The 69,049-nt window shown below is 44.6% G+C and overlaps 10 protein-coding genes across 11 annotated transcripts in view; 3 read left to right on the top strand and 7 right to left on the bottom strand.

Moving 5' to 3' along the window:
* Nucleotides 1-5,688, bottom strand: part of slc35d2 (solute carrier family 35 member D2) — a gene marked incomplete at its 5' end in the record, with an annotated part of 7,515 nt that extends 1,827 nt beyond the window's left edge. Inside the window, 12 exons of the mRNA XM_080004186.1 lie at nt 1-281; nt 1,247-1,329; nt 1,417-1,495; nt 2,361-2,428; nt 2,548-2,640; nt 3,365-3,467; nt 3,893-3,961; nt 4,333-4,404; nt 4,520-4,587; nt 4,666-4,752; nt 5,394-5,427; nt 5,564-5,688. The exon at nt 1-281 is cut by the window's left edge and continues 1,827 nt beyond it. Coding sequence (XP_079860312.1) covers nt 146-281; nt 1,247-1,329; nt 1,417-1,495; nt 2,361-2,428; nt 2,548-2,640; nt 3,365-3,467; nt 3,893-3,961; nt 4,333-4,404; nt 4,520-4,587; nt 4,666-4,752; nt 5,394-5,427; nt 5,564-5,688 — 1,017 coding nt within the window. The 3' untranslated portion in view covers nt 1-145. The remainder of the gene's footprint in view (nt 282-1,246; nt 1,330-1,416; nt 1,496-2,360; nt 2,429-2,547; nt 2,641-3,364; nt 3,468-3,892; nt 3,962-4,332; nt 4,405-4,519; nt 4,588-4,665; nt 4,753-5,393; nt 5,428-5,563) is intronic.
* A 2,246-nt stretch (nt 5,689-7,934) lies between these two features.
* Nucleotides 7,935-10,207, bottom strand: ccl27a (chemokine (C-C motif) ligand 27a). Its single transcript, XM_080004545.1, has 3 exons — nt 10,142-10,207; nt 8,775-8,889; nt 7,935-8,270 (listed from the first exon to the last, which is right to left on the bottom strand). Exons 1-3 carry the CDS (start codon nt 10,203-10,205, stop codon nt 8,111-8,113), a joined length of 339 nt encoding a protein of 112 aa, XP_079860671.1. The 5' UTR covers nt 10,206-10,207; the 3' UTR covers nt 7,935-8,110.
* Nucleotides 10,208-21,312: 11,105 nt separating this feature from the next.
* On the bottom strand, nt 21,313-22,490 carry avp (arginine vasopressin; the record flags this gene model as incomplete). The annotated part of the gene is made up of 3 exons (XM_080003927.1): nt 21,313-21,455; nt 21,580-21,784; nt 22,371-22,490. 3 exons carry the CDS (start codon nt 22,488-22,490, stop codon nt 21,313-21,315), a joined length of 468 nt encoding a protein of 155 aa, XP_079860053.1.
* Nucleotides 22,491-24,986: 2,496 nt separating this feature from the next.
* Nucleotides 24,987-31,312, bottom strand: ubox5 (U-box domain containing 5). The gene is made up of 7 exons (XM_080004185.1): nt 31,187-31,312; nt 30,549-30,606; nt 29,695-29,796; nt 28,598-29,316; nt 27,599-28,221; nt 27,287-27,466; nt 24,987-25,906 (listed from the first exon to the last, which is right to left on the bottom strand). The coding sequence occupies exons 2-7, from the start codon at nt 30,600-30,602 to the stop codon at nt 25,707-25,709; spliced, it is 1,878 nt and encodes a 625-aa protein (XP_079860311.1). The 5' UTR covers nt 30,603-30,606; nt 31,187-31,312; the 3' UTR covers nt 24,987-25,706.
* A 2,991-nt stretch (nt 31,313-34,303) lies between these two features.
* Nucleotides 34,304-39,113, bottom strand: lzts3b (leucine zipper, putative tumor suppressor family member 3b; the record flags this gene model as incomplete). The annotated part of the gene is made up of 7 exons (XM_080003923.1): nt 38,904-39,113; nt 38,115-38,570; nt 37,829-37,996; nt 36,277-36,405; nt 35,794-35,985; nt 35,439-35,669; nt 34,304-35,314 (listed from the first exon to the last, which is right to left on the bottom strand). Exons 1-7 carry the CDS (start codon nt 39,096-39,098, stop codon nt 34,304-34,306), a joined length of 2,382 nt encoding a protein of 793 aa, XP_079860049.1. The 5' UTR covers nt 39,099-39,113.
* A 6,431-nt stretch (nt 39,114-45,544) lies between these two features.
* On the top strand, nt 45,545-49,361 carry sprb (sepiapterin reductase b). The gene is made up of 4 exons (XM_080004184.1): nt 45,545-45,674; nt 47,511-47,739; nt 47,927-48,217; nt 48,933-49,361. Exons 1-4 carry the CDS (start codon nt 45,567-45,569, stop codon nt 49,121-49,123), a joined length of 819 nt encoding a protein of 272 aa, XP_079860310.1. The 5' UTR covers nt 45,545-45,566; the 3' UTR covers nt 49,124-49,361.
* Nucleotides 49,362-50,956: 1,595 nt separating this feature from the next.
* Nucleotides 50,957-56,707, top strand: smyd1b (SET and MYND domain containing 1b). Of its 2 annotated transcripts, XM_080003924.1 has the most exons (10): nt 50,957-51,244; nt 52,233-52,409; nt 52,687-52,900; nt 53,224-53,354; nt 53,588-53,626; nt 54,422-54,617; nt 55,668-55,760; nt 55,890-56,053; nt 56,169-56,337; nt 56,447-56,707. In XM_080003924.1, exons 1-10 carry the CDS (start codon nt 51,123-51,125, stop codon nt 56,609-56,611), a joined length of 1,470 nt encoding a protein of 489 aa, XP_079860050.1. In that variant the 5' UTR covers nt 50,957-51,122; the 3' UTR covers nt 56,612-56,707. The 2 variants fall into 2 exon arrangements, with proteins under 2 accessions (XP_079860050.1, XP_079860051.1); XM_080003925.1 differs by lacking the exon at nt 53,588-53,626 and having other exon boundaries at nt 50,958-51,244.
* Nucleotides 56,708-56,975: 268 nt separating this feature from the next.
* LOC307232969 (fatty acid-binding protein, liver-type-like) lies at nt 56,976-57,808 on the bottom strand (the record flags this gene model as incomplete). Its single annotated transcript, XM_080004183.1, has 4 exons — nt 56,976-57,026; nt 57,119-57,211; nt 57,347-57,519; nt 57,742-57,808. The coding sequence occupies 4 exons, from the start codon at nt 57,806-57,808 to the stop codon at nt 56,976-56,978; spliced, it is 384 nt and encodes a 127-aa protein (XP_079860309.1).
* A 2,849-nt stretch (nt 57,809-60,657) lies between these two features.
* On the bottom strand, nt 60,658-62,113 carry LOC307232772 (isotocin-neurophysin IT 1-like; the record flags this gene model as incomplete). The annotated part of the gene is made up of 3 exons (XM_080003926.1): nt 60,658-60,803; nt 61,075-61,279; nt 61,994-62,113. 3 exons carry the CDS (start codon nt 62,111-62,113, stop codon nt 60,658-60,660), a joined length of 471 nt encoding a protein of 156 aa, XP_079860052.1.
* Nucleotides 62,114-64,426: 2,313 nt separating this feature from the next.
* The window catches only part of znf366 (zinc finger protein 366), a gene marked incomplete at its 3' end in the record, with an annotated part of 7,098 nt that continues 2,475 nt past the window's right edge, over nt 64,427-69,049 (top strand). Inside the window, exons 1-5 of the mRNA XM_080004182.1 lie at nt 64,427-64,521; nt 66,524-67,576; nt 67,815-67,982; nt 68,147-68,297; nt 68,500-68,691. Coding sequence (XP_079860308.1) covers nt 66,531-67,576; nt 67,815-67,982; nt 68,147-68,297; nt 68,500-68,691 — 1,557 coding nt within the window. The 5' untranslated portion in view covers nt 64,427-64,521; nt 66,524-66,530. The remainder of the gene's footprint in view (nt 64,522-66,523; nt 67,577-67,814; nt 67,983-68,146; nt 68,298-68,499; nt 68,692-69,049) is intronic.

The raw sequence follows: 69,049 nt of genomic DNA, 5'->3' as shown, positions 1-69,049 counted from the left end.
TTGTTTATATTTCTGGTGAACCATAGCATTTAGTGATTGCAATCTCCAAGAAATCAATTTAAAAAAATAAATGGTGGCAAAATCAACTCTGCACTCCAATATGGAGCAGAATCTACAGCAACGGCACAACTAGAATATTCCCCATTTATTTAGCAGAAGACTTTTCGGCCAAATTTTCTGGAATTGAAACCCTTGTCTGGTCCAGTGTTTCATCTCTGTCACTTTCAGACGATGCTTTGTTGTTAAAGGTTAAATATGAATAAACCAGTCCACCACACATACTGCAGGAAAGAGAAGAATCCATTAGAGCTCGCTAATGAATGTAAATGAAACAAGATTGAATTGTCAAAGAGATGAGACACTTGTTGACAAAAACATTGTGTTGACGTGGCTGACAAACTTTATTGAACTTAACGACAGGGAGTTTTTAGTTGTCCGCCCCCCCCCCCCCCGGGCTCATTTAACCCCTTCAAAAAAAGAAAGGCAGCTTCTCACCTGTAAATTGTACGAATACGGTTCACAGAATATGGTTTTATTAAGCTTTGAGGTGCAAAAGTGTGATCAGGGTTCACATCCAGAGCATTGAGTGTTACAAACACATCCGATAACATTGCAGGGTCTAATGTTAAATCCCTTGTGCTGATAATTTGGGGGCTGCACACAGAAGCCCAAACTAACGTCCCCAGACTTGAGTTGTGACTTAACTCCAATCCCCCCCATTTTATTTGTTACATTTTTTGGGAACTTTATTTTTATTGCAGAGAGACAGGTCGAGGATTCCCCCTGGCTTCAGTTTGGTTTCAGGGGTATGTGGTGTCTAGGGTAATTGGGCCCAGGATCAGGGTGGCTGTACCCCTGTTGCTCTTTAGCGTAATCAACGAGCAACAGGTAAAACCCCGATCCCCACACACACAGGAGAGGAGCCCTTTTCATGACGTGTTTTACATCTGCTCCGGGGCTTGTTCCACATTGCCAACTGTCTACAACAGAACTGGTTTGTTTTAAACTCCCATCGCCTGTGTCTCTGTGCTGGAGGGCCCAGGAAACGCCACTCTATTGGCGCGTGGCAGACGGAACTGCCACAGGGGGGTGAGAGCGAGTGAGAGACTGCAGCCGGGATTCCAATTTGGGTCGCTGCAGGCGTTTGGCCTATATGGTACGCTCGCGTCACCAGGACACCCGACTTAATTCCAATCTTTCGCGGTACAAGTCGAACAGAAAGAGAAGTGTAGAAAAAAACCCTTACCACATGGTGAGGCCCAGGAAGTTCGTCCAGGAAAAGACATAGTCTCCGCCCACGAAGATGCCGATATATGCAACTGCAACATTCTAAGTGAACATTTAGTTTTAATATAAAGCAGCTTGTGGAGTCACTCATTACTCACGCTAGAATTGAAATTCCACATGTGTTTTTACCTTTATTGCACCCACCACTGTGGTGGTAAGTGCAGAATTATAGTGGCTGCAGAGAATTATGGAATACATCAGAACAAACCTGAAAAAGATGTGACAACGTGTGAGGAGATCTGCCGCAGAGCAAATGCACTGCAACTTAAATGACTCAACCTCTTATTAACAGAAACATTTATTCCCAGTCAAGGGTTTCACATGATATAACTTAAAATGCAGCTTCACTTGCTTTTGTGATTGTTTAGAAACAACATAGAAAGATAATTTTCTTAATAACAAAACTCACATGGTGACGTAAGATGGGAATCATTTTGGCCCCAAAAGTCAAATCGTTTGCCAAAAACATTTATACCGTTTTAACACTAAAATTAGCGTCTGTGTTTCTAAACGTGGGTACACCCCCTCAAAATAGGCAATTGACGCTGTTCCCATTGCCAGTGAATGAGTATGCCTTTCTTTTTTTTTTCCTGGTGTGTCACATTTGACGCCCCAACACGTTGGAAAAGGGGTGTGTCATGGTTCCGGAGTGATTGGGAAAAAAAACAGTAGAAGCAGCATGGAGCATCCATGCCCGCAGCCGCGCATCGGCTGCACCGGCCCTTTGGGGGCGGGGAGCGGAGACGCTTTTGAAGTTTGGAGACCGGCTTGGGGAGGTGCTGGAGTGGTCCCCATATTCAAACACCTCATGGTCCCACATGGATATTTGAAATAATGTCCCACATGTGGGGGAAAAAAAAGATAATAACTTCTGATTTTGGATTCTAAATCGGATTTGAAATGATCGAATGATACACGGATATTCCTGTCTATTCACGCGACAACGTCCGGAACGTCAACGTATTGCAGGGTCATTTGTCCCAGGACTGAGTGCCAGGTGTAACCCTTCCCACTAAAGAGAAAAGCCAGATGTTAGCGGGTTTTTCGTGCAGTGGAAAAGAGGTATTACATACCCCATAATGCAGGACACAAAGAAACAAAATATAAAAGTGGCTTTCGCCCAGCCATCAAAGGCGATTGCCTGGGGACCAAAACAAATAAAAAGGGTGAATTGCAAGGATTTACACTTGCAGACACAAAGTTTCCAGAAAATATGAGTGAACATGTGAATACACAATATGCCGCTTGATTGTTCTGTACCTTGTGCAAGTCCCCAGTGAACGCACTCACAAAGAGCGTAGGGATGACAATGATTAGAGCGTTGTAAAATAAGACACCGTATTTCCCAAGACCCTGGGTGAGGAAAGAGAAGACAAACACACGCTGAATCCCACACTGTTCACCCCGGACAGGTGCAGCAAAAGATGTTCCTTTCAGTATCAGAGCATTTTGGATTTGTATATTTGAAAGTAATGTCATGTCAACACAACAATGAAATAAGGACACTAACTGACATAATGACCAATTCAAAGTCTGTCATTTGGTTCATTATTTCCAGGCCTCACCGACCAATTATTTTTTTTCCAATCTAATCACAACTCAGAGACTATGTTAAAATGTACAGGGGGCTTTTTAAAGTGATATGTCAAAATATGTCATTGTCATGTCATATGTCATGTGATATGTCATTTGTCAAAGAATGACAAAAATAAATAAATAAATAAAATCCCATCGCCCAGCAGACACCGTTCATCAAAGGTAAGATTCATATCCAACACCCGAGCAATGTGCAAGGTCTCTTTATAGGTTCAAAAAATAATAATAACAACAACGTCACTTACTTGCGAACACAAATGGAGGAGTCTGAAAAGGCTGATATCAAATTACATGTTTTAAAAGTCCTGTTCCGAGGGTGTGACAAAACAAACAGTAACTAGAGAAGCCCGTCTGCGGGGCGGTGACGCATGTGCAAAGTGAAATCACTCCTCCACGTGTGATTGTAAGTCAGTGGTAAAATGCTCCTCAACTTCACACTAGATAACAGGCGTGCGCATTTAGCACTCGCTTTGAGTCTTACTTCAGTGCAGAGTTTCTTCTTGGTGTACACACTGCTGGAGGCAGTGAAGACATCGTTGAGCAGGATGAACGTATAACCCTCCGCATCGAAGGCCAAGTCAGAGCTACAGGGGAGGGAAAAAAGAAAACGACAAAAACAAAACATGAAAACATGTTGCGTTTGAGTAGCTTCTTAAAGGAAGGTTATCCTCATCATATTAAAAAGTATTGCACATATAGTCAAAGTTTAACAGTGTGTCGTGGGTTCATTTTAATTATGCCAACATTATACATTATCACGCTGTATAATTAATATAATTGATAATTAATATTAAATGAATAGTTCTTCATCGTAACCAGTACTTTAAGAGATGCGAGTTGGGTTTGCCTCTGGACAGACGTCCAATGTTGCCAATTAAAAACTGTAAGAGTTGTTTGTGGAAACATCAGTTATGCGTTTATTCAACTGTATTACTAACTGGCACCGAGCAGACAAACCTCAATCACAGCTGCTGTTTCCCCTTTACCCGACACGGCGTGAGCAACGTACCTTGCAGCGACCAAGGCACCGAGGACTATCGCCACAACACTGTAGACGAGCTGTTTGGAAAAGGTTTTTCTGTAAGGAGTAAAATTATTGGATTTTATTCCAAAAGAAAATCTCTTTTGGGACAGGCATCGTTCCCTCACAACCAGAAAAACTCCCCAGTTCCAAGAAAACATCATCTCCCCAAAACGACTCCTCCCGTACTGTTTCTTGCTCCACTCCACCACCCTGCAGTGAACGCATTCCCATTATGCTTCAAATAAATCGAGTTGGATTACTTTTATTTAAATTATGCTCAAGTTAATGCTTTGAAACGTATCTCTTCACTTTGATGCATTATTAAAATATATAACAATAATAAAGATATAATAATATATTTTCTAATCTTTAAAAAAAACAAAAGCTTCATTTCACAGCTTCATAAACAAAGTGGTACATCAAACCTTAATAAATATGCTTCCATGATCATCGTCATTAATATGGTGAATTTCCGTAGCACTGTAAACATCGGTAAACTGGAAAAGAGAAGACACCGATTGGAAAAATTAAAACTTTGCAAACATGAATGACCAAGCAATTCAAAAGAGAGGGGCGTGGTGTAAGAAATGCCTTTGAGAGATCTTATTGAACCTTAGCTTTTTGGTGCTTGCAAGTCCTGTTATATGGTTTCCAACATACAGCAAAGGAAGGGGAAATATCTGTGGCCGAGAAAACGTCAAATGCATTTTATCTACTGTCAGACCATTAGGATATATCCTGATAAATAGATCCCTTACTTTGAAGAGAATGCTTCGGCCAAAGTCTTGGAAGTGAATGGTTTGATTCATTTTTGCAGCATAAAGGACCACGATGGTGGTGATCATCTAGGATAACGTGACAAAGATAGAGTTCCATTAGAAGGTTATTAAGTGCAATGTTGTATATTTGAGTATATTTTAGTCTAGATGCTTATTTGTATTTATATAGCTACACGTTTTGATTGTTAAATATTTTTAACCATATTTAAAATGTTATATATATATGTGTGTTTTAATATGTATTTTAACTGTTACCATATTATTACCATATTTCACTTTAGGTTGGCTTTACTTATTTGTACTTTTTTTTAACAGCAATTACTATTTGAATAATTCATTCGTTTAAAAGGTGCAGCGTGTACAATTTAGTGACGTCCAGCGGTGACGTTGCAGATTGGTGGTCCAACATGGCGGCCGCCGTGGACGCGTACCCGCTCCCCATGTAGAGGAAAAACGGCTCGTTCTAAGGGCACGCCGACACGATGACTCTGATTCTCATGGGATTGCACACTGATTAAAAGACACCTACGAATATCACATTCGATTTCTGCCGAGTCCGTTCCGTAAATCCTACACGCTGCCCCTTTAACAATAAATCATTACGTCCGGTTCTCTTCCTGCCCGTTTCTTTTGGCGTCCGTTGCCCGTGTCAATCTAAGCTCTTTGCAGTTGAACGGAAGCGAGGGATGACATGCAGGGGCACTCACCTGTCCAATGCCGAGACACATGTACGAAGGGAATCTACAAGTGTCAAGACAAATACAAATGCAAACACTGAGAGAAAAAACCACGAACGGGAGACATGCGAACGTGGAACTCGAACGGGACGCCGCGAGGTGGCGTCCCGTTGCGATTCCTCACCCACGCGCCAACCCACCCGAAGTTCGTCAGGAGCGTCTTGTTCACCACCGTGATGAGAAACGAGCTGCCGGCGTAGAAGGCCGCGGAGGACAGCTTGAGGAGCCCGGAGTGCTCGGCGTCTGGCGAGCCGGTGACAGCCATGTCCGGGTGTCGAGGCGGAGCCGCACCCGCTCCGCCCTCCGACGCCGGCGCCTGTCGTCCGCTGATACCGGAAGAAGCGCGCCGACGTCGCCGAGAGGGCGGAGCTCACGGAGCCCAGTGGGACGGAAGAGGACGAGGACCAGGTGCTTATCTGTCCTGGCATGTCACGAGGCTTCAAACAACTCAGATGTGTGTGTGTGTGTGTGTGTGTGTGTGTGTGTGTGTGTGTGTGTGTGTGTGTGTGTGTGTGTGTGTGTGTGTGTGTGTGTGCGTGTGTGCGTGCGTGCAAAACAAAAACTGAAAGATGAGCTTCCCACGAGATATGATCATTCTGCATTGATCTATCTATCTGTCTATCTATCTGTCTGTCTGTCTGTCTGTCTGTCTGTCTGTCTGTCTATCTATCTATCTATCTATCTATCTATCTATCTATCTATCTATCTATCTATGTCTATCTATCTATCTATCTGTCTGTCTGTCTGTCTATCTATCCATCTATGTCTATCTATCTATCTATCTGTCTGTCTGTCTATCTATCTATCTATCTATCTATCTATCTATCTATCTATCTATCTATCTATCTATCTATCTATCTATCTATCTATCTGTCTGTCTGTCTGTCTGTCTGTCTGTCTGTCTGTCTGTCTGTCTGTCTATCTATCTATCTATCTATCTATCTATCTATCTATCTATGTCTATCTATCTATCTATCTATCTATCTATGTCTATCTATCTATCTATCTATCTATCTATCTATCTATCTATGTCTATCTATCTATCTATCTATCTGTCTGTCTGTCTGTCTGTCTGTCTGTCTATCTATCCATCTATGTCTATCTATCTATCTATCTGTCTGTCTATCTATCTATCTATCTATCATCTATCTATCTATCTGTCTGTCTGTCTGTCTTTCTGTCTGTCTGTCTGTCTGTCTGTCTGTCTGTCTGTCCGTCTGTCCGTCTCCCTCTCACACACACAAACACACAGTGGGACACATGCAGATGGCTTGACAGCCTCGAACGAGAGGGGAATTCTGTTTTGTTCCTCTGGAACATGTTTTAACAGGTTCATTATCAACTGCACCGACTGACTATTCTTGATTTGATTCGGTAGTTCCCACATGTCAGGGAACAACTAAGCCAAGCACGAGACACGTAGGTAGGGTGAAGTAATTAGGGGGTATGTTTTTTCCCAAAGGATAGACAAATGGGCAACAAGGCCCATGCAGACGTTAAAAGGGACAGGTGCTCAAAAAAACCTACCTCCATGCCCACTCACGCTTAAAAAAAAGTTAAAAAAAACCCAAACCTGATAAAAAAGGCACCATGGACCTCAAGGGGTAAATGGGAATGTGCTTGGGCAACCTCCTTTAATAACAATTATCTTATCTTATCTTATCTTGAACTTATATTATCTTGTCTTATCTTATCTTGTCTTATCTTATCTTATCTTATCTTATCTTATCTAATATTGTCTTATCTTATCTTATTGTATTGTATCTAATTTTATCTTATCTTATCTTATCTTAACTTAACTTATCTTATCTTAACTTAACTTAACTTATCTTATATTGTCTTATCTTATCTTATTGTATCGTATCTAATTTTATCTTATCTTATCTTATCTTAACTTATCTTATATTGTCTTATCTTATCGTATCGTATCTAATTTTATCTTATCTTATCTTATCTTATCTGATCTTATTGTATCGTATCTAATTTTATCTTATCTTATCTTATCTTATCTGATCTTATTGTATCGTATCTTATCTTATCTTATCTTATCTGATCTTATTGTATCGTATCTAATTTTATCTTATCTTATCTTATCTTAACTTTACTTATCTTATCTTATCTTATCTTAACTTAACTTAACTTATCTTATCTTATGTTATCTTATCTTATATTATCTTATCGTATCGTATCTAATTTTATCTTATCTTATCTTAACTTAACTTAACTTCACTTAACTTAACTTAACTTAACTTAACTTAACTTATCTTATCTTATCTTATCTTATCTTATCTTATTTGAACTTAACTTATCTTATCTTATCTTATCTTATCTTATCTTATTTGAACTTAACTTATCTTATCTTATCTTATCTTATCTTATCTTATCTTATCTTATTTTAACTTATCTTATCTTATCTTATCTTATCTTATCTTATCTTATCCTATCTTATCATATTTTAACTTATCTTATCTTATCTTATCTTAATTAGGATACAATAAGTCACATTGATCGTCGTGTAGAAAAACATTGTATTTTATTGTAAAAAAAAAAAGGAAAAAAAGAAAGGAGAAATTACAAGTCACATGATGTGTATATTTGACCTGATGAATATGGAAACGGCAGGACCAGAAGAACACGAAACAATCCACAAACCCATCGAGACACGCAAAAGGAGCAGGAGGGAAACGCTATCGCGAGAAGCGTACAGCAGAGGGAGCGCCACGCCGCGCGTATCCCCAGGCCCCGCTCTTGTGTTTCCTCAGCCTGCGCTTCTTCAGGATGCTCAGCACGCTCTTCCTCACCTGGGGGTGGGCACAGACGGGAGACCTGCGGCCGCTCACGTACAGCCTGGGGGAGCACAGGGGAAGGAGTTTATGGTCAAGCACGGCGACAACGATGCCTGCGGAGAAAATGAGAGAGTTGAAGAGAATGGGCGCTCCAACTGAAGCGGTGTTGTGCAAGCTAGAGAGCTCCTGTTCGGGGTCAGACTGATGGTTATACAGTAACTGACCAAGTCGTGATCTGTTGCTGCACTAACACAATGAGTTGTTGATGTTGACAAGTTATAAGTTGTTATTTTGACATAATGCGCTGACAAACATGACTTCTTGTCATTTTGCACTAATATATACAGAAGTTACCAACGACGCTACTTTATTCCGATTCCTTGCAGCATCTTGCGCTTGTATCTGCTCCAATTATCAGCAGCTCGGGCACTTAAATCCCAGGTTGCCCTAATGGTCGATGTCTGCTTTGAGAGTTTCTAGTCTCTTGTAAGTCGCTTCGGAGAAAAGCGTCCGATCAATGAATTAATGGAAATGACCTTTGTCGCTCTTTCCTCGTAGGACTTACACGAGCGCCTTGATGTCACATGCGCCGATCTGCTGCTCCTCATATCTCACGACCTTCAGCAGCATGGCGAGCGGTATCTTCACAGCGGTCTCCCGGCAACACTTGGGAATAGACGCTGTCAGAGTGGGGGAACCGGGGGATTAAAATGAATCAAGCTCAGGGAAAGAAAACAGGAGAAAACACAGGAACATTCCAGTGGTTAGAGGTTGCACTTCCTACAAACATATCGGAATATGTACAATTGTTTTGTGGCGGCCAGCAGTTGTTGAAAACAAAGTCTAAGATTCTATTGTATGACTCGTCTAAGATGACTAATAATCATTCACTTGAAACTCAGTGTTTTCCAGTGCCAGAATCACCTGTATTAATGCTTATACTTTTGCCAAAGGGAATGACTGTTATTTTCTAGTAGTGGTGTGCATCTCTCCCAAAGACGAGCAAATACCTATCTAGATGCATGGACTACGATACTATTCAGGGACGATGCATTTTAATATGGAAGGATTTGGTGCGATGCGATACGATGCAGTCTGATACAGTTCTTAACATTTTTTTAATGAGCGCTGAACGGCACGTTGGCATGCGGCGCAGGTCTTCAGGCCGAACAGGGATTTACAGAAACATTTTGATTTCTGTAGTTTCTTGACTTTTTCCTTCTCCCCCAGACTTCTCCCCCGCTGTTCCTGTGTTTTTATTTAAGATCTATTTGTTTTGGTTAGCTCCACCGTCCCGCTCCGCTTTGCATCAGGGCAGTGGATTGCGTCAGGGAGGGAGAGTGGTCCGCTGTGTGTCCCATTCCCACGTGTCTCCAAACAGAACAAACTATTATTTTGAAAGTCACATGGCTTGTCATGTTGGGTCAGGGAGTCTTCTGCAGCAGCTTAGTTTATACTAAAGTAGAATTGGCAGCAAAGCTTCAGTCAGTCAATTCGTAACTTTACAATCGGGCCGTCGACTGGCTCATGGTACATTTAGAATCGATCCCGGGGTCCGGGTATCGCCGTAGTTGCATCATTGTGTTGTGTTTTTTCCCTTCAGTAAGGACACAGAAGCATTCTTCATGGCGAGGCATACCTTGCCCTGTAAATCCGCTACCTCGATCGCCCATTCACAGTTAAAAACAAAACAAAAAAGTGCCTCATAAAAGGGCACCAAGGACATAAAGGGGCAAAGGGACAGGTGCTCATGCAGCCCCCCCCCCCCCGCCACCCTCCCATGAGAAAACAACAAACTAAATGTCAAAAATAACTATTCTTCTGCCCCAAAATAAAATCTGGGGTCAAACAACTGCTTCATGGTAGATTTCGATCGATCCAGCTCGCCGTTTCACCCTTAATTACTATGAATGTCTCCTTGCGGCTCCTTACCTTCTGTGGGGCTGATGGTCAGAGCGCACAGACACAGGAAGAGAAGCATAGCTCTCAGATCCATGTTGACAGAGAGAGTGGAGGTAGGACGTGATTCCTCACTGCTTATATAGTGTGGCAGACATACGCCCCCATACGTGCACACACACACACACACACACACACACACACGCACACACACACACAAATGCACACACACACATGCACACACACACACACACACACACATACACACAGAGCTGGACACATGCAGATGGGTTGACTGACTCATTATCGACTCAATGATCCAAGTCTTGCAGACATTAGTATATACAGTATATTCAAACAAAAACAATTTTGGGAAAAACTTTCTCCATTGCATCAAACAAGTGCATTGTGCGATTTTACTTTCATTTTAACTCACCGGACGAGAGGGGAATTCTGTTTTGTTCCTCTGAAACATGTTTAAACAGGTTTAATATCAACTGCACCGATTGACTATTCTTGATTTGATTTGATAGTTCCCACATGTTTTGGAACGACTAAGCCAAGCATGAGACACATAGGTAGGGTGAAATAATTAGGGGGAATTTATTGTCCCAAAGGATAAATAAATGGGCAACAAAACCCGGGGAAAAAGTGATAAACTTATAAAAGGGACGTTAAAAGGGACAGGGACACGCTTAAAAAACCCCTCCAAAAAAACATACCTGATAAAAAAGGCACCATGGACCTCAAGGGGTCAATCTAGCCACTGGGATGCACAAGCCAGTGAATCATCAATGCCGGTCCCAAGCCCGGATGAATAGAGAGGGTTGCGTCAGGAAGAGCATTCGGTGTAAAAACCATACCAAATCAAACATGCGGACAACAAATCTGATTTCCATACTGGATCAGTTCCTGGACAATCATTAGGTTTACTTAATTATAACTATCCCTCCTTTTTGACAAATGATACTTACCATATGTCAAACAAGCAAAACAACTAAAAACTAGCAGGGAAGATACGGCTCAGTACATACAGTACCAAGTGGATCTGCCACTACAACTTTGGCTTGCTACAGTAGTTCAAAGAGGAATGCCTTTGAGAATAGGAAAAACGTGATCCGGGCCCCGGTCCGTGCCTTGCGCCTGTGGCCCGGGTTCTGTGCGGGCGACTGCATCTTGTGCCTGCGCCCAGGGGTTGGTTGTATGTGTGCGCCCCTGGGGCGCAGGGCCTCCTCGTGCTCCCTGGGACTTGGTCATGATCCTCGGGCGGGGCGCGGGAGTTGCTCCACGGCCCTCTGGCTTCTCTGGGGGCCCGGGGGTCTTCCGTGGCCGCAGGGTGGGGTACCCGGGGATCTCCTGCAGCCGGGGGGTTGTCCGCGGGGCTGTGGAGTTCGGGGGGCTTCGGGGCCCCTTGCGCTGCTTGGAAGCGCCGCAACATAATACCGACCTTCTACACCAGTACCAATGGGGATAAGTCATGTACATGCACACTACGCACACCTGCTTGGAGTGCACCCCAGCAACCGGGGGTGCTTTCCTCTCCTTATTATTACTTATTTACTGCCATAACTTTGACAGGAAGAGGCCACGGGACAAGTTGTAGTTCCAGTTTTCCTGGACCTAATTCAGTTTTTCAATACATGTTGTCGTCCAATGTTCATGTTTTTGTGTAAATGTTGTTTGTTTCTATGTTTATTTGTCTCACCGTGGTGATTCTCCCCTCTTGGAGTAGTGATCAGCTGTTTATAGATCCAAACATGATGAAAAGTTCTCCAAAGAGGGCGGTTTGCGGTGGCTCTCCATAACCAAAACTGTGCTCCTGTCATTCTACAGGGCGTCCACAGGACAGAGTTATTGCAGCAGTTCTTGATGATTTAAGAATTAATAAAGAGTTGCACTGCAGGTTGAGAACTTGAACTCCTCTTGCAGACTAAATCTGTCCTGGATGCAAATGGCATACAAATACTCTGTGTTGTATGCCCAGCATGCTGACAGCACAGGTTTGGAAAAAAAAAAAAAAAGAGAATAGGAAAAACAAGGTTAGTGGAGGAGACAACCATCATTAGACAAGAGCAATATTAGGTACGGCGGTTTTGTTGGCTGCATTGGCTCCAACATTTCCTGTAGAGATGGGGTCAAGTACATTAACGTGAACAACACAAACAGCAAGATCAGAATGGGTGGGGTTATGACATCAAAACTTTAAATGGATGTTCTCTATATCTCATTAATAAGCCACACCGCACCGTATGACATTTGCCCGTACATATTCATGAAATCAAAATTAAACAAAAGACAGTTCACAACAGATAGAAACAGAAACACAACCGGTTGTATAAAATAGACAAACACTGTCTTATACAAAAACAAACAGATGACGGACAGACAAACAAAGCGAAAACCCTCCAAATAGTTGTACTCATCAGTCTAAGTCATCGTAGTTGACCTTTTCAAGAGCTTCACTTGCAAGATCTGGGCGGGGCGAAGCCACAACGGCTATCGCTGCTGGAGTAGGACAGTGCACCACCTCAAAGTGACATGAGTGAGGTGAAAGTTGCACAGGGTGGCGATGGAGAGGTGTTGCCCGAGAGAAATGAGACAATTTGCTCCATAGCGAGACAAAGGCTACAGCATGTAATAAACCCAATAACTCGGGCATCAATTTTCACAGCATAGTATGCAACAAGACGTAATTCATCTCCACCCTAACACAGCTAAAATAAAACCCATTTGCCTCATCCACCATTAAAGTAAGCCAGCAAACCCAACATGGAGCAGGTGCAAAAGCTTGTTCGAAAGCAACAAAACGTTCCCCCGTCAAATGGCTGGGCAAGCGTTGCTTCATTCCAGGATCCGAAAACAACAATGACCACAATAGCCCAGAAAGGCCATGCCAGGGTGCGACCCTGAAGAGAAAAGAAATAATAAAAGAAATGTCATGACTCAAATAATGAAAGTTATTTTGTGCCGGCTGAAGGTATAAGGAAAAAGGAAACTGTGACCATCTTGTTCTATGTATTTTAGGAATTCCTGTGTATCCATGACACAAGCAGATGAAGAAACCATCAACATTCGCATTTATGTGCTGCCATTAATGAACTCAAAATCAGCCAAAATAAATAATGGAGCAGAAATAAACATTACTGGAGGCGCCACAAAACTTCAACAATAAGTTAAGCAACTAGAGAGGGTAAGGAAAAATGTGATTCACATACCAAAACATTAAAACATTTAGAGTTCAATACTATATTTCTAATTCTTATATAATTTTTACTTATAACCTTAAAGGTATAATAAATAACTGCAACCAATAACCCTGAGATCTCAGCAGTCATCAAGCTAATAGAAGCCTAACTGGCATCGATCAATTACATTTGATCAATAATCCATCATCTCATGTCAATTTACATTACCTAACTCCTAAAATATCACATGAATCATGTGTTAAGCTTTGTTAGTCTTAACATTTGGCCAGGGAGTATTCAACTATAAGTCACATCATTCTGCAGTCTGATTACAGAAAATGTGATAGGTTATTTGGCATTTCCAATCAAGTTAGCGCCTTGACTTTGTTTGTGTTGTTTTATATAAATATATATATATATATGAAAATAACATAGCCAGCATTAAAATTAAGACCATTTAAAATCTAGAACGGCTATTATTAACATATTTGCAAATCAATTAAGCAATTACTTTGGTCTATAATCTGTGCCTAATTATCTTTCTACTTAATAATTTAATTTACTAACTATTCAAGCCATTTCCTAAAATTTTGAAAAAATTATTTAATTTCAAATTCGCCAATACTCTTGCTACAATGTAGTTTTTCTTTAGAACATTTAGTAATCTGTGTACTATCAGGATAACCAGAATATCATCATCTGACCAGCGATGGACATTTGTAACCAGGTCCCTGGACGCGTCGCTGTTTGCTGCACACTGCTCCTGGCTGCCCCCCGGAGGAAGGACAAGCCAGGATGAGTCAAAAGCAGAGAACTCATTTCACCGGCCACCATTTGAAGCATGTGTGTGTGTGTGTGTTGGTCGCCGTCACTGCATGAAAGCATGTGTTGTGGTGTTTGTGTGCCGTGTGAGGAATAAAGATTCTTCTTCTTCTTCTACCTCTGATAAAACAACAGCTGCAAACACACACTGGAGCAACCCCCATGGTGGTCACACTGCCATTTCCAGCAGGACTTGAGGCGATCAATTATTCCACAGCTCTCAGTTGGAGCACAAAATACATTCGGATTGCAGTCATTCGGTTTGATGTTTTGTCTAATGCAGTGACATCACTGAATGCAGGGCCAATGGAGCGTAGTTGGTTAGGCTCCTCAACTGTGCACAACACCATTATTAATTGTGCGTTTGCGATACCTAAAGGCCAAACATTTTACGTTCGTCGGTGAAAGGGGAGGAGCAGCAGAAGTCAACGCTTGCATTTCATTTCACATAACAGAACTTTGTTCGTTGTTCATAAAATGTCCCAAGTTATTCAGCCTGATGTTGGCCAAACTAGATCTCTGTACACAGATCTTCTTGGCAATGCAGGAGTCGGCCTTGGTGAAGCCCTGGGGTACTTAATATGTTTGTTGTAGACATTGTCAGAAGATTAAAGAATAGGTCTACCACCATAACAGGCAGTGTCATAAAGATAATCACTCCAGGTTTCTCTGATAAAAGTGTCCCTGCGTGATACCACAGTAATCATGAACAAGCTTCTGAACATTGCTTCAACAACTGGATACATTTAGGAGATTGTCACATTTAAATAAGAACTAATCAAAATGATTCTGGTTCTACAGGGCACTCTATAATATCTCACAATAATTTTAACGATGGAGCTCAATATGTATAGAGCTAAATTCAATCATGGTCTTTCCATTTATATGCTTGCATGCATTTCATCTCACAATAATTCCAATTAAGCCTATTAAATAATTGTATTTTTAAATCAGTTAAATACAAATAGCAATAATATCAACAATTTACAAGGGCCTACTCAACTGCAGAGCAATTCCCCCTGATCAATCCTTCAGGTCTTCCAAATCAGACACAGTCACATCTACACTGGTCAAACTACAGCCCAGTGGATTCCTGTTCAAATGTTTAAAACTGTGGAAATTAAACACTGAATAGATGGGTTGGTTAATATTCATCAATACACAATTACAACATTGATAAATTCGCAAGATATTTTCATATGAAAAGCCATTGTAATGGCCAACTTATTTCACATTTATTTTAGTGTTTCAATTTTTAGTAAGCAAACGGACACATTCCATTACCTCTCTAGTGTACAAAACAAAACAAAAAGAAATCTTTGTGAAACAACTTGCTAAGTTTTATACTGTATATCAACAGCTACCTTATTCAATGTCAAGCCGAGATTACTTCTAGAGTAAAAAAAAAAAATTATAATGCTGTTCGATATACTTAAACAATTACCAGCCTTACCTGAAAAAAGTAATTGGTAAGGATTTGAACACACGAACACTACTGTATATCACACCAAAACTGAGAATTCACTCACGCAATATTACTATTTAATGTATAGTGTCTAATCTATACGGTTTACTTATTTTTCATATCCTCTAATTTAGAATTACCAATTTACTAATGCTTCATGCTGTTGTGCCAATCCGTTGCTGCTGTAACATTGCAAACTACCCCATTGTGGGATAGATAAAGGATTATCGTATCTCAACCAGCAGATCACTTTGACACAAGAACGCAACACAAAGAACTCAAAAAGAGAAAAGAAATAACTCAATTTTATAAACCAAAAACAAATGCATCTCTGCTGCTTTTACACATCATATCTGCTCTCCGCGACATCACAAAAATATATTTTGGAAGCAATTTTTCCCAATTTAAGTTTAAATTTAAGAAAGTAGGTCACGTAGCTGGACTATCAGTACAAAAAATAAAAGATACAACTTTCACAACACATACATATGTATTGTTAATTATATTAGTATTTATTTCCTTATTAATCCCATGAGTGTTGTCTTTATTTCCAAACCTGTGTTCCAATACACCACACAACTGACAGGTGGCTTTATTTATTATTATTATCATCAATTTTACTTTAGTTATTCATTGATTTTCTTTTATTCTGACAACACCGGAAGTTCCTCACCTACCCTCAAAGCTTTGCTGCAGAGGGAATAAGAGTAATATTCTGCTTTCTTGCACTCAACGCCTTGCTACAGAGGGGTCAAGAGTAATCTATATACCTATAGTTTGATCATTATGTATTAAAAAATGTCGACTTAGTTATTGATTAACATAAAAAAAGATAAAGATATAGATGTTGCCATTTTAGACATACTAAAACCACAGAACTTGAACTTGACTAAAAAACAAGTGATGGCCTTTTTAGGCTGCTGTGGTTATTGTCACTCTTGGATTGTGGATTATGCATCGCCATTATCAGCAATAGATCATGGGGAGGCTTATCGTTGTCTCGAGTTGATTGGACACCTGAGGGGAAAAAAAGTTTTATTGCCCTTAAACAAGCTATTGCATCTGCTCCATGTTGATGACGCAGCCCTTTCACTTTGACTGTGGATGAGAAAGATGGTTTTATGTCAGCTTTGTTGTGATAACCTGTTGGAGAATTTCTCCTGCATGGTCGGTGAGGTTTATCTGCCTTTCGCAGGAAAACAAAACTGAGAGTATTAAAGATATTTATTCTGCAGTTTTAAGAGAAAGATTCAGAGCTGCTCCAAAGCAGTGTTCTGGTCAGTCGGCTCCTGCTTTTGATGAAGAGGACTTTATACCGATGAAAGGTTGTGTACCATTTGTCAGGTGTTATTTTTACCTGTCATTATAACTTTTCCCCCTCAATCATCAATTGATCAAATCAAATCAATCATGAGAGTTCATACAACAGTTTAACAGTCAAACTCAGGTCACAGGTACATTCTTACTATGCCATAAAACAAACACACAAGGTCAAGTTACCCTTATCTCCACACAAAGTTGAGTGAGGATTGAATGTGATCTGTTTTTTTCAATACGACAATAGGCAATGTTAAGAAAACGGTCTCTTGATATAAACTCTGAGAGACTCATTAAAAAAACCTCGAGGCAATGTGTTTTAAAAGCTACGTAACATATGAAAGGCTATTGTCCTAAATAAAACATAATTCACAAGATTTGATCATGTGCCTTTTTCTCTCACAAACCTCACAAATAAAAATAATTATGTCCTGTTGCTTACTGTTTTAATAATGTATGCTGTAGCCTCCATCTTGTTACAGAGCAACACTCCAGCAAATGCTCTCCATTCTCAACATGTGCTACTTTAACTTCCCTATGTCACTTTGAAGTGATGCACCGTTCTTATTCAGGCTTCTCTTCTCAACATCACTGACGATGGAGATCCACATGACTACTTGGCAGCAATCACCGTTGTGGCTTCGCCCCGTCCAGATCTTGCTAAGGATGCTCTTGTGAATTATGATTTGTCCGGCTGGTGACACTAATGCCTATGACCCAATCTCTAAAGGAAACACCAACACAGCTGCCAAAGATATATCTGGCACTCATCCTTCTGCTCATGTTCTAACAATGGTTGTTTCCCCCACAGATGAGGGGGACAAAGATTTCCTCACTAACCATTCCCCCTTTAAGGCTAGAGAGTTAGGTTATATATTCGCAGGTCAAAACAACCCCACCCACCTGGGGGTGGTCACCCAACCATTCAAGTTGAGTACTAATAACCACTACTCAGAGGGTTGTACAGACAGCCCAGAGCATCAGTGAATGTGAGTTTCCCTCAATCCAGGATATATACAATGGACGGTGTCTCAGTAAAGCCCTGAGGATTATCAAAGACCCCAGCCACCCCCGCCACATACTGATTCAGTTGGAAAGGATGACACCATGCCTAGAGGAAAAGATCGGTAACGTCTATTTAAACAAATATTACTGTATAGTAATATTTTTATATATATATAGGAAGTTGTGGCGGACCAAGGGAGCGTGGGCAAGCCGCTGCTACAGAAAGGCAGTGCAGGCTCCCATCCGGGGGCCGCTCAACTGCTGTGGATCAGGCGAATCAATGGAGGAACTCCGCTGATTCGTCCGATCCCAAACACAGGAAATAATAATTGTTTGGATGTCCCTGCAGTGAGGATCGGCGTGCTAGCGGGACATGTGGGACTGGGCGAGTCAAGCCCAATACGCAAGCCGCTGGACACGGCAGCAGGAGCTCACTAAAGCGTGGAAGTGCATGGACTATTTTCATATTGGCCTGCGAGCCCCTGAGTTAACATTTTGGCCCATGAGCCACCTTTTGTTTAAAAGACTGAGCAATAAATACACGCCAACCGGTGCTGTTCCGCCTCCGCCTGCCACCTCTTCCTCATTCCCTGGCCCTGCACCAGAACACACCTCCACAGAAGTTTAACCTACTATGTATGAAAAATGTGCCTTTGTATTATTACTTCATCGAGAGAGTTCAACGGATTATTAAAGCACGCTTGCATTCAAACATTTAACTAAAAGGTATATTTTGTAGCATGGTTGATCAACTCTCTACACTAGGGGTACTGAAACTGGAAAAGTTGGTTTGGGAGCAATGGCAACAATCAAACCGTCTCATTTCTAGTAAATCATGTGATTGCTTTGGCTCCTGTGTTGCCCTGACTTGAAGGCAAGGAGATTTATGTGTGGTAGAAACTTCTGTGTGTAAACAAAATACATCATTAATATGTATATACTTTCCGTCACTGCGGCTCCAGCTCTATTTTCACAGAGAACATTACGAGGCATTAGATAGTGACAAGTCCTTCCATAATAAGTCAAATTCCAAATTAATGTTAATGTCCAATAAATGTTGTCTGTATTACATTAGAGGCAATCAATTGAACTGAGTGAAGTTGAAATTCAGGCAGCATCAGATGTACGTGGTGTACGTATATGGTGAATAATTTGGTAAAATACAAAATTACCCACTTAATGACAGATATTTCAGCCATCCAGCGACAATTTGTTACAGGTGTCTACTACCAAAGTACAAAAAATGGGTAAAGAAAAAAAGGAAAAAGAAGGTGAAGAATTTCCTTATTTACCTTTGTGAAAATGGCCTAGATATTTTTTTGTAAATATTATATGCACAATTACAAATGTCAAATTAAACAACTGCATACAGTATAACACTTTGTTTTTAAGCACTGTTTTATTTGACAACTTTTTTTTCCTTTTTTTTGGAATTACTGAAGATTGCCTTTTTTAATAATTCATAAGTATTACATTGTGTGATCGTTTTAAGTACTGTGATATTTTGTTTGTTTGTTTAATAAAATAATTCTCTGACCGTTCTTGTCATCCTTTCTACCAATTTCCCAAAGCACTCTATTTTGCAAATAATAAGGGTTTGACTTTAAAATGTTCAGCATGTCTAACATTTACAATTTAAGAATTTCTAAATTTGTAATTCGTGTCAATATTTAAAAAAAAGTGTTTTACAGAACCTCCAGAACATCGAGGACTTGCAATAGATATAATGTACAAATAATGACCCTTTGTAGCAGAATTCACAAATTATGTCACACAAACACAGGAAGCCTTTAAATATACAGACAACTATTATGGCCGGACAATAAAAAAAATAGTCTTATACGATAAATTCAAGTCAGAATCGCCCTGAATCTGTGTTGTTTGATGCCGGATAATGGAAAATCTGAAAGATGTAAAATGTACCTTACATTACTAAAATGGACCCTGTGTATATTGCTGCCTGCAGCTATATTTATTATCATTATTATTTTCACATTTTTTCAAATTATTTTATTGTTTTTTTATATAAGAGATGGATGGATGGATGGATAGATGGTTGGATAGATAGATAGATAGATAGATAGATAGATACCAATAAAATATGGCAGGATAGTTGAAAATGACCTGAACATGTTAAGCAAAACAAACCTCAAGGATTTAAGCAGCAACTATACAATTGAACAGTTCACATGCGTTGTACGAATGTCAAATGTTTTAGTTTAATTGTTTTTTTCTTCGTACATTGGTACTGGCTCGGGACCAGGAGAGGAGTGCCTGTTATTATACGCCTGTCACCCTGTGCATACCTGCGTGCCTGACGGTTTGCTTTAAAACCTCTGACCCTTCAACAGCCAATTTCAAAACAAAGCAAAAACAACAAGCTGCTGACAGAACTGAAATAGAGCATACTTGCCTGTAAAACCCAGGCATGTCGATGCAGGGCAGAGGAAGTCCTGTTCAGCGACGAACTTAGCGATTAAGAGAAATAAAACTGACATCCAATAATAGGTACAGTACAAAATGTATTATTGCAACGACTGACTACTGAGACTCAAATGGAAAACTGAAAACTTAGAGCTCACTAGTAAGGTCACCCTTTATTGAATTGGTAGATTCAATGCTGTGACTTGCGCGCCTGCACGCGCGCGCGCACACACACACACACACACACAAAGAGTGAGTAAAGAAGTCAACCAATAACAAGAATTTTGGCGTATTTTAAGAGCTGATAGAGCTTATTGTGCGTCATGACATTTCACTACATATATGTATGACCATATGTATACAGTAGGTATGTCACAAATAATCTCTTGAACTTGAGTATAGTTTGTTCATTTTTTTTCATCACACTGGAAGGTGTTGGTAATAAATCCTTATGAGGTTATTACTCAGATGGTTTCCATTTATTGGCAAAACATATATGCGCTACATATTTACACAGTGTATTATGTCAAAGCTTGCAAAAACTCAATCAGGGGTATTTCCGAATGTAATATCCCGAGAAAAAATATGTTTACAGTATGTGCATAAATATATACATTTCTATTTTATGATCAAACCCCCAATGCTGGTTTTATTTATCTTATTTTGGGCCTCAGGTAGTCAACATCTAGCAGTATCAACGTCGTTCACAATCCCCCAAATATGGTTTTCTTTTTTTTAAATATTCATTTAAACATACATTGGCAATCAGAACAAACAGACAAAAAAAAACAAACAAACAAAAAAAAAAAACAGTGACAACATTTGTGTTGTTTCCCGCCACAGCTTCACCCTAAGGACAGAATTTCATCATTGGATTTCATCGACTGGAGCTAGAAGGAAGGCAAGGCAGGGCTCACGAGAGCACAGCAGGCCTAATATAGAACAGATAGGCTTCTGTGTGACATAGGGGGTAGGAATCCTCATCGTCAGTACTCGGCCTGCCCTCTGGTTGCCACATGCAGCAAGCGCAGCAGAAGTTGTGCAGGGGAGTTCCCTTCCACTTTGGAGCCGTGGGCAGGTTCCGATCCCTGGATCTCCCCAAGGCAGTCTGAGTTCACTGCACAGCTCTCTGCCGAAAATGAACAAGTTATATAGATATATGTACGTATATGCATGCTTGTATCGTATGTATGTCAGACTTAAGGGAGAGAAATGACAAAACATAAAAGAGACGTGTAACCAGGTGGTCCTACCCGAGTTACAGCAGAGCCCAGGGGCGGCGCAGCGTCCCCCCTTGGAGCCGCAGGGTTTTCCCCCGGCCCCGCAGGGGGTCAGCAGGTAGGTCTCCTCCACACACTGGAGGGTCTCAGGGGAGCCCAAGAGGCAGCCAAACTCATCCCCACAGCAGATGCTGGGGCCAAAGCAGCGGCCCTTGTCCCCGGGCCCACATGGCATGCACTAAGGAACAGAGTGGGTAGACTCACTTTCATAAGTCTATCGTCACAATAGCAGTGGTTTTTCAATGTGGGTCCTTAGGGGTCCTTCGAGAGGTTCCAGGGGGTCCCCGGCAAAATGAGAAATAGTTAAACGTCATTGTTATTTAATTTACAGTCTCACTATTTCCTCCCTGGCTATAGTTTAGACATATATGGAAGTTTGCACTAAATAATATCAATAATTGACAAAATCCTATCAAATGAGGCCCGTGACCGGATGCTTCCTGATATGAAAAAGGTTAAGATTCACTGGTTTCGAGTTTTTTCATAGTGGGCCCCGTTTAAATTGACAAGCTATTAAAGAAGTGCATTTTAATTCTATGAACGTCGCCTTACATATTTATACAATTGACTATGAAGGTGAGAATGTGTGGGAAAGAAATGACATATTTTTATGGGAAATTTGGATTAACTATCAGCAGCACAAAACCCCAATGGAAAAGAGAATCTGCAACTAAAAGAATGCGGATGAAACCTGTTGAAAAACAAGGAATTAAACTAAAAAACTAAAAGCAAACACAAAAGTTTCAGCCAGCGGCTCAGCCTACCTGTCTGGGGTCGCCCTCGGACAGCGCGCGCTTCCCGCCGCGAGGACAGTTCTGGATGTAGCAGGCGGAGGAGAACGCGAGGAGTCCCAGCACGCAGAGCGACAGCACGGAGCGAGACATGGCGGCAAGGATGCTCTGCTCTGCTCTGGTCTGGTCTGGAGGAAGGGCGGAGGAGGGAAGGATGGCCGCTGTCCGCGTCCACTGCCCATACTTATATGAGGCGGACGTGGCGTGACGGCCGAACTGACACTCGCATTTGACGTCAGCGACAGCCTCGTTTTGTCCCGCTCTGTCGATACGCGCGCACGCCACGCACCAAGGATGAAAGTGTATTGTTGGTGTGTGAATCAAGTGTGGGAGAGAGAGCGATTGGGAGAGAGAGAGAGGAGGGAGGGAGGGAGGGAGAGAGAGAGGAGAGAGGTCGGACCTGGTATGTCCCTGCATCGGTTATCCTCAATCTAAAAAATCTACACATGAAAACAGCAATGTACCGACATGGACAAAAGATGCCTCGTCTGTATTCAAGCCCACTCTACACTTGTTTTTTTTTGGGCATAAAACCGTTTTGCCCCTCGGTGCGACGTGAGGACACACTCAAAAGATGGACCGGCAGCATTAACTCAGCTGTCGGAAAGTCTAATTAGATTTCATATTTTACATTTCCCAGCGTGCACTTTTATCACGGTGCATTTCATGGGGGGCACTTGCCGAGACCTACTACAGCAGGGGCCAGGGGTTTTAAGGGTCTTTAGGGCCCCTTATCATACTAGGCTCTGGCTGAGGACCCCCACCACCGCCAGCAGCAGCCCCAAATAAAATACAACAAAATTGAAAAATCGAAAAATCCTGCCAATAAAGTGTTTGTGAAGTGTACAGATAAGCCCCCCCCCATGGAGCTCGTCGTTTGGGGTGCGCCCCTGCCACTTGACACCCAGGACTGCCCTCGCCATCCATCCAACCATGCTTCTGTAGCGTGGGGGCGAGGGTCCAGCACTCTGAGCCGTGCGACCAGAACGGACTCAACCGGGGCGAAGAAGAAGCTCGGCGATGCCCTTCTAGACAGCCCGGAGCTTCGCGCCATATGGCGCCCTCCAGTCAAGGACCTTCCCCATTTTCAGGTCCTTTTCTGCAGAGCTTGACCTCATTGGTTTTAAGGGGCCGGTGCTCGTCGATGGACAAAAGTACAGATCTTTTACCAAAGATACAATTGATCACCATTAGTTGGGGTGAGTTTATCTTGTTGTGGGGGGGGGGGGGACAAGTCGGTTGAAAATTTAAAACAAACAAAAAACAACAGAAAAATGATGTTGCTTCCGCCTCCCTGTAATTCCCTCACAGACCCGCAGTGGGACTGTGGGCCCCACATGGGGACCCCACTTCAGAGCAATGGTGAAAAAAAGAAGAAGAAAGACCAGTAAAAGTGGTCTGACAGGACCAACAACCAGTAAAACAAAATGACAGCCTTAATGTAATTTCAAACTAATTGGAAAATAGGCAAAACAGGATCATTTGCATTTCTTACAGAGGCCTAATTGTCCAGGTCACTGTGTTGAACAACAATGTCTTGCTGCATGTTTCTCCTTGTGTTCGACTGATTAGCCGCTGTGTGGGTGATTAACATTACAGATGATGAGTCAAGATTCCTCTAATTGAATCCGTACAATTCACGCCTGTTTCTTTAATAAAATAAAAACAACGAGATCACTTAACAGTGAGACCGTTGGCGAGGTGAAACAGTTGAAACGAGATACGAGACCGATTTTCGCTTTTTTTTTTTTTAAAGAACATGTGATTTGTTTTCAGTCCGAGTGCTTATCAAACGGATATAGGATCACGACCTTGGTTATCGTCGTCATGGAAACCAAGATACAAACTGCCTTTTGTAAGTGTGAAGGCTAGGGAAAGTATCTCCCTTTTTGTTGTGAAAGTAATAACCTAACCCCCAAAATGTCAGTGAAGTACCAATTCACATGCTGCCTTGGACAGCGTTTTCAGCTACTGCCATTAAAAGAAAACTTTCCAAATCTAAAAAATGAAAAATAAAATGGAATATTTTCATTTCAAAGGAGGCACAATTTGAAGTGTCTTGAGAAGTCCCTTTAGAGAGGGTCTGCCCAAACACTTTCACACAAGAGTAAAAACCTCCCAGATTTGCATGATGTATTGTTTCCTATGTGATAAGAAAAAATATATTTTAACCATAAAAAAAAGTTTGATTTTTTTTTTAAAGAACCCACAATACATCTTGTAATGCCACACTTCAATGCCATTACAGCAAATTACCAAATCCAAAAAAAACACGAGGGCAATTTTTCTTTATTTATAATTATTATTATTATTATTATTAATTATTCCAAATGACAAGCAGCATATGATCAATATAAATGGCTGCTCAATGAAAATGTTTGTTTTTGTGTTTGTTAAATGTCTCTGAAAAAAAAAAAAAAAAAAAAAAAAAAAAAAAGACAAAGGGATAAGGTGTCTTTTTACTTCCAGCATTTAATAACAGTATTGATTAATTACAAGAGCCTTTGAACCCTCTTCCTCCCATTATACTCACTAGGCACCCTGCTGCCAGAGCTTCCTTCAGTCCCCAACCTCAAGCTTTTATCCATTCTCAACACATTTTTAATCTGACGGGCCGGGCCACCCAAGGCTGCAGCCACACTTCCAAGCGTGGCTCAAAGTGTTTTTTTTTTATTTTTTTTTTATTTTTTTATTTACACAACAGTTCTTTTAAGGTCTTTGGCTTTCATTAAAGGTCTTTATTTATCCGTGGCCGTCACAGAGTCCCGCACCCCCCGCCCGGATGCGCAACGTACTTTCATTGGTCAATCTTTGAAACAGCCAGGAAATTTAACTAATCAGGAAATAGTAATGGAAGGGACCAAGGAATGTCCATGGCAATGGGAATCCAGGATTATAATGTATCGTGTTGGGTGTTATCACTATGATTATTATTATTATAATTATTATTATAATTACATGGAGATTGCTGTCTCTTTGTCCACAGCACATAGGTACAACTAAAAATAAACCACGGGTAAAAACCCTAAGAACAGCCAAAGGGTCATGGACAGACGTATCAGAGAAGTATCAGAGAAAAAAAATTCAATTTCCCACGAATAATCCCATCAGCATCATGACCACCTTTTTGCCCCCCCACAAACTCAACCATCAATAACGTGCGAGTGTGAAGACGACAATGGAAGCAATTTATTCGTCCTTTTCAGCAGATTCTGTGACCGTACCAGATTCCGTACGAACTGCCTGCTTCCAGCCTTCCAAGGCCTTGAAAATGCGCATTTTCTAAAGGCTCCATTGAGCGTGCGATGGTCAGTGGTGCACACGTACGATGTCACTGCATGAGGAAGGGCGTTGGCAGGTCGGACACAAGATGTCTCTGGGCTTTAATACAGACTTCCTGCGTAGGCAGCTTCGACACATTAAGTGAGCGCAGAGCAGGCGGTAGACTGGCGACGTAGATGTGGTATAAGCCGAGAGGGAACAGAAACACGCAGAACACGTCTTATTCTCTGGAAAACAGATGGGGGGGGGGGAAGCAACCAGTGAGGGAGGGTTTGGTTTTTACAGATATCGTTCACGCACATCGAATCAGACCCGGATGACATTCTGTTCTATCGTGGAAAACATGAGACGCAGTGGATGACTTTCAGATTCATCATCGTCACAAGTCTCACTGTGTATTATACACTGACCAGCCACAACATCAAAACTGCCAACAGGTGAAGTGGATAACATCACACACACACACACACACACACACACACACACACACACACACACACACACACACACACACACACACACACACACACACACACACACACACACACACACACACACACACACACACACACACTTATGATCTGAATAAAAGGGAAGAATATCAAGGGCTGTTCAAGCACTTCAGCACAAAATGGGCTATTTTCATTACTTTTTCCTGAAGATGTAATTCGAGCACTTCAAGCATCTCAAGGACCTGGTAAATACCCTGTAGATTTAAAATGACATCTTAATTCATAGAGGGTATCCAGAATATCTTAAAGAAAGTAGGCAGCGAAAGAAAGTTGTTTTATGTAGTTTGTAGTCTAGTTTTATATTTCATTTTGAGGTTGTTTCCCCACAGGAAACAACAAACAAGAGTAAAGGGTGAAGGGAAAGGTTTTACAGGACGGCAGTGAGACCAGCTATGTTGTACAGTTTAGAGGCGGTGGCACTGACAAAAAGGCAGGTGGCTGAACCGGAGGTGGCAGAGTTGAGGATGTTGAGATGTCCATCGGGAGTGACAGGGATGGACAGGATTAAGAATGAGTACATTAGAGGGACGGCTCAGGTTGGACAGTTTGGTGGAAAAGTAAGAGAGGCCAGAATGAGATGGTCTGGACACGTGTGTAGGAGGGATGAGAGTTACACTGGGAGGAGGTGGCTGAGGATGGAGCTGCCAGGCAAGAGGAAAAGAGGGAGGCCAAAGAGAAGCTTTATGGATGTGGAGGACATGCGGGCGGTTGGTGTAAGGGGGGGAAGACGCGCAGAACAGAAGGTATTGGAGGCAGATGATCCGCTGTGGCGACTCCTAACGGGAGCAGCCCAAAGAAAAAGAAGAGTTGTTTCCCCACAGTGCTAACCACTGCCCCGTCCTTTAAAAAAAAAATAATAATAAAAAAAATAAAAGACACTGTGTAAAGTAAGGGTCACTTCAACAAATTGTCCTTGTGCTTCAAAATGAACTACACCTCCTCTGCAGCAGGAACATCCTGCTACTGCTGTCAGTACAAAATGCAGCAGACAGATTACCGATTCAGACCCGTTGCCAAGTCCTATCCAATAATCAATCTTATATAACTTCAAGGGCACCCGGCTCCACTATGCTATTTAATGCAGGTAGCTCCTACCTGCCGAGGCCCCTGATGTGCCTGACGTCTGGGTGCAGTTTAAGGCGTCAGGTGACCCTTCATCGGCAGGAACCAATCTGAGGGTAGAGTTTGAGGTGAAGGAGGGTCGGCCCTGCAGAGCGCTGAGGAGAGCCTCGTCCAGACTGCTGGACAAACGCTGCTCATGAGAGGAGCTAGGAACTGTGGGTAGGGGGCAAAGACCAAAGAAGAAACACCCATTCATACACAGACAGGAGATATGTTTGATGAACTTCTCCCTTCAATGGCATACAACAAACAGAATTGACGTTTATTGTTGTGTGTACCACTCACTTGAGTTTAGATCAGTTCTTGGTCTTTTTGGTTCAGGTTGATTATGCTCTGTATCCTGATTCAAAGATTCAACTGCAGAGTCCAGGCGAGATGAATAAAGTCCTCGAGGATTTTCCTTCAAATCCCATTTGTTGGGTTTATTGGAATTTGACGTTTCAGGCTGGGAATGTGATGGTCTGATGGAGTCGCACTCCTTGAACCACAAAGTCCTCTTTTGGCTTCTGATAGCCATATTGGACCGGGCAGCAAGACTGAGTTCCCCTTCACTGGTGCCCACAGAGTTTGAGGAGTCTTCCTCCACCTTAGGAACCAAGAGCCTGGAGGGTTGGGGCACCTGGGCCTCCCCCTGTCTCCCCAACGCCCTGTTCTTCAGACCCACTCCTGTCTGGAGGATGAAGTGATCAATGCGGCTTTTCAAGCGAGGATTGGGGAGAGGCTGGGAGGCTCCATTGAAGGGCACGCCGGTGAAGGGGTCGCTGGGGGGTCTCCCCCAAGTGGCTTCCCTCTGATGGTACTCGTCCAGGGTGCTGTGGTCCACCGACATCCCACAGGGAAGCAACATGGGCAGAGTCATTACTTCCTGGGTTAAGGGGTCAAGAAACTCCTCTGGAATTGATGCAGAACTAGGATCAGAACACAAGAATTTCAGAATTATTAAAAAAAAAAAAAAGAGAAAATTAGGGATGGGCCAATGCTAATGCAGATATAACTTATTTTTATGTGAAAAGTTACAGAAATCAAGAAAACTAATTGTAGTTTATGGTTATACCTCTGGAAATTCTCATATGTTTCGTAAAGAAAAAATTATTATTATTTTTTTTTATTATGCACTTGTTTTCCCTTTGAGCTGAACAGGCAATGGTAACCTCGGAATGTTTTCCGGACAGATCTCATCGAAAACCTTCATCCCGGAAGTTATAGACTAGGGGAAATAAGCCAGGCTTGTTGGAATACGCGAGATTTTTTGAATACCCCCCTGCCCTGCTCAGCAGTACATACTTGTCGGTTGTTTCTGTTTGTGGTGGTTGCTTTGGCTGATCGATCGACGAGGAAAAAAGCGAAGGCTGTGGTCGCTGTCTTTGACAGGCCTGGTGGGCTCTCCTGACCCTCTCCACTTCCTCTGCAGAACAACAGCGAGACGGCTGCCCCCACACCGCCAACGCCTTGAGCCCCAGTGCGGACGCAGCACCACCGAAGGGAACGGTCACACGGAGCTGTCTCACTGCGCTTAGGGACGGCATCCCCCTGCTCCACAACTCCTCCTGCCGACAAGCTGCAGGCTGCCCGGGGGGAGGAGAGGGGAATGGCGGCCGAGCCCGAAAGTGTGCATTACTGAAGCAGACCTGGGTTTCCTCTCTAAGTTCACAGCGACCCACCAATTTAAACTCTGGCTCAAGAGGATTTGTGTTGGTGGTTGCCTGAGGTCGCTGTTCTGACCTCCTGTAGGGGTGGCTTCTCTTTTGGTGCTCACCAGGAGCCTGAACGCTCCATGCGCGTCCATTAGAACAGTGGGATGTACAATTAAACTGCTCTTGTTTGGGCCGGTTTTGTTCACTTGAATGCAAATTGTCTTTTTGCTGGCGCTGCTCTTGGCTCGGAGCATCAGAGTTGGTGCTTATTTCCAGTCTCTTGTGGGCCTTTCCCAGATCCATGCCCCATGGCCAGAGCTCGACATCCACTCTGCATACCTCCACCTGGAAGCCGAACGTCAGTGTCACCTGAGATACAAGTAGAAAGTGTTACACATTATTCTGACCACAAAAGTACTTTAAAATTACGACAAAATGTGATTATGATTTTACTTTGTGGCTCAGATTGTCATAACACCAGAACGCCATTTGTTCTAAAAAGAGAAGTGCTAATCCTCGCTGAAAGTGAGTGTAGGCAGCTTCATAACTATGTAACTTTTATGTCCTGCTCCGAGGCAGGAATATTTTTTACTCCAAGTCAAACTTTCATCACAAATCCTAAGAGAGTTTTTCGGCTGTTTGATAGATACAGGCCCTGTGGTGTACCCCAGTAAAAGTAAAATGTGCTTTAAAAGGCAGATAGTATCTTGTCGTGTGATGATTAAAGATTCTTCTTCTTCTCCTCACCTGCACTGGCGGACGCAGGAAGTACTCTAGCTTGAAGCCCCGCCTCCGGACAGCAGGGTCAGCTGACAGAAGATTAGTGACATCATACCCATCTGCACACAACTGTTTTAGAAGTAAGAAAATAGTTTGTACAAAGTTTTTATTATTATTATCATCATCATTATTATTATTATATGCACGCTTGTAGTAGTCAGATATTTTCTAAAGCAATGTCTATGCCAAATAAAAAAAAAAAAACTCTCTTATTTCATCTTTAATAAGAAAATTACTCCTGAAAGGAAAATGCTTAATTGCATGTGCAAAAAACACACAAAATAATTTTGTAACATGAGGATTTACTTCCATCGCTGTCCATTTTAAATAATTTGTAAAGCCCTAAAAAAAGTGTCTCAAGATCTTGAGAGACTCAGCCACAGCACGCTAAGGGAGCGCTGCCCATAGCGGATTATCAAATAGCCAAAAGAATATAACAAGGTCAGCTGTGATTCAGACACCCACACACTGCCCGCTGTTTTTGTCTTCACGTCCTTGTCCACCTCCATACTGTGCTCCTTCGTTTCTACGTGCTTCTTACGGCTTCTTGGCGCTACAACTGGCATAACCAACTATATCTGTGCTTGTGACACATGCTGTATTAAGTTCTATACATCTTGTCCCTGGGTGACAGCGAGCTATGCCTAAGACCTGCGCATTGGAACTTAATGTTTTTGTCAGAAAACACAGTACAGCACAAAAAAAAAACACGGACATCTCACAAGAAATACTTGTTGCGAATGCATAAGCCACCTCCACACAAATGAGCAAGCGACTCAGGTTCATTTAGACGGTGAAATAGTTTGAAGAGCGTGAGGTACCTTGTTGCAATGGACCGCGCTTGCAAATTGTGGCAGGCACAGATTCACAACCATATTGCTGAAATCAAAAAAAGGTGGATAAAGAACAGCGTGTTAGTTTCGTTCGTTACCCCACCATTACAGGTCAAGGATATAGTTCACGGCACATCTTAAAGCTAATGTTTAAAAATTACAAAGCACTGGCTCCGACCTCCGCAAGCAGAAACATTCAATTGAAGGAGGCCTTGGGAAGTACAACTCATTCCGATTGGTATGAAGCTACAGTACGTGGTGACGACTACACAGCAGCACCGGAGGCTCGGCCACGAGATAGCTTCTCGGCGTTCGGGGTTTTCAAATGTGGACATTTGAGGGGGGGTTTAATTCAATCTTTCCACGATTTATGTTATTTTTATATTGGCAATTTTCTTAAACCATAGACATTAATACGGTGTAGATACTTGACTGCGGGAGATATTCCACATGTAGTTTTCAGCACGGCTTCTTTGCCGGTAGCTACAGTTATAAACAGGGTTATTCGTTTTCAGAAACTGAGTTGCGGGGTGCGGGGTTCGGGGTCCCTCCCAATCGACGGGGTGTACGGAGTGGACTCGGTGCGGCGGCATCCTAGCCCCAGCTAAACGCGGCTATTCAGCTACCTGCCAGCAAATGAGTCGGTCTTCCAGCCGCGAGGTACCTGGTTAACTAGTTGAAAACATTGTGTTAGTCGCGGTTTGTCGGCTCCTCGGTGCTTCGACTCCGCTCCCCTTCCCCGTTCGACAAGGAACAACCACCGCGGGCCGAAGGCGAGCCGCGTTACTTCCGGGTACAACGACGGAAAGCGAGGAGGGACAAACTTGCACGGCTGTTTTACGTTGCGGACAATTCAAGTTAGACGCGGATCGCGGTCCCCAAACCACGGATATAAATCCATAAGTACTTCAGTAGTTTTCGTAGTAAATTAATAATGCACTCGTACTGAAGTACTTTATCTCAACACAACTCCTACTTATTGAGTGAGAGGTTTTTTGTTTTTTTTAACTTCATGTTTTCAGATGAAGAAGAAACGGAATAAAATACAAAGTAGAAAAGGGTTTATTGCTACTGCTGAGTCTACTATTTTAACAGCTAAATTATAATTTCATAATAGTTTAATATATATTTATTCTATACAAATATTATTATTCAATTCTTTAATAAAAAAAATTATAAAAAAATATTTCACCTTATTTCCTATTGTTGTCAGAATGTAAATTGTTGATGCAGGGGTTTAATATTCATGGTTAATTTTTATATAATCATATATTCAATCTATCCACCAATTCACTAATGCTGGAACATTTATTTTAGCCTCGATGTTCAAAAATTAACAACATCACTCATTGCATATCATTGTTGGTTTAGCAAGGATTTAGATCTGTCCAAAATCTATACAGTCAAGCCATTTTGGGTGCTAAACCCGCTGCTTCTGCCACGCATTAGCTAGGAATCACACAACATCCTCCAATCACCACGGTGACTTGTAGATTTACTTGTTTGAACGACGACAACAACCCACGTTTTTCACGTATCTTTATTGATTCTGCTGATTTTTAGCAAAGGGATGGTTGTAGTCAAGCCAGAACAGTACCAGTAACAGAAATGCAAAACATAAAAGAACATGTATAAAATTCGGAGCATCTTGTTTTTCTAAACAATACAATAACTACATTTATCACCTACATCAAGAGGAATATAATTTTTGGACAGGGTTGCTGTGATTGCACCAATATGTCAGGCCAACAGGCTATCTACAGAGTTTTCGAGAAAAAAAACAAAACAAAAACAAACAAAAAAAAAAAACAGAAAGGAAAGCTCAAATGGCACATAGCTACTCTGTCAATTCACCATTTAACATAATAACAGATGATGTAAAGATGATAATACTATGTAATACATTAGTGATAATTAGGTAATATTCTTAAGCAACATCTTTATAAGCTGGCATAAACAACACATAGAAAAGCCATGATATTCACATGTGAGGCCGGCCGCGGGCCTCCGTCCTGGGACTCCCGTGTGGTAGCCTATAGTGCAGTAGCCTGACGCAGCCTTCAGAGAGGCAGCACCTTTTCTTGCCAAAGTACATGACCTCCCTCTGTTCTGCCTGATCTGAATAAACTACACACGGGGGAAAGTAAAGATAGTTTGTCATAAAAACGATATACAGCTTTCATCAGGCGCTTGACCTTCCTCAGTTTGAAATTGAAGCCGCGCTGTCGCATCAAGCCTCAGTGTACAGTGTATTATACTTAAAGCCACAATATTTACCCTTTCTATTAATAACTCTTTCCTTTTTCATATTGCCACTAGTCCCTCTATCACCAGTCTCGTAAAATTAAGCTTTTATATATGCATATGCATACACGTACACACACGCGCACACAGATATGCATACATTCATTCATTCATTCATACATCCACACATATGTACATACATACAAACGCTTATAATCTTTAACAACATATGGATTTTTTTTTCTAGTATGACATACATTCTATAGAACTTATCAACTTTGGGGATACTAACTGAATTATAATATTTCTTGGCTGTAAATGCACAAAGTGAATGACACTGTTTTAATAACTCAATTAACATCGTGTGCTTCCATTTGTATTCCCATTGCACCGTTTCCCCGTTTGTCGAAAGAGGATAGAAACCATTTTCTATTAACTCTCACTGGAGATGTGAGCACCGTAAAAAGCTCTCCGATGATCTCTAGAGTTCATCTTCAGTCACTGCAAGCGGGTCTGCAGCGAGGGCAAACCTGTGGATCCCACATCCCTGAAATTTGCTTCGTCAATCAGAGATTGGGCTGATTATCTACCAGACCTATTCATTTAAGTCACTTTGTAGAAAATATAATCTTTGTAGGTCTTAATGATGTATGTAGAGGTGTCTTTCACTGCGAAACCCATGCATAATATTACCTAAATGTCCAATATGACCTTTTGCTTGTTTTACTGAGAGAATTAGAGCTAATGTTGTAATCATGCTGGATTTTAAAAATGATAATCACGTCATGTGTGATTATAATAGTCTAACTGTAAAATAATTATATCAACCTGACCTTTTCACCAGTTTTCGGGAAAAGGTCACAGTCTTGGGAAAAGAAATGCTGAAAAGCATGGAATAAGGCGCTCTATGGCCGAAGATGCACGTTGTCATCACACATTCTAACTCCAAATTCAAATTTTACATAACCACTGACATAGTACTCGATGATATGAAAAACCACATTATATCCTCAATAGTTTCTGACGTTATCCCTGATTTTCTTGGTCCTTTTTCTGAAATGGGTGTTAAAGGTCCCCATTGTTAGTGCTGTAATCTAAGCAATTCCAATAAATATATATTTTTTGTCACCCATTAGTCACTTTTCACGAATACTGTCTGATATTGCAGATTGCGGTGAACAAGTATTGGGTGAAACGCTGCTTAGGAGGTTCGACATGATTGGTTGATTAAAACAAAGTTGTATTTCCCATTGAGCTGTCCTTGACTGTTATGGTCAATGTTGCATTCTAGTAATAGGCCTTTGTAACTGTTAAGTGTATATTGTAGCTTTGAAATGTAATATTAGTGACAGCACAGTATGTACAATGAACTGTATTGTTCTCCTCTATTGTAGACAGAGATAGGTTATCTATTGTTTTTGACGTTTTTCCCGGAAGAGGCCCTTGCATCTGTGCATTGTATTCGGGTGTTTGTATCTCGCTGTTGCATGGAGCTGCTCTTATATCTCAGTTGATTCTATCCTCTCCAGGCGTGTGGGTCCTGCCCAGGGCGGGGCGAGCTGGTGGAGAGACGGCGGGCCCTTCTGGTCCTCGGAAGGCGGAGAAAGGGTAAGAGCGATGGGAGCGGGGAGAGAGGCGGAGGGTTGAGGAGAGAGAGGGGAAAGAGCCGGCGGCGGCGGGGGAGAGTTGGAGGAGGAAGAAGTGGAGGGAGTGGCGCTGGACGCTGTGGTGGTTTTGGCTCCCATCTGCCCCATGCGTTTCTCCAGAGCCTGGTTCTTCTGAAGAGTCTCCACGTAGCTGAGCTGTAACTGTGCCTGGTATTTTAAAACACGCTCCTTCTCGTCCTGCCAGGTGTGTCGCTCCTGGTCAAAGTTCAGGGCCTGGCGCTCCCGCTGCTGCCGCTCCAGCCGCAGTGCCGCCTGCAGCTGCTCCAGCTGCCTGCGCAGGTCCCCTGCCTCATCCTGGCGTAGCTGGATTTCCTGGCACAGCTGACTGTCCTGCCTTAGTTGTAGCTCCTGGCGTAGCTGGGGCTCCTGACGCAGTTGAACCTCTTGGCGCATTTGGGCCTCCTGTCGAAGCTGAACCTCCTGGCGGAGTTGGGCTTCTTGACGTATTTGGGCCTCCTGGCGGAGTTGCGCCTCCTGACGGAGTTGGGCCTCTTGGCGCATGTGCAGCTCCTGGTTGACGTGGCCGTCCTGGCGATGCTGCAGCTCTCGCCACTGCGCCTCCTCACGCTGCTGCCTCTCCTGCCTCTGAGCCTCCTGCCGCTGGGCTTTGGCTTCATCGCTCTGAAGACTGAGCAAGGTGTCAGATGTGGAGTTGAGGGGGGTGGATGAGGATTCGGAGGGGCCTCTTGGGCAGTGCAGAACTCCCCAGGGGGGCAATAGTCCTGCTGCAGCCAAGTTAGGAGCCATGTTAATTTCTGCCCCTCTGCCCACCTCATTGAGAGCCCGCTTCAGACTGAGCACCTCTGCCTCAAATACACCCAGTTTTTCTCTGAGGATAGACACCTAAGGAAAGAATCATATTTGTCTTATGGCAGTATAGCATTCAAAAGCTGTGTATGTGTATTTGTCATTATTTGTTCCCAAGCCTTTACATTTTCCCTCAAGTGTGTAAGAAATATCTGCAAACCTCAGAGAGAGTCCTCCTCAGCTCTCCCTCACACTTTTCCAGGTCACGACTCCTCGAGCTGTAGGAGTCTTTCAGTCCGAGCATGGCCTCCTCCCGTTCCCTCAACTGGGCATTCAGCTCTTTCAGCTGCCCCCTCAGGGCCACCATCTCTCCGGCTCGCTGGGTCACTTCTGCCTGGCTCTCCCTCAGCTGCTGCTTTAGCAGGGAAATCTCACCTGCCTTCTGGCACACCTGCAGGACCAGAACGAAAACAGAGGGGAATTGGTTGTGAAGACATTAGTGGCAGTTATTAAGTTTTCATGACTAACTGAATCCACATGCAGTATGCATATAGGGAAACGCACGACTGTCTCACCTCCCATTTGGTCTCCTCCAGGCGAGGCAATATGTCTGCCTGCTCCTTCCTGTAATCCAGACACTTTCTCTCCAGCTCCTCTCTCTGGGCCAGCAGAGCTGCCATCTCCTCCTGGAGCCTCCTCTTGTCCTGGGACAGACGAGTTATCTGGGCCTGCAAGGCTGTCTGGGAGCGCTGGGCACGACGTGTAACCTACGGACAAACATACACCCCATTTGACTTTTGATTGTATCTTTTCATTTGAGCACAGATGCCTGGTGGCAGTTTTATATTGAATGTATTCTGGATTTTGCATGTCATTGTATAAACTGTTATTTAAGTACTTTGGGTGATGAATAAAAATTGAAGGAATAAATGATAGTGTGCACATGTAAAATCAGCTCTTATCAATATGAAAAATACAGATTAACCGTAGGTATAATGTGTACGTGTTTAAAATGTGTATGGAAGAGCACATGCGGTTAAATGTGTACGCGCGTTCACCTGCTGCAGCCGTGAGGCGTAGTTCTGTCGCAGCTCATCCATTTGGCGCTCCCAGACGCGCTGCTTTTCCTCAAACACCTGAATGATTGCTGCCTCACTTTGGTCCAAGTTACGCCGCATGTGTTGCACCTGTTGGCAACGCCGACGACACGAAGGGTTTTTGAGAAAACACCCGCAAGATTTGTACAGTCAACCTCCCGAGTCAATAGAGTGAGGCAGGAGTACGCGAGAAGGGAATACAATTTGTTTGTGATAGCCCAAAAGTTGTAAGTACCACAAAAAAGTTAATAAAAATTATAATAAAAGGGGATCTATTATGGGTCTCTGATGGGTTTACTAACACACACATAGTGAATTAAGACAGCTCTGTCAGTTTTTTGTGAGATGCGGCTTCCCTCCCGACATACGTCATCGAAGTTACAGTATACTGTGTATAACACTTTAGTGGAATTAGAACCGCCTCCATCAGAGTAAGTCCATCCGCACCTGGAGTGTGACCGGACAGGCTATCATCGAAGCTAAGAGCCAATCACGGGAAGTGCTCTGTTGGCTGTAGAGACCAGCACAAATCTTTTAAAAGAAAGATTAATTAATACCAACTGTCCGTGACAAAACCGCAGATGAGGAAAATCTAAGTATTTAAAAATAAATCCTGCTGTGTGTTTCTTTCTGTGTGTGTGTGTGTGTGTGTGTGTGTGTGTGTGTGTGTGTGTGTGTGTGTCCAGGTCAGGTTACTGTAGGCTGCGCTCCGTGTTTCTCCAAACAAAACCGTAGATGTATTTATTTTATTTTATTTTTGACGTTTCCGTAATTAAATTAAACAAAAGAGTCTCCAAGCTCCGCCCTGCTCCAGACACCACGCTGAAAGACGGAACAAACTTTTAAATGAGTATGAGTGAAGATTCAGCAACTGCATTTCTCATTTCTCGCCTCAATTTTTTTTAGAAACAGATTTTAGTGAACTGATAAGCTGACATCAGTGAAAGTTTACAAAGAACGGAATCCGGAGTAAAGCTCAATCCCCGTTGGCTCACAGAACTAGGGGCCTCGGGAGGGTGGCTCCACCCACTGAAACAGCCCGTTTTCAGACCGGTTGGATTGGACGCATGTTAGAATGGCTCGAATGCATAATTCATATTTTCAGAAAAAAAATTAAAAAACATGTTTTGAGGACCTCAGAGACCATATATGAAATTGGTGAAATGGAGCAAAATAGGTCCGCTTTGATAAATTTAAAGATTGTTCTCATACCTGGATAAATAACAATATTTTGAAGCCACAAGCTAAGAAACCACCCTTGGTTTGGTTCAGGGTTTGTATCCCTATGCCATCATAAACACTGTGTTTGTTTTTTTGTGGCTTCCCTTTTATTGTGCAACCTTGTGTTTTAGAGTTTTCTTTTCCAAAGCATTTGGAGCTCGATTGAGCTCCATTATTTAAGAACAGTAACGCTATAAATAATTTTATTTTAATTTTTCAATTTACAATTAGTGAAGTACTGTATAACTGCTATATGCATTTGGAAGTGCAGCAAATGTGAACGACCTCTGACCTCTTGTTCTTTCTCCCACAGCCGATCCTCCAGGTCCTGGATGATGTCGTCGGAGGACGGGGACGGGCGTAGAGGCGCTGGGGCGTCGCTCAGGTGGCTCAGCCTCTGGTAGGACAAGGAACTCTTTCCTGAGGAGGAACGGCCGCTGTCTGAGGTGCTAAGTCCATTCTGGAAGGGAAAAATAAAGTCTGAGCAACGCATCCACACAACACAACCGGTTTCTTTGAGACCCAAAATGTTGGTCAGTTTGCCACATCTCAAGTGTCTGAACGTGTCAACGAAATACCTGGTAGCCAGGTTTGTCCAGCTTATCCAGTGCAGCTGCCACCCCCGCCGTGCCCAACCTGTTGATGTGGCTGGTGGACGCGCTGAGGGGCCCCAGGGCCACCGGAGGGCCGTAGCCCGAACCGGAGCCCGTGTAGGTCGGCAGGCTCGTCAGAGAGTTCCTCCCTGAATCGGACATCCCTGCCTGGACGATTTCATTGCTATTCATTCCCCCCTCATTTCCTCTGACCCTCACTGGGCTATCCTGGTCAAGGAGGAGCGCTTCGGGGACCTCTCCCGATTCTCCCCCATCTCTGCCTCTTCTGCCGCTCCTCCCCTCACCCATTCCTTCATTCCTCCCCTCAGACTTTCCCTCGCTTCCGGACCCTCCTGCTTGGCCTACCAGGTTCTGCATGGAGTGGAAGCTTTTGGGGACCACCGGCTTGAAGGCAGAGGGACGAACCAGCCCCGAGTTGTTCTGGTGAAAGCGCGAGAGAGAGGAAGACAGAAATACAGAGACAGATGCGGAGGGAGAGGCAATTAGCTGAAACAATATTCCGTTGAGAGTACACAATAACATAATTGAGATCACTGAAAAAACACAGCTTGCTAAAGAGAGATTGTCCAGCCCTGGACATAAAAAACAGGAACATACTAGGAGAACTCCAAACTCAAACAATCGGCCTGACGCCTAAATCATTTTAAGACCAATTATGCGTGCTTTGTTTACCACTCAAACCACCTTAAACCACTACTCACAGCTTTTCATGCGCTAAAAATGTCCCGTTTGTATCGGTGAACCGGGACGTACCTGCTCCAGCTTTCCCGAAACAGGCAGGATCTTGGGAGGGTTGTGGTTTGGGGGGTTCTGGCTGCCCGGGTTGTTGTCGTCCTTTCTGGCCGCGGCCATCTCCCTGTGCTGGTGCGCATTCATGGCGCCGCCGCTCTTGTCGCCGGCTCCCAGGCTCACGATATTCCCGCAGACATCGAGGCCTCCGCCCTGCATCTCCCTCTCTCTCTCTCTCTCCAGTCTCTCGTTCTCCAGCCTCTCCCGCTCCCGCTCCCTCTCCCTCTCCCTCTCCCTCTCGATCTTCTCCCTCTCGATGCGCTCCCTCTCCCGCTCCCTGGCCCTCTCCCGCTCCCTCTCCCGCTCCCTCTCCAGCCGCTCCCTCTCCACCCGCTCCCTCTCCCTCTCCCGGTTCCTCTCCCTCTCCCGCTCCCTCTCCAGCCTCTCTCGGTCCCAGTCTCTGTCCCGGTCCCTGTCTCTGCCCCTCTCCCCCCGCTCGCGCAGCCGCTCCCTCTCCCACTCCCGCTCCCTCCTCGCCGCCAGGTTCCCGCACTCCAACTGGTTGTTGTTGGACGGGGCGGTCATGGTACATTCTGTGTTGGTGAAGGAGGCCGTCTCGGTGGGCCGGTCCGTCCCGGTGCAAGTCCCAGTCCCAATGCTAACGCTCCCTCGCTCATCGCTCGAAGCCGTCCCGTCAGATATAGTGGCCGGGGGGCGGGGGAGGCGCTCGGCACTGCAGCTCCGGTCGGCGGGGCAACGGCGAGAGAGAGGAGGGGCCCGGGGCAGGGTGGTCCGTGTGCCCACTGACTTCATGGCAAACTCCTGCTCTCCTGCCACCCCACTCCCAACACTGCCCATAGTGGGGGTCAAAGGTCAGGAATTAAAGGTTAGGAGTCAGGATTGAAGGGTAGGGTCACATACACATCACACTTGGAAGTAGTGTGGGTCATCACAACCTAATGCAGGTAGTGGGGGCACACACACTAGAGAAACACAGAGAAAACAGGAAGTTATACAATATTGTAATTACACAATAAGTCATTACACAATACGTCTGGCAGTGCTCCAACAGTCTAATGCAGGTTTGTTTAAAATAAACGCTTCCGTTTAATTCTCCTAATGAAACAAAACACTCCATTACACTCCCCCTTGCCCTGTATTGGGATTGAGTACTAACTCCCACCAAACTCCCTTGGACGTACAAGCACTCACAGAACCCAAAATACAATCATGTTTATATTACTTTAGTGGTATTCGTACCTCTCTCTCTCTCTCTCTCTCTCTCTCTCTCTCTATAAACTAATCGCATCGGCGGCGCTCGCAGAAGCACCTGGGCATCACCACTCTAAAAATAAACCCTAAATCAGCGGTTTACACGGGTGTGCGTGTTTCTGAATGCATGTGAACCCACACTACAGCCTCCAAAGGTTCTGGATGTGATTGATGTGGTGATTCAAATAGATGGGCACGATTTCGGTTTTTTGTTTTTTTTCGTTTACGGCCTTTTTTCACCAAAACAACGGCAACGATGATACCGTGCTCGCGCGTCCGCACGAGAGGAGGTCCACGTCACCCAGTCGAGGGCTGGGCGATATATCGCTGTAACACCGATATCATGACTCCAGACTCGATGTCGTCCGGGGTAATAATAATAAGGTGATGTAGTCAAATGTCTTCAAGGCTTCATCAAACGAATGCATTTTTCCGAGCTTCATCGCCCATTGTAGTGGCTGTTATTTACACCGCTACCTGCTTGCTTACAATAGCCACATTACTAATGATTGCTTCGAATATATTTCTTGCGTGGAAATATCTGATAAAAGTCATCCCCGAAAAATGTCCTCACATTATCGATATCGGGGAAAGGCTGTCGATCAAAAAATATCATCCTATTTGATTTTGTCAAAATCGCCCAGCCCTGACCACGACTATACCTCGATATAACCTGCTGGTGTGTATTTGTATGCATGCATGCGTGGAAGAGAGACAGAGAGAGAGAGAGAGAGAAAGGGATGAAGCCGAATTTGTGTTGTGAATGACATAATAGCATAAATTATATTCCAGTGAGCAAGAGAGAGGGAGGGAGGGATAGAGGGAGAGGCAGAGAGAGAGAGAGAGGGAGAGAGAGAGTCGTGAGGGGAGGGGACTGGAGCAGGGAGACAGGCAGGGTGTCCTTACTACTACTACTACCAGTCACCCAAGTGGAAGTAAACCTCTAGTACATGGGCCGAGGAGGGAGAACCAGTGGCCTTACTGCGCCTCTCCCCATCTCTCTCCCCCCTTCTCTCTCTCTCTCTCTCTCCCCCTCTCTCTCGCTCTCTCTCTCCTTCTCTCTCCGCATCCCCGGGCGGCAAGGGCGGCTTGAGCACAATCCGCATCCCAGCCCCTCGATCGACCGCGTCTCTAGACAAATAACGGGAGATCGCACGGAAGGGAAAAGATAAATAAATTAAAAAAAAAAAATAATAATAAATAAAATAAAAATTAAACACGGCAAACGCGTGCACGAGTCTCGCCGCAAACCCCGAAAATGCACGGCGTCATTGAGCGCGCGCGCGGCACCGTGCGATCGCGTCGATCCACCGACGGTCGCGCCGCGGCGGGTCCGTCGTCGAAGGGCTACTCACTGTCTGCGGTGCGCGGTGTCCGTCCTCACGCGCACCTCACCGGCGACACCGATTGAAAAGGTTTCGCTCGCTGCGATGAATCGCGTCGGCGGCGGTGTCGCGGTGTCGCGGTGTCGCGGGGGAGGTGGGGGGGTGGGGGGGTGGGCGGGGGGGGGTGCCGGGATGCCGCCCGTCGTCGTGCCGTCAGCGTCGGATGCTGCTGACGATGGAGTCGGTTGATGCGCGCATCAGCTGAGAGACACACCCACCCCTGGCCACGCCCCCCCCCCCCACACACACACCCCCCCACCCCCACACTGGCGGCGCGGTGGACTCGCCCCCTTCGTGACGCAATGGGGGGCGTCATCTCGTGATTATTACCGGTGGAAGAAGTACAAATTCAGTGAAAAGTACAAATAGACACGAGTGAAAGTGGTGTGAGTAGGCCTCCTACTTACTGTTAAATGTACTTAAAGTAGTGAAAGTAAAAGTAGACATACTCATACCCAGGGCCCTGATATAATAGCTATAATATTATAATATAATTGATATTGAATTGAAATATTGAAATATAAAATCTATATCAACCATTCATTTTTTATTTATCCAAGCAAATCAGCTTCAAGTGTGATTAAACTATAAATGACAAATAAACCTCTTGAATCCTGAATCTTGAAATGCAAGGTACATGAAATATATATCTATCCTCAAGCATCATTTTGTAGGAAAATATTGAAAAATGAATCGTTTCTTCTGTTACCTGAGAGAGAGTGGGAGCTGGGATCTATATTTGGACCAAGTGTTGATCCTCAGCCTGTAGACCCTGCTCTTGGTGGTATTTCACTGCGGGCTATTACTGCACTTTGTCAGGATATTAAATATATAAAACTTAATTGGTTCTCCACGGATAGGCCAGATGCCCTCATACACACCAACCCCATTTAGTTGAGCCCTCTGTCTCATTCTACAAGGTTTTACTGCAATTTTCTAAACCTGTGATGGAACTTGTTTTCTCCACCGGATCAAATTGATTACCATCATACAGTAGCTTCTCTGTGCTTAAAAATAACGTGAAAAAGACTTTCAACAACAAAAACAACTTGTCCGCCGCAGTAAAGAATACAGAAGATGGAATTACTTTAAGACGGGTTTTCCCCGACAAAGTAAGCAGTGTTTTTACAGTAACATGTGGTGTTTTCTTTTATTTATTTAAGAGTTTACTTACTGCTTACATGTATTATGCGCACTATATTTCTCATTTTAAGATATTTTCTCTGTTGCAGGGCAACCTTCTTTATTTTTGTTTGTTGCTGTACCCATCTTTTTCCACCAGGGAGCAGAAACACACCGTTTACAGTGTATGTCTGTGTATGCAGGAGTTTTTGGTAATACTGTAATTATAAACTATTTCTGCACCCTGCTCGTGTGGGGGGAATTTGGATTGGATATTCACCATCTTATCATAAAGAGAATTGGAAAAAAATAAATAAATTATATATATATATATATACACACACACACACACACACACACACACACAAATAGATATTTACAAAAATAGGCAACATTTTAATTATCTTTAAAAAATTACAAATTAAAAGCAAACGGGGGTATAGTACATTGATAATTGATAGCTAACACATCACAATGGAACAGCATCCTGCACAATTTAATGTGAAGATAAAATAAGAGCATGAAAGAGCTGGCTTATTATCAAACATGTGACAAAGGATCCTCTGACTATTTATTTGGTTTCCATTCAGATTGGATCCAGTGGGAGTCATGTGCGAGTGAACAGCCTCATCCGTTAAAGGGTCTGGACCTCTCAGACAAACAGCATGTAAATAGTTTAAAAAAAAAAAGCACATTTACCTTAAAAAGACAGTTCATTTTGAGTTCAGAGATCAATCCAGGTTTCATGCCTTCAAGTGTATTTTGAAAACTAGGTGTAACCCATATAGTGTAAGGTCAAAGTCGCCGTCACACCAGGGCCTGTTCCTGATCTGTGGTTTGGAGTTTGAGCATCATTTTTGCAGCGCTATCATTGGCCAAGAGAAAATCTAGAACCTATAATGGCCTTAGAGACACATGGCTGAACTCCAATTTCTGTCAAATATTATCGAAGGACTTGTACACTAACTGAATAAATGTTGCTCGTTATCCTTGACATTCCTTCACATTTCGCCAATTCCCCTCTGGGGATCATTAAAGTGTTGTGTTAACTTATCTTATCCACCTCTGCCCATATAATAATAAAAATCACAACTATGATGTAACTATTGTAGACCACTAAAAGTGAGATAAACATACGCTTGGTCAATTATAAAACCCTCACCAGGCACCATGTCCTTAGACCTACAGTATCAGGCCTGAGAGTAGGCGTCAAAAGCCAATGACCGACTGGTGAGTGACTGGTGTAATAATAATGAGGCAGGCCACTGTTAACCCTCCTCAATTTTACTTCAAATGGTTTTTCAGGGCTCCAGATAAGCTTTTTCCATTAGTGGCACTGGTGATCCCTACTGAAAATTTAGGAGAACCACTGAAATCGACACGCAACACAACACAGTCATTTTTTTTTTTCCAATCGCAACTGTATTACTGATAAATGCTTTGGTGATAAATAGATAATTTATAGAAATAACAATGTGCTGTTTTATTTCAAAGGAAAAGACAGAAAAAAAATCACTGAGTTAAATTGTGCCTTTTTAAACACACTAAATAATAGTTTAACACATGTAGGTATGTGTTCAGTCCATTTCTGTCATTAACCGCGTACACACACACACACACACACACACACACACACACACACACGCACACACACACACACACAGTCAAACGATGGTTAGATTTTTGAAGGCTATTCGAAATGTAAAAGAAAATTACGTTCGAAATCTGAAAATTAACATTCTAAAAAAATATGCAGTGGTTAACTTTTATTAATAATTATTTTATATTAAAAAAAACGCACGTGCGCCGCTCCATGCGTTCTGTTTTGTTTCTCCGGCAGCTGAGCCGGGGCCGGTGACAGCTTCATGCTCATTCAATAAAATAAAATAAATTTAAAAAAGCAAAAAGGTTTATAAAACAAAGATGTTCCGGGATCTGCCAGCAGCACACGGCCCGCACAGCGCACTGCGGCCCGGGACAGAGCACAGGGGTCTCACCGGGGTCTCACCGGGGTCGTTTTTTGTTTATTTGTTTTTTCAACTATTTTGGGGGGGGGGGGGGTGGCGCTTTCCAAAATCCTACAAAATAGCACGGAGAGCAGAGGAACAAAATAAAAGGAGCAAATCATGTTATCCCGGAGAAAGGTGCCGCCCCACCTCCCGGTCAGGGTGTCCGCTTCCCGGAGGGGATGGACGAGGAGGCGGCAGCGGCTGGGGGCCACGATTGGACCATTAACATTGTGGACGATAGCCTAACGCGCAATTACACCCCGAAAATGGTCAGATTGTAACATTTTAAAATGATATGTTGTTGACAGCCCTAACACACACACACACACACACACACACACACACACACACACACACACACACACACACACACGTATACACACGTATACACACACACACACAGACACACACAGACACACACACACACCGATTCTCTCTCCCTCCTAGGGTTTCACATGATATACGATAATTTAAGAAAAAAACGGTCTGCATATTTGCAAGTCTGATGCTCCTAAATTTAGTCGCACTGTCTCCAAAAATTGTCGCAAAATGCCACTAAATGTTCACAGTCTAGAGCCCTGTTTGTACTGATGAAGTAAGGTGCTCAAAGACCAATAAACAAACAAACAGTATTTTGTGTAACACAAAAGCAGGGTTATTCAACTGCAATCTACTGAGGGCCCGATTTTCTCCAGTTAAACACATTAAATGGTTGAACTTTCTCAATTCCTCATGTGAAATTCAACGTGACGCCACTTGAAGTCCACTCCTCTCCTCTCTGTCGCAGATCAGCATTCATCGTTTCATCCCTGCGTTTCCCCCACTTGCTTCTTTTCAACTCCGTTTTACTTCTTTTTATTCTTCCGAATCTTGAAAAAAAGAAAATAAATCAGAGAGGGATGTCTGTACCAGGGATGATTTCCTCTGTCGCATGGAAGACTTTGGGCCGGGCCTTCTGCATCATCACCGGGGCCTCCAAGGGGTTGGGACGAACGCTTGCACACCAAGTAAGTTTTTATATTATATACTAATGTGGTGTGGGGGTGCTGTGGTTTGGTCTAAGCAGCCACCCACACCTGTCGTGGGTCTAGGAAACTGAACCCGGGATCAGAGGTGGCCCGTCACAGCAGTCAACGGGCAACAGGTGAATCACCCATCCCCACAAACACACACATGGGGAGAGTCTCTGTCACGACATGGGTGTGACACATGACATGACAAGGTTTATTGCATGTAGGCGGCGGTCAAAACCATGAGAACAGTCAAAAGGCAAACTTAACGGCAGGGAACCGGCGGGGAACTAGGGTCCAGGGAAACAGGCAGAGAATCAGTGTCTCGCGGAGTTGGCAGTGATACCAACACAGTGGCTACGGCAGGGCGGGTAGTACAGAGGATACCACACAAGGATCTGACAAAGACAGAGCGAACGGGGAACAGGAGAACAGGAATACAAGAGCGACGAGGAAGGTGAAGACAGGTGGCGAGATTGCTATATGAGGACAGGTGTGCAGTTCCGGGGAACCATTTGTTCAGCAGGGGACTTTTTTGTTTAAGGTATGGTAACCCGTCTTTCAGAGTACGATCTTTTGCTATGTTCAGGTATGGGGACCCTCCGTCAGATTCTGCCCCTTTAGGTAAAGGAACCCTGTTGCAGGTTTTTTTTTCTCATTTTTCACTCTGCTTTGTGGGGTAGGCTTTGGCCAGGGATTCTCCCTGGCCTCAGCTTGGTGTTGGGTGTACGTGGTGTGGGGGCGGGGTGGTTTAAGCAGCCACACCTGTCATGGGTCGAGGTAATTGGGCCCGGGATCAGAGGTGGCTGTACACCTGTTGCTCTTCAGAGCAATCAATGATCAACAGGTAAATCACCCATTCCCACACACACGGGGAGAGCCTCTGTCGTGACACATGTCCGTCTGCTCCCGGCTAAAGATTCTTCTTCTTCTTGTTACATCTTACCACTCTCTGGAATAAACTGGTGTGTTTGGATTATCTTTGCCTGTGTTGCAGGTGGAGCTGCCGCAGCTATATGTCACAAAAAGTCTGATTAACTCAAAGTCAGTTTCATATTTCACATGTTGACATTTCCTGAGACCAAACTGTTACTGCGTTAAACTCCAGTAAAATTGTCATGAACGGCAATGAATCCTCTATTCCCTAAATCCAGGATAAACAGACTCAAAAGTAACATTAGACAAACAATCCTTTGTAAATTCACGGATTGTGTTGGTGCTGATTTGTTTAACACCACGTTTTGCTCTCACATGATAACTTAAAGACTAAGTACTTGTAAGGTGTGATATTTAGATTCACTAGTGCACATTGTACTGTACTGGTTTTTAAAGGCAAATCACTTGTTTAACAGCTCACCTTCTCCATTTCCTCTTGGTATTTTGTTGATCTGGCTTCAAGTGCATAGATGTACAGAACTGACACAGTCCAATCCATTACCAATTCAAGATGTGTTGACCGCTAGGGGGCAGAAAACTCATCTGGACTGTAATGAGAAAATGCACAGAACTCTTGGAACATGTTGAAAAAAAAACCATCCTATTGCTAATTTGAAAGATGATGACATTCACATTTTATATGTTTTCCTTCCTTGGATATTAAACATTTTCCAACGATGCATCCTTTGAAATTACGCTTAGACTTAAAAGGATCAATTGTGTCATGAGATCATCATGAAATAATTGTTTCTGTCTGTGACATCTATATTCAAAAAAGGGTATATACAGGTATATATATAATATTTTTTTTAAACTGTATTATGTGTAGAATCTATAGAAAAGAACGACAGAATCCACCCTGATCTACATTAATGTTAATGTCTTTCCCTCCTCCAGGTGGCCTGTTTGCTTCGGCCCGGCTCAATCCTGGTGCTGGTGGCTCGCTCCAGGCTTCTTGTCCAGGACCTGAAGGAGGCCCTGGAAGCTTCCACCGAGGGCAGGGGTCTGACACTGCTCAGCCTGGCTGTTGATCTGGGCACTAAGGAGGGCGTGAAGGAGACTGTTAGAGTTGCACAAGAGCAGGCGACGGAGAACATAGATCACATGCTTGTCTTTAACAATGCCAGTAAGACTCCCACTCTGCCAAATGGGTTTTTTTATAACGCACATTTAGTATGAAATTATGATTGTGTGTATCGCTGCTTCAAGTATGAAAGTTTCCGTGTCATATGATCAGTCTTGGTTCCGATTGTACGACCCAGCCGCCACGTCCCCAAAACACTATCCCCCAACCTTGTCTTTGGTTCCTCTAGGTTCCTTAGGGGACATGTCCTGGTTTGCGGGGAGCTTCACCGACCTGGACGAGGTGAACTCCTACATGTCCTTCAACGTGAGCTCTCCCCTGGCGCTGACCACGGGGGTCCTGCAGGCTTTTCCCAGTAGATCTGGCCTGAGACGAACTGTGGTCAACATCTCTTCCGTCTGCGCCACGAACACCAAGCTCTTCTGGGTTCTGTACTGCACTGGAAAAGCAGCCAGGGAGATGGCGTTCAGGGTTCTGGCTGAAGAGGAGCCTGATGTATGGGTCCTCAACTACTCCCCAGGTACACATTTATTTTTGCAGCAAAGGCTGAAACAGAAGCCTGGTATATAGGTGGGGCATTTTCGTCTGCCACATGCCCCCGGAGTGGCGTTTTCAGGGCCCTCCGGCACAGAGACACAGACGACAGGGTAGAAAACACAGGATTGTCATGAAAAGGGCTCCTCTCCTGTGTGCGTATGGGGATGGGGGTTTTACCTGTTGCTCGCTAGACCAACCAACAAGCAACAGGTGTACAGCCACACTGATCCCGGGCCCCAATTACCTAGAGCCAGGACAGCTGTGGCTGCTCAAACCACACCATCCCCACACCCCAATAGGATTTTTGAGCCCCAGACAAATATTCGAGATCTGAGGACAATCATAAGGCTTAGACTGGTCTGAGACTCTTGTGAGAACAACAGGTTGGTTTTATTGTCGTTTAGGTCTTAAATCTCAGCTCCTATAGTGTGTAGTCGAACCCCAAAATGTGTGATCCTTGGGATCAAGGTCCTTCTAAGTCCCAGAGTGTGTGCACTCTTGGGATGTGGAAAAAAACTGTAGCCCCCATATTTTACATGCATGCTGTTCAACGGTTAAAAACGTTTTAAAGACATTTTACTGACTTTTTACATTTTACTTTTACTGGGGAACTGACTAAAATTGTATCCTAGTGTCTGAATGTCTCTCAAATGGAGCCTTTCTTTATATTTTTGTGCGGGGGGGGGGGTTACTTTCAGGTGCCATGGTCACAGATCTGCAGAAGGAGGCTCGGGCGTTCACGGCTGACGTGGAGCTCTGTCAGTCCTGCTGCTCCATGAACGCTGAGGGCCAGCTGCTGTCCTGCCAGGAGTCCGGGGCCAAACTGCTGCAGATGCTGCTGGATGGCGACGTCCCCTCCGGATCTCACCTCGACTTCTTTGACGACTGATTAGACAATGTGGTCACCAGCCCAAGTTTTGTCTTTCAGCAAAAGTGAATAATGTCCGGCTCTTTGGGAACATTTTATTCTTCACAATAATTATGCATGTTTTCTGGTTGCTTTATCTATTTGATCCCGTATAGTCGATCTATGTTATCGTCGTGACTGTATTCGCAAATCTTTGCATTTTTATTGCTTTTTAGTTTTATTTATTATTTAATTATGTATTTATTTCTTGTGTGATGTTAGTGGTCATTTAAATAAACTCCTGTGTAAAAGATTACTCTGTATGCATCTCCATGTCCTACGTCCTGATTAAAGGTGCGGTTTGTGGAATTTACTGAATCGACTTGGCCGAAACGGAATATCATATTCACAAGTATGTTTTAATTAGTGTATGATCCCAGGAAAATAAGAATTGTGGTGTTTTTGTCTCCTTAGAATGAGCCGTTCTTATCTACACAGGGAGCGGGTACGCTTCACGGGGGCCGCCATGTTGCACCACAGACAAACCAAACACTGGCTCTAGAGAGGGCCATTCACGTATTTCACAAGTTTCGCGGCCACCGCGTCTTCCAGGGAAGCCACCGTGTTGCACCACCATGGGGAGAAATTTTCAGTTGGTCGCAATCTGCAACCTCACGGCTAGATGCCACAAAACTCTACACACGGCACCTTTAACACAGAAATGCCAATATTTTCTGGGGTGTCTTTTTTACTATCATTTCTCACCCCGCCCTCTAAAGTATGTCTGCTATATGTCTGCGTTTTACATTAGTGTTGCCAAAAACCATCCCCACCACATTTCCCGTATCAGTAGAATAAACTATACTATAATATACTTTGACTATTCTCTGACTATTCTCCCAGTTATCAGTTATCTAATCACACGGTGGTTTTTATCAGAATACATGAATTGACCACTATATAAAAGTTTTCCATCCAGACCCTCAAGTAGTTTTTCTCTCTTCGCTGCTTCCTATGCCACTGAAATACAGGAAATTATAGGAACAGAATGGGATGGAGTCCAATATTATAAAATAGAATAGAACAGAAACACATTATGATGTGTTAATCTTTGGTTTGAGATTTGAAAATAATTTTGCCAACTTTCATTCCAATAAATCACATTACATTTGAGTAAAATATGTCTTCTTTCATGCATTCATCTAATGAATGTGTGTCTTTGCAATGCTATTGTCCTGTAAAACCAATCAATTCTGTTTTCTGTTTTTATCACTTTTTACCTGACTTGTCCCCCCCCCCCCATTTTTTCCCTATGATATTGTATTAATTTAAATTCTATCCAAGTTTTCTTGACTGAACTACTGGGCACAGTAGGTGATAATTAATCATCTGTGTAGCTATGTCTTTATTTTTAACACAAAAGCAGTAGTAAACAGGTTGAAGGTGACAGAGAGAGCGAGAGAGAGAGAGGGAGAGAGAGAGAGGGGTGGGTGGGTGGGCGGGGGGTTAGAGAAGCTGCCAGAGGGACAGAGACACGTCTGTAACTTCCAGCAGCTGTCCAACGTCACCGCCGGTCGCCACTGACAGACAGGTCCAACTGGGGGACACAAATAGCTCCCAGGACTTGGCACCTACCAAGTCAAACATTGCTTGTTTATTTTACATTTTTATGAAGTGCTGGGATTTCACGAAGAGGTTAAATTCGATTAAAGACTGTAAAATGCAGCGACAAGAGCAATACATTTCACGGGACAGTGCTTCTGTGAATACTCGGATCGATACCCCCTCATCCCTTATCCGTCTCACTTGGTACAGTTCGAGAGGTGGACGGTTATTTTAGGCCCCCGAGTGTGGAATGCCCATTTGTTAGACCTGGGGCATAAAGAAGGCACAGAGCGCTCTGGGAGTTCCTCAACTCCTCCACTACCGTATTTAGCCGCTCTCTCCGCCCCCTCGGACCCTCTTTCTCCTCCGGTCTGTCGGACTGACGGCTCGTCCGCACACCTCCCCGTCCTTGGACGACCAAGAACACGCAGGCATCATGGAGACCGTCGCGATATTCCAGTCACCTGGAAAGGGGAGGGGACTCAAGGCCACCAAGGAGTTGTGGGCCGGGGACGTCATCTTCTCTGAGCCCAGCCTCTCCGCTGTGGTGTTCGACAGGTACGGTGCCGCGCACGTGGTGGAGTCATTCGAAAAAGGCCAACCTGATGCTTGGCAGGGAGGTGAAGTGAGGATTTCTCTCTACAGTATTCTTTAAACTGCTTTAAGGAACTGGCATAAGGAACCTAAGCCAGTTCAACTTTGTCGGAAAATCTATGGTTTGCAAATTAAAATGCATTTGCGAAGGTTTTACCAACCTTTTAGGATAACACCAGAGTGTCGTCGTTATTTTCTGCTTTAAGAAAAGCAAACTGGCAGATGGTCTGTAAACAATGTCTAAGTTCAATTAATGGGGAACACTCACACACACACAGACACACACACACACACGCACACACACACACACGTGGTATGCTCTCCAACAAAAATAAAATAGCTTGAGAGAGACCTAAAGATGACCCACATAACAAAAACAAACCATAAAATAATCCACACATCACAGAATCAGTGTTCATACAACACACACCAGTTAAAGGAAGCTACAGAAAGTAACTCGCAAAATACAGCCTTTTTCGTTTCGACAGCATTTGTAGATGATTTGTCAAACAGCACAGAACGGGAGGTGAAATAGTAAATTAAGGCTTGAGCCCTATAATTTTTTTCGGAATGGGACCTTTGTCCACAGAATTTCAGGTGGGGGCAGATCGAGGGACTTATTAAAACGCCATCATTAAAGATTAATTTCTGGTTTTATTATAAATATTTCATTATGTTCAGACAATGTGTTATCATTTGTCCTTTGTGTAGAGGCACATCCAGGTTGGTTAAGTATAAACCCACTCCTGTATTTAGAGTCAACCAGGTCGATTTTTCTCACCGGCACAACTCAAAGGTGCAGGGAATGAGTGAAATCCGCTGGATCAGTGCACGGGTCATGGACTGTGCATGAGACAAAAGGAGTTTTCCACCCCGGTCTCCGTGGCAACAACAAGGGAACCCACGCCAACCGATCTCCCTTCTCTTGTCGGACGTTTCTGCCTTTCTCCAGCCTAGCGGATCGCGTCTGCCACAGCTGTTTCCGATCGCAGTCCAAGCTGCAGCGCTGCGGCCAGTGCAAATTCGCCCACTACTGTGACCGCACATGCCAGCGTGCAGGCTGGGCCGAACACAAGGAGGAATGTGGGGCCATCAAAACCTTTGGCAAAAGCCCCAACGAGAGCATTCGGTGAGTAGAAGTTAAAAGTGCAGAGGTACATTTCGATAGGAAAGGTGCCGTACATAGAATATATCTGTCATGTCTGCCAAGTTAGACAGAGACACATCCATCCATCACAGTTAAGAACGGTGGTCTTAATATTCAGCTAGTGATAATGGATTTAGGGGGTTTGTGGTTTACAAGGTTCTATCTCCACTAACAAGAAAATGTATATGGCTCAGTGGCCTCTAATATACATGTTTCCACTGATCAAATTCGATGACGTGTGTTCGTAATCGCAAACCAGGCTGGCGGCCCGCATCATGTGGCGCCTTGACAAGGAAGGAGGCGTCGTGTCCGACCTGCAGCTGACCACAGTGGACGAGCTGGAGGACCACATTGCCGACATGCCGGAGGACGAGCTCAAAGAGCTCAAAGTGGACATCCACAACTTCTTGGACTACTGGCCGCGCAAAAGCAAGCAGCACACGGTCGACAACATCTCACATATTTTCGGGGTGGTGAGTTCTCTGTCGCCGTCCCGAGCAATGTGCAGACGCAGACAGGGCCAGGAGATGCTGCAGGAGCAGGAGATTGTGCAGGAGAGATAGACAGGACGAGGAGATGGAGCAAGAGATAGACAGGACCAGGAGACGGCGCAGGACTTAGAGAGGTCCAGGAGATGGTGCAGGATTAGGAGATGGGCAGGAGACAAAGGAATCAACAACATTATTCCAAACTTCCGAAAGTCCCAAAGTGTGGACATGGACACTGATTTAAAAAAATAAAATAAAATTGTAGTCAAATGTGCAAATGAGCTTTCCCTTTCATCCATTGCTCCCAGGTTAATTGCAATGGCTTCACCGTGAGTGACCAGAGGGGTCTTCAGGCCGTTGGTGTTGGTCTGTTCCCGAACCTGTGTCTGGTAAACCACGACTGCTGGCCCAACTGCACGGTCATCCTCAACCACGGCAAGTACGTAACACGTCAGTCTGTTACACTGAGGAGAGGTCACGGCATTAATCAAAACGTAACTGTTTTTTCAGTTTTATGTTTTTTTTTTTTAATTTTAATAAAATGTGTGTATGCATAGTGTATGTGATACATGTGATACATGTGATACGTGTGTGTGTGTGTGTGTGTGTGTGTGTCTGTGCGTGTTCGGTGAGGAAAAGTAGGGTGTAAACTGCTTCTTGTTTGTCTTTCAGCCAATCGGCTCTGAATACAATGTTTCACTCTCAACGGAGGTGCGTTACCTCAGTCTTTTTAAAAAATAGAACCTATTTAAGCATCTTGAAAAACACCACATTTACAATTTGGATAAAAAAAATACCACCACCCCACCCCTTCCCCCGCTATCACCACGCAGTAACCGCACCATCCACGGTTCCATTCCATCGCTCGTTGAGAAAGATCTCTTTGTTTCCGTAGAGTGTGGCTGTGATGTGGCCCCATGTTTAGAGCGGTTTGTCCACACGGCATGCGTTTGGATGCTCTAACAATCATCTAGCTAATTCAGCATCACGCTCACGGCCCTGACCGCTACGCCGCCCGGACGCCTGATTCCCGCCCGGACGTCTCCCCTCCCGTCGAGCACACATTCCCGCTTGTCCGTCCATCCGTCACTTTTTGTGTTTCCGTTTTCGTCTCACGGTGTGTGTGAGTTTTACGCTTTTAAGTTGAAAGCGTTTTTCTTTTTTTTTTCTCTGTGTTGTCTTTTTGGATTTTCAGAGCTAACCCTAACCCCAATCTGACGGCTGCAACATTTCACTGCAGACACATGCGGCGTATCCCGAGTATTGAGAAAAGGCACATTGCGAATCAATGCAACATGGGAGACCCTAAAAGTAAAGCTATTATGTTCACAGAAGACACCTGGTCGTGCATATTTATATCTTTATCTCGACTGAACCACGTCAAAGAGGTTTTGTCACTTTATTCAAGCCAGTAGAATCGGAAAGAAAAGGTGTGATGCTGTTATCTGACCCCGGGAATCTGCACGCATTTATCTCGTCCCTTATCTCCCCGTCTCCTTCCCTCAGGATCGAGGTGCGAGCCTTGGGTAAGATCGAGGAGGGAGAGGAGCTGACGGTGTCGTACGTGGACTATTTGAATTTGTCGGAGGACAGACAGCGGCTGCTGAAATCACAATACTTCTTTGACTGCACGTGCGACCACTGCAAGGACCATGCAAAAGACGACCTGAAGATGGCGGGAAAGGAGGTGGAGGGAGTCAAGGTGCGTGCTCACGGACGAGTTACAGCATCTCGACAGATTTACAGTAAAGACACGAAAGCAACGACAACAGTGATTTACAGCAATCTGCTTTCACTTTGGTGTTTGCTTTTGAAGAAATCATGAAATTGTTATGACGCATGATTCAATACCTTCATAACGGCAGAATGACCATGGAATCATATTTACACATATCTTTCCTTGTGTCTATTAATAGAAAAGCCTGAAATCACGTCTACTTTTCATCTTTGAAAATTGCATTTCGGTGAACTTCGTCTAGTGTGTGTGTGTGTGTGTGTGTGTGTGTGTGTGTGTGTGTGTGTGTGTGTGTGTGTGTCTGTGTGTGCATGTGTGTATCAGTGATCTGTTCTATGTCTAGCTATAAATAACAGGAGTTATCAGCAGCATGTACAATACGGGCTCAACAATGGCCTGCCCAGTGACGCCAAATCATATGCCAGGCTATTTTCAAAATAATGAGCAACCATAACCAAATTCCACAAGGCAGTAGGTCAAAGCAAGAGGAGCATTAGACATTTAACAATAGTTTTGAAGAGAAGATGGCTGTGTTAAAAAAATTTTGAAGTTATATCTCACCATCAGAATAATATCTGTACAATTATGCTATAAGACTTAAAATCCGTGAATGGGTTTTTGTCAGAGAATCAAATCAGCGTCTTTTTAGAGAAAAACATTTGATTAAAAAAAGACATTTTTAGCATCGAGGCGTAGCAGACCAGCCTGAGGTTCTCAGAGAGGGGGCCTTGCAGCAGTTCTGAGTTCTACCCCTGGCACGAGATAAAGGTTATCAGGCCTGTGATATCATGGTGCACTTTTGAACCGCAAACTACTAACCCCTTTTGGAGACTATTCTTGGGATGTGGCAGGGTTCATTGAACCCCAGCGTGCGGGAATCAAAGCCCTATGTTGTCTCATTTCATATTGCCCAGTGTGTGTCCTGGGGTCCAATACAAAAGCACCTAATCATCTATGTTTTACCACCACAATGACTTTTGCCAATCGGTCATTTTAAAGTTCACCCTCCGCTCTCAGGTACCTGAGGAGCAGGTGAAAGAAGCATCCGATTACTGCTTTCAGATGCTTGAAAAGGTCGACAAGGCTCGTTTAAGCGGAGACTACCATGAGGTATCGTATCCATGTTTGAAGCTGTAACGATATTGTCGATTTCCCTCTGCGAGACAAACCGTTAACCGCCCCCCATTGTCTTGCAGATAAACATGTTAATTCTTGTTTCTCGCTGTTCTCTATCCCAAGGTGGTGAAGATGTGCAGGGACTGCATTGGGAGGGCGGAGCCGGTCCTGGCCGACACTCACATCTACCTCCTGAAGGTGTGGAGCGTGTTAAGTGAGGTTCAGGCTTATTTGCAGTTCTTTGAGGAAGCTGCAGATTTGGCTCGCAAGATGGTGGACGGATACAAGTGAGTAACAGACACTGGCACAAACGCCAAAGGCTGAGATCATTTGAGCACATAACCTAGCAATACATTTCCACACCAACCAGCACTTTGTAATTGAGCCACTTCACCCCAACAGCAAACTCTACCACCCGAACAACGCAGCCCTGGGCCTGGCCACCATGCGGGCGGGAGTCACACACTGGCAGGCGGGGTACATTGAAGTTGGTCACGGGATGATCTGCAAAGCCTACGCCATTCTCATGATCACCCACGGCCCGACACATCCCATCACCAAGGATCTAGAGGTGAGACCCTGTAGCCTCAGGGCAGGTCTCTGGAGGAATTTTGCCTCCAGGACAAGGTCACTTATTGGCAAGAGGCAGTTTAGATATTCACTCCCTTGTCCCCCTTCAGGCAATGCGCATGCAGACCGAAATGGAGTTCAGGATGTTCAAGCAGAACGAGTACGTTTACCACAGTATGAGAGAAGCCGCGCTGAAGAACAGACCGATGGCCATGATGAGCGAGCCGCAAGGTGTTGAAGAGGGAATCAAGAATCTTTTCCATCGGAGGAAGTGATGTTGGAGCCCCTTCAGTTGATCATACCGTTGCTGCTAGGGAATGTATTTTGTTTAGGCTTGTTGCTAACATGTCATTAAAGTCATTTAGACACCACTGCTGTTTGCATTGAAAGTTACGGCACAAACTGAGGGTTTGCACCTCACGCATCAGCCATATAGTGGGTATGGGGCCCATATAACATTTACCCATAGCACAGTCAATGCGCTCTATAAGAGACTTCAATTATCAGGTTAAAATGAACACATGACTGGAGTAGTTATCCTTTCAAGAGTGCCAAATGAGGAACTGAAAGCCACAATCCTTTGTCATAGGACAACAAAAATACACACGGTTATGCCTTTGAGTTTTATTTGTGCAGGTATTACAGACGTTTGCTTATCCTCTTGTAAACAAGACCACCCAGAGTCATAGTCTGAAAGAAAAAATAAAAGCACAGTCATTAGAGCACAGTCTCCAGTCAAACACCAGAAAAAAAAAAACAAAAAAAAACACTCCTCTACTCACATTGACAATTGTGTTCCCATCCACCAGCTCCGTGACAGACTCAATTCCCTTCAGGGAGACCTTCAGCTTATTGCCTTCACGCATGACCACAGCCTTGACGAGGGATGAGTGCAAGCACATGATAACATTCAGAAGTTAACTACCCAACAATTCCACAGACATTTGCTAAATTTATCATAGTTATAGACGCAAAGAGAAGTCAGACGACAGCACTCAAAGTTCTCGCACCTTGAGCTTCTCTCCAGTGACGGTCTCCAACTCAGCCTCCTGCCCCAGAGTGAAGGAGTTGATGAGGACCCTCGACCCGGTGGTGACAGTCACTTTAAAGTTGTCCCCGGTCTCCTCAATTTCGGAGATGCTCTTGATGTCTTTGCCCTTCTGGATGAGCTCGTCAGGGAGACCTTAAAGTAAGAAAAAAAAAATTTCCAGAGTCAAATCAGAACCATGCCAAATCATGATTAAATAACACGCGCGGCTTTAACGTCGGCCCGGACCCTGGAATTCAAGATCATGACACGCGCTCCAGAAAGACACTCTGTTTCCGCACAAAACCTCGTCCAACGCAGGAACCTGAATTTGTAGCCTCGCGCCTGACAACCCCAATCAACATTACCCAAACCTACCAATGGCCTTCATGAAAGGCTCAAAGTTCTCCTGCGACTCAAGCTGGTATTTCCCAGAGAAGGACATGGCGAGAGCAGACCACAAAGGCAAAGAAGTGCAGCGTCACACAGCTGTTTTATACTGAGACCGTCCCCCTCTGCAATCATTAACCACGGCTGCCTCCAATTAATGTGACTCCGGCCCACTGCTCCCAATTGGGCTCAAAGTAGAGAGGAAGATAAGCAGAAGATGAAGAACGGACAGTGCCGGGGGTCATGCAGGATATATATTAAGAGTTTGTCTGGATAAAGGTCAGGAAGCTTTCACAGGAAATTCCTAAAAAAAATATATATATATCTAATGTGACAACGTGTTCGGTGATCAATATGACCCCATTGGCTGTCAAAAACAAGTTCTGAGATCTGAGTTAACCAAGCTCATCTTCGATCGTGTCAGGGATCACGCCCTTAAAACTGCTGACTGGGCTTCCAAACAGGATCACACTTCTTGTCTTCGGGGAGAAATGGCTTTATTTTAGGCTACCCTCCTCCTCCATTCGCCTAATCCACCTCCTTCCCTTTCCTCTTCCCTGCCCTTTAATATCTATTCGGACCTATAACACTGAGCTAAGATGAGGAATTGAGGAGGTAGGTCTGCATATTGTAGGTCTGCATATAGCTCATACATCATGAAAAGTTCTTGTAGGGTATTTCTTTTTATTAGGATTCAGAAACTCAGGAGGAGAAGTAAAAATCCAAAACGGTAAAAACTGCAGCGAATCAAACTGTGCTGGCTTCCTCCCCAGCTTCTAAGACATGCAGGTTAGGATAATAATAAAAAATAAAAGATAATCTCACTGACAAACTGTCTTTGTTCGACTCTGGATATCTTGTGCTTTGCAGGTTTTTCTTCCCACCCAGTGAGGTTTTGTTTTCCCGTCCTGTGAAATTTTTGCAGTCATTGCAGTCAGCCTTTTGAGATCAATACCGCCAAGAACCCGCTCCTCATGACGACACCGTTGCCTCACTGTGAACTGTGCTCTGCGTCCCAGCATGCATTGCACCATGACTTGCAGCTCAGGCGACGATTTGAAAAACTGTGGTGAGAAACACTGTTTAGAGATAAGCTCTGTCAGTCAGCCAAGCGCACGTAATGGAAAACATTTTTTTTTTTCTAAAGGGGCGATAATGGGAGCGCTTGCGACTGAGCACCAGGTTTTGAAGGTTGATTTGATTTCATTCATTGAATCCGAAATGACAACAGAGGATTAAGGCTTATCACACGCGAGATTAAACCTTGGAATTAGCAAAGCCGCGGGACGCCGTTCAAAGGTGACTGCCGCTCACGATAACGCTGATAACTGTTGCAACAGCGATAGTCTGTGGTTGGGGGTTGGGGGCGACAAACTAGACTCGCTGATATCAAAGGTCACACGCATGCAGTCTCGTAAGTGTCCGAGATCGTCTGCCCCCTTTGTTTGTGGATATACACTACGTTGATGTACATTGGTGGAAAAGTCGTGGAAAGCCACACTCGAGTAAAAGCAGAGCTATCGTACTAAAAACTACTCTGGTAAAAGTGACTCAGGTCACTCATTCGAATACTACTTGCGTAAAAGTCTTCAAGCAGCTGATATTTAAGCTACTTAAGTACCAAAAGTAAAAAAAATAAAAGTAAATTCTGTGGAGAAAAAAAAGCCAGGCTTTTACATTTTGCTAAGAGCCTTTTTTGCTCTGATTATATTTTGGTCGCCAATATTTTCGTATTTTTAGGTAAGCGTAAGAGGCACTTAATTCTGCAAGACGCAGCTTTAAATATGACATAAGAAAAACATTAGTTGTAAATATGGCCACGGGCATTGGCCTCTCATCAGTTGTGCAGGTGCAGGTACAGATGCGGGCGCGGGTACAGGTACAGGTGCAGGTGGAGTGTAGGTGCAGTCAAGGAGCAGGTGCAAGTGCAGGTGCAGTTGCAGTTGCAGGTGCGGGTGCAGATGCGGGTGCATGTGAAGGCACGGGTGCAGGTGCAGGAGGGGCAGCATCACCGCTGGAGGAGGCCGTCGCCGTGGTCGTCGCTCGCCAACACTGCTCTAGTTGTGTCTCTCTGGGACACGCAACAACTAACCTTGACACGGGCGGGGTCGCCAGGTCTCCATGACAAACCCAGTTACCCCCGAACCGCCCTTCAACAAATAATCTCTTGAACTTGAACTTGAACTTGAACATTTAAAAAGTAGCCCAATTCCAAAAAAAAGAAAATTCCAGAAAAAGGCAGGCCTGGTAACTCTGAACACACGCTTGAGAGTGTCTATTTACACTCAACATAAACCTTGTGATAACTGCCTTTCATTAACATCATTGGCAACAAGTTTTCAACCGATTTTATTTTGTAGCGAGTACCAAAGTTGTTCAGGGGAAAAATATCAGAGTAAAAGTCAACTTTTTTGGGGCTAAATGCAGCTACAGTAAGTAAAAGTAAAAGTCGACAGAAATATAATGACTGAAGTATGGTGCAGATACTCCCAGAAAATACTTAAGTACAGCAATGACCTATCTTTACTCGTTGCTTGACACCCCTGCTGAGGTAGCCGAGGTGTAGTCAAATGCTCTCCAGGTTTGTTGAGCTTCGAGGAGTGATAGAAGAAATCAAAGCCACCACGGTTTACACTCTCCCCTGCTTTATTCCAGAATACACACACCAGGACAACACACACTATTTTCTTCTATACATATAAATATATAAACAAAGGCACTGCGCAGAAGTAGCCAGGGCTCCGGTGGGCGACGCAGCCAGGTGACGGCGCCGAGAGGAGCCCAGTCACGGGGACGGAGAGGACACAGCAACACATACAAATAGTTAAAACTAGGACCACACCTTCCCTCCCATCCCTACATCTAACGGGAGTCGCCGGGGGAACCCTGGGTCTCAGAGGCAGCTTATTGGTGGACTCGATGGGGGAGGTTGTGGCCGGCCAGATGCATTAGCCTGAGGAGGAGGTCGCCGGAGTCGCTGTTTTCCCATTGGCCGGTTTGATCGTAGCCTTCGTCTTCGACGAGGCAGGACTGGTCGGCGGCGCAGCTCTCTGGGATTAAGGTCGTAAAACAGAAAGGGTGCGTCTGATGAATTTGTCTGGCAGAGCCGCAAAGGCATTTAACGAGGCAAAACCTACAGTGTAGAACACAGACGCACCGCAATGAAAGCCCCGTGTATGCCGCGGCTGGAGTTTTATTTTCCTGCTTGTGGCCACCATCTTGTCTCAGCCATGTCTCCAACTGTGGTTCTATGCATGACTAACCTGTTTATACAGCTTCTACTGCTACAGAATGACCACATTTCCTCTAAGAGTTCCATACCGGCGTCACAGCACAGCCCTGAGGCAGCGCAGCGTCCTCCCTCGGAGCCGCAGGGCTTCCCTCCCGCCTGGCAGGGGGTCAGCAGGTAGTTCTCCTCCACACAATGGGCCGTTTCGGGGGAGCCCAGGAGGCAGCCCAGACCCTCCCCGCAGCAGATGTTGGGGCCAAAGCAGCGGCCCCTGTCCCCGGGGCCACACGGCATGCACTGGAGGTGGAGACGACAGATTCTTATTACAGCAAACTGCAGGGTTTCAGTATGAACTTGCAAACCGTAGAGAGTAATTGTGTGAAACTAGTTGACTTTCTGGACGTGGTTCCTCCTAAACCAGGGGTCTCAAACTGCACGCCGGATGTGGCCCGCGAAATAATAAATGTGGCCAGCTACATGGTGATAATATATTGATAAAATTGGCCCACAAATAATTTTTTCTAACCACTAATGCTTAATTAATCCACACAAATGTACTTAATGTTTTCAAAATATAAAACAGAATGAAATAGATCACAAGAGAGCTATTTCTTACAGGATGACGAGGCAATTCACTGTGCGGGAGAAAAAAAAATTATAATAAAAATAAAAAACAGGCCCTTGAAGTTCAACACGGCCCCCCTAGAAGAAGACAACCTGGCCAGTGGCCCCCAGGTCATTTGAGCTTGAGACCACTGTCCTAAACCTATGCAGATCTCCCTGACAGAAATGAAGATGTCTGCCTAGTGTTTCCTTATTTTTCTGCGGGAAAGCACCAGCTATTCCCATGACAGTGCTATCCCATACAAGCACAATACAGAAATTAATAAAAATAATAATAATAAGTGATTTCTCAACATTTCATGAGTGAATGGCCATCAGCCAGTGAGACGTGAACTGAAGTGAACATACACTTTTACTCTGTCTGATAAGGGAGGTGTTGTCTCTCACCTTGCGTTGGGGGGCGTCCATGATCGACCTCTTGCCTCCGATGGGGCAGTTGGAGATGTAGCAGGCGGAGCACACGGACAGGAGGAACAGGAAGGACACGGACGCGGCGGCTCCAGTCATCTCTGATCTGAGGGAGGATGAGAGTAACACGTAAAATACGCAAAACTCCTACAAGTAAAAGGAGAGCGTGCACTCACCAGCTGCTGTAGATAAGTCCAGAAAGTGTTTCGGTTTCGGTCAAGGCCGGGATTCTTTTGCGGCTCTCCCTCCTGGCGCCCTTTATATCCTCCCCGGCCTCGTTCCGAGAGTGACACAGAAACCCGAACGCCACTTAAGGGTCCTTAATGAACCTCTTTCAGACGCCGTGACCCGCGGTGATGGAGCTATCCGCGGGCGTGGTTCACTGACCTTCCCATTAGGGATCATTAGACCTGGGCCCCGCCGTCCGTGATGCTGCATGTCACAGAGCGCGTGGAGGTCAAAAGGGTCAGGAAGAGTACGGAAAGATGAAGAAGACGATGACTTAAGAATGTCTGCTAAAGTTGCATACTAAAGATTCTCTCTCCAAAGTACCTTCTATGTCCTTCGGGAGGAATAAGACAGCGGAATGACGGGGGATATAATCCCATAATATTATAGAGAGAATTCAGAAAATGTGAATGCAAACACAATGAATCAGTGTTAAAATATTTTGTTTATTCACGTTGAAAGACTCATTTTGGTAGAGGTTTTTACATCATTTGTTAAAATTGTTAGTAAATACATCCTTAAATAAAGCCTTGGACTGTAGAACATTTCACTGTCGAAAACACAGTTGCCACGCCACAAACTCTTGTGACGTGTAGGTGTCAGGGCGGCGTGGGGTCAGTTTCAAAGTGTCCCCAATATACATCAGATCATTTTCCGGCTTAATAATGAAGCTCCTAATTATTCATTGGAATTGATGCCCACATTATCTGAGGTTATGGGCTAAACACTCTAATGACACAATTAATACAGGTAATTGTGAACTGGAGGTTTCACCGTTTCAATTACAAGCGCTCACTTAGCAGCTGCAGCCCCAATGAGTCACGGCCACGCCCTCCCTGTTAGTGATGGAGGAGTGCTAATCGACAACTTCTTCCTCTGATAACTTAAAAAAAGTTGATGTGGCGGGCTGAGGGCGAGCCTCTTCACTTTCGACACGCCACCGTGGCCATTATGCGGAGCGGAACGAAACCCAGCCCCGCTCTCTGAAGGCCACTCAGGGAAGGAGCGGAAATACTACACTCAGGCACTCTATTGTCTAAAAATCAGTCGGCAACAGGCCAGTGCTGTCCTCTAGTGGCCCACAACACATTTCATCTATGAGTCAAACTCTAAATTTAGATTAATAAACTGCAATAAACCATAAAAAAAAAAATACACACGCGGCAAACTTTGGTTCCGCTGCATTCAGGTATTTGACACCTCGTGCCTAAGTCCTGCTCAGACTATTAACAGCACGTTTTATTTGGTTGATAAAGTTCTGTTTTAAATTAATACTTATTAGGCCTTGCTCAACCCCTCTCCCTTCTGTCCCTTGTGTAATCAAAGAAGTCATGAGACAGAATGACAAACCTCGCGCATCTCGTAGGTGGATAAGCAGTTCAACCATCGACGCGCATAGCCTTTCATATCGCCCCTGTGTCCTTCTCCCCTTTGTGTTTATGTAAGTTAAGTGGATGTTTCTTCATCTGCGAAAAAAAGTCAACAGTGCAAAACATCGGCAGCAGCGGCATAAAAATGCTATTCTTCAAGGCAAGGACGAAGAACAGGCAAAGGACACTCCTAATGAAATACTCAAAGGGACATATGTTAAGGCAATTGTGGAGTGTGTTTGTGTGTGTGTGTGTGTGTGTGTGTGTGTGTGTGTGTGTGTGTGTGTGTGTGTGTGTGTGTGTGTGTGTGTGTGTGTGTGTGTGTGTGTGTGTGAGTTAGTATGTACATACAGTGCACACTAACTGAGATGTAGCTACAGTACATACTTCACACCAACTAGTATGTGTGTAGTAAACACCCTGTGCAAATAATTGAGTTTATTTAATCTGTAAAGACAACCTTTGCATGCCCACAGTGTCCACTGTCCAACAACATCCCCCATAATAACACACACATTTCTCCAAAATGTTGAAACATTCAGATTGCATTGTTTCTCCTGGTTAATAGTTTGAATCCAGTCAGCTACCCCAGCTCCTTCCCAAAGCTCTGTAAATCCCTGCTCGAGAAATGGAGATGTCTATCTAGTGTTTCCTTATTTTTCTGCAGGAAAGCACTAGGCTTGTTGACTTCCTCTCCCCTCCCTTCCTTCCTTCTCTCCGAAGGTACTCATCTGAAAAATGAGAACAAAGTGATTGTTCCTGTTCTCTTTCTTAAGTCACTACAGATGCTGTCCGCAGACGGGCGTCTCACTATCAGACGGCGAGCGGAGGCAGGTAGAGCGGCAGCCACAGCTCCCCAGCCCACACAGAGACACCGAGCCGCAGTGGATCCACTCTGCTCCACTGCTGGTGAGTCCCATGCGCACACACACACACACACACACACACACGCACGCACACAGACACACGCACACGTGCACACATGCACACACACACACACACACACACACACACACACACACACACACACACACACACACACACACACACACACACACACACACATGCACCGCACTGGCATCAGGGCAAAGGAGGGGCTACTCCTGGGTGCCTGGGGTGTAATGGATTGTTTGGAATGCAGGGCAAGGCGACGGGACTGGGACTGGTGAGGTGGGATGGGGGGAGAGGTGAGGTGGTGGTGGTGGTGGTGGTGGTGGTAGTGGTGGGGTGGCTCTATGGGGTCTATGGATGCTATAACTTAATTATTATTGAAGGGTGATCGAATGGAAAAGCTTTGGAATTCAACGGAATTGGGTTGATTTCAATAGAAATTGCATTGAATTGAAATGGGAAATGTGTGGAGTGTGTGTGTGTGTGTGTGTGTGTGTGTGTGTGTGTGTGTGTGTGTGTGTGTGTGTGTGTGTGTGTGTGTGTGTGTGTGTGTGTGTGCTGAACAAGCAGAACACTGAGATGTCGTTTGGTGCCTTGAAATAGCTGCACGTGCATCATTTTGAGAAAAATCATAATGAAAAATGTCAAAACCGTGCTACTAGGTGACTCGACCGCAATTGTTCTTGACCGTGTTTGATTTTGACACAGGCGGGACCGATGCCTGTCTTGTTTGTAACTCACAGAAACATGTTATTCGGCAATTACCAAGATTCAAGATTCAAGATTTTTTATTTGTCACATACATATACATACTTTCATACATATATGCAGTGAAATGTAATGCAAAGTACCAGCAATGCAAAGTAAAGTGTGCTCTGCGTCTGAGAAGCGCAAACAAAATGAAACCTTATTAGATTGAGCGGGTGTTAATTCACCGATAATTTCATCATCATCTCAGAAACACATGAACATTATCACCATCGTCTCCATCGTTTTTCCTTCCATCCTAATCACTTACTGTCCGTCTCATGACCCAAGCCGTGGAACGGATCGATTTGTCGTTGAACTTTACAGGAGGCTGTCATCTGTCACAGGTGGCATAAAGTACACAGTAACTGAGGAATTACTCCGATATTTACAGCATGTGTGTGTAAATGTAATGCAGAAGTGAGGTGGTTCCCTCTTCGATTGATCTTCATCTCTCTCTCTAATTAACACTCAACTCTTCGCGTGTTCTGCATCTAGTACGATGCCCAGATACATGTGATTTGTGTAATTCCGAATCCTATTAATATCTCACAACTCCATATGGGAGTGTGGTGGCTCTCCGTAATGTCCTGAGATGAAGGCGTTTTTTTCCGTTTTTCTTTTTTTTTTTTCTTTGAGATTCCAGACTGTTGTTGTTTTAACATAATCAAATGGTACCATCGGTGGAAGTCAAAAAGAGGAAGTACCGGTCAGTCATCACTGAAAAAAAAAAAAAAAAAAGAAAAAAAAAAGATGAACAGAGCAGAGAGGGAAGGAGAGAGGGAGAAGTGAAAAGTGCGGTGGGAGGTGGAGGTGAACGTATCATGACTGACTTCCCTGTTTGGGGAGCGGAGGTGGGGTGGGGTGGGGGAAGGGAGATGGATGAGAAAGGGAGAAGTGAACGGTTTCGGGCTGAATACTGAGAGCTCTAGCGCAGGTAAGCCTGGTGAAAGCCCCCTCCCCCACCCACGCCCAAATAAGAATAAATCACAGAAAAAAAACATTGTGATGAATGACTCTGGTGCGGTTATGTGTTTACCACCACGGGCTGATGGTGAGGCTTGTATCATAAATAAAAAGGCAGCCCAAAAAGTCGGTGATAAAGTACCTAAGTAAAGGATCCGTCCTCTTTTGAAGGTCCTAAACCGCCCGGAGAGATAAATGACGTAATTCCCCATGTATTTCGAAAGTGAGAGACGCTATCCAAACATTTTGATGGGCAGAAAAAGATATTGTGGCATTAACGTCCTGGTTGTTGTTGTCTTCAACCTAGGGGGAAGATGGCGACGGACACGCTGGATTTCTCACTGGCGAGGAGCCCTCCCTTCCGGCCGGCGTCTCAGCACGGCTTCTACCTCAGCCCGTCCCAGCTCTACATGAGGCCCGCCAAGCTCTCCCCTCCGGGCTTCCCCGACACGTCCCCCGGCAGAGACGCGTACGGGTTCGCCCTCAGCCCCGCCGCCGCCGCCTCCAAGGGCGAACACCCCGACGCCCACAAGGAGGGATCGCAAAAACGCAAGAGAACCCCTTTCAAAATGGACGCCAAGGAAAGCCAGTCCCCCGGCAGGGAGGAGGGGGCGTGCGACGAACGAAGCCTTAAGAGGATTGTAGACTTCTCCCACCTATTCCCGCTCTCCCTCCCGCCGCTCTCCCTCGCCTCGCCCGCTCAGAAACCCATCCCCGGGATGATCGACCTCAGCAGGCTGCAGCTCGCCCACAGGACTCAGACCAAGCTCGAGCTTCCGGGCTTGGGCTCCCCTGTGCGGGTGAAAGAGGAGCCGCTCGGTTCTCCCCCGGTGTGGCACCCGCCACCGTTCTTCCTCCACCCTCCCTCTCCGTACTTTCCCTCCCTTCCTTCCCACCCGGGCCTACTGCCCTATCCGTTCTTCATGCCCAGGCCCGTCATGCACCTCTCCCACAGGACCTTCTATCCCAGAGACGGCCTTAAGCCCGGTCACCTCGCCCCGGACGGGAAGCCCCGCGGCGGGCTGAGCAGTGCGGAGAAGCTGGGTCTGAACATCCACGTGGACGACAGCTACTACGTGGACGTGGGGGGCGGGCAGAGGCGGTGGAAGTGCCGCATGTGCGAGAAGTCCTACACGTCCAAGTACAACCTGGTCACCCACATCCTGGGCCACAGCGGCATCAAGCCCCACGGCTGTCACCTCTGCGGGAAGCTGTTCAAGCAGCTGAGCCACCTGCACACGCACCTCCTCACCCACCAGGGGATGCGGCCACACAAGTGCCAGGTCTGCCACAAGGCCTTCACCCAGACCAGCCACCTCAAGAGACACATGATGCAGCACAGCGACGTCAAACCATACAGGTGAGGGCTTCAGGAAACAGAACGGTGCCACTTCCATTCGCTGTCCCTCGTCGCTGCTCCTCCTCGTCACCCTCTCATCCTGTTTTCCCGTCTCCTGTTGTTATCACCTCTTGTTTCCTTTTTTTTTTCTTTTTTTTTTTACCCGGCCCCTTCCTTCCTCCTCTCTCTCTCTCTCTCTCTCTCACCCTCTCTTTTTCTTTCTCTCTCTCTCTCTCTCTCTCTCTCTCTCTCTCCCCAGCTGCGGCGTGTGCGGCCGGGGCTTTGCGTACCCCAGCGAGCTCCGGGCCCACGAGCTGAAGCACGAGAAGGGCCAGGAGAACGTGTGCGTGGAGTGCGGCCTGGACTTCCCCACGTTGGCTCAGCTGAAGAGACACCTGACGGCCCACCGCGGCCCCACGCTGTACAGGTGAACGCCGCCACGCGGGAGCTCGGCTCACAATCACGGACGTCAATGTCGTTTGATTTCCTTTTCTCCGCATTCCGCTTTTACCGATCATCGGCTGAGTTCCCCTCGTCGCTGTTTTTTTCCTGAAGAAGAAAAGGGAGATTGAACCCGCCGTCTCTCTGCAGGTGCGGGGAGTGCCAGAAAAGCTTCCAGTACCCCAGCCAGCTCCAGAACCACATGATGAAACACAAAGACATTAGGCCGTACATCTGCAGCGAATGCGGCATGGAGTTCATCCAGTCGCACCACTTGAAACAGCACACACTCACTCATAAGGTAGGGTTTCCTTTTGGAAGGTATTTATCGGGGGGGGGGGGGATCTGCTTTTCGTTGATTTGCGTGGTAACCAGCATAAAATTAAATAATTCAGACATCAAACAATTGGCCCTAAATGGTCATGCATTTTGTATTGGGCTGAACAGTCTTTTCAATGCCTTCGTCACACATCCGTCTCCACCTTTGTCTCCTATCTTTTCAGGGAGTGAAGGAACACAAGTGTCGCATCTGCGGCCGGGAGTTCACGCTCTTGGCCAACATGAAGCGCCACGTGCTCATCCACACCAACATCAGGGCGTACCAGTGCCACATGTGCTTCAAGAGCTTCGTCCAAAAGCAGACGCTCAAGGCCCACATGATTGTCCACTCGGACATCAAGCCCTATAAATGCAAGGTGGGCCATCTCGGCTCGGTCGGCACGAAACGCGCTCGCATGAGGTAGCTGGGAGTTAAAAATAGCACGAGCAGCGTGCATGGGAAGGTTTGAATTGACAATAAAAAAATGCATTGGTCCGGGTACTACAATGCACTTTCAACAGAGGCAGCACACGCAACATCTACACAGCACCTCGGGTTTATGTTTCTTGACATTTAGTGAGACAGTTATCACCATAATAATCCCTGTTGGGGCTGACTCAATCAGGAGCCAAGGACGCCGTTTTTTGGTGGTAGCTACTGTTAAAGAACCTCCCCTGTGTGTGTGTGTGTGTGTGTGTGTGTGCGCGCGCGCGACCTTGGTGTGTGGTGGGTGG

The sequence above is a fragment of the Zeus faber genome (genome assembly GCF_960531495.2).
Source record: "Zeus faber genome assembly, chromosome: 7".
Lineage (NCBI taxonomy): Eukaryota > Metazoa > Chordata > Actinopteri > Zeiformes > Zeidae > Zeus > Zeus faber.
This window is presented reverse-complemented; position numbering and strand designations above follow the sequence as displayed.

Coding starts and splice junctions, on each gene's coding strand:
- ubox5 (XM_080004185.1), bottom strand. CDS start 30,602: ATGGTTGTGAATCTGTGCCTGCCACAATTTGCAAGCGCGGTCCATTGC. Junction 29,797..30,548: donor GCGCGGTCCATTGCAACAAG/GTACCTCACGCT, acceptor CTTCTAAAACAG/TTGTGTGCAGATGGGTATGA. Junction 27,467..27,598: donor AAGAACTGATCTAAACTCAA/GTGAGTGGTACA, acceptor CCCTACCCACAG/TTCCTAGCTCCTCTCATGAG.
- ccl27a (XM_080004545.1), bottom strand. CDS start 10,205: ATGGATCTGAGAGCTATGCTTCTCTTCCTGTGTCTGTGCGCTCTGACC. Junction 8,890..10,141: donor GACCATCAGCCCCACAGAAG/GTAAGGAGCCGC, acceptor CCACTCTGACAG/CGTCTATTCCCAAGTGTTGC. Junction 8,271..8,774: donor TGTGACATCAAGGCGCTCGT/GTAAGTCCTACG, acceptor GTGCTCCCCCAG/GCTGTACGTGAGCGGCCGCA.
- sprb (XM_080004184.1), top strand. CDS start 45,567: ATGTCTGTACCAGGGATGATTTCCTCTGTCGCATGGAAGACTTTGGGC. Junction 45,675..47,510: donor GACGAACGCTTGCACACCAA/GTAAGTTTTTAT, acceptor TCCCTCCTCCAG/GTGGCCTGTTTGCTTCGGCC. Junction 47,740..47,926: donor GCTTGTCTTTAACAATGCCA/GTAAGACTCCCA, acceptor TGGTTCCTCTAG/GTTCCTTAGGGGACATGTCC.
- smyd1b (XM_080003924.1), top strand. CDS start 51,123: ATGGAGACCGTCGCGATATTCCAGTCACCTGGAAAGGGGAGGGGACTC. Junction 52,410..52,686: donor AGCCCCAACGAGAGCATTCG/GTGAGTAGAAGT, acceptor ATCGCAAACCAG/GCTGGCGGCCCGCATCATGT. Junction 55,761..55,889: donor TAAGCGGAGACTACCATGAG/GTATCGTATCCA, acceptor CTCTATCCCAAG/GTGGTGAAGATGTGCAGGGA.